The sequence below is a fragment of the Bos indicus x Bos taurus genome, chromosome 6, assembly GCF_003369695.1.
Source record: "Bos indicus x Bos taurus breed Angus x Brahman F1 hybrid chromosome 6, Bos_hybrid_MaternalHap_v2.0, whole genome shotgun sequence".
NCBI lineage: Eukaryota > Metazoa > Chordata > Mammalia > Artiodactyla > Bovidae > Bos > Bos indicus x Bos taurus.
Genome location: NC_040081.1, coordinates 52,997,243 through 53,069,331, shown reverse-complemented (window position 1 = coordinate 53,069,331; position 72,089 = coordinate 52,997,243).

Here is a 72,089-nt window from a genome sequence, read left to right as displayed (position 1 = left end):
TTGGCTGCAAAGAATATAATCAATTTGATTTCAATATTGACCATCTGGGGATGTCCATGTGCAGAGTCTTCTCTTATGTTTTGGAAAAGGGTGTTTGCTATGACCAGTGCATTCTCTTGGCAAAATTCAATTAGCCTTCTCCCTGGTTCATTCACTCTAAGGCCAAATTTGACTGTTTTCCAGGTACTTCTTAACTTCCTACTTTTGCATTCCAGTCCCCTGTAATGAAAAGGATATCATTTATGGGTATTCTAGAAGTTCTAGAAGGTCTTATAGATCTTCATAGACCTGTTCAACTTCAGCTTATTCAGCATTATTGGTTGGGGCATAGATTTGGATTACTATGGTATTGAATGGTTTCCCTTGGAAACAAACAGAAATCATTTTGTCATTTTTGAGATTGCATCCAAGTACTGCATTTCAGACTCTTTTGTTGACTATGATGGCCACTCCATTTCGTCTAAGGGATTACTGCTCACAGTAGTAGATATAATGGTCATCTGAGTTAAATTCACCCATTCCAGTCCATTTTGGTTCACTGATTCCTAAAATGTCGACGTTCACTCTTGCCATCTCCTCTTCAACAACTTCCAATTTGCCTTGATTCATGGACCTGACATTCCAGGTTCCTATGCAATATTGCTCATTACAGCATCAGACTTTACTTCCATCACCAGTCACATCCACAACTGGATGTTGTTTTTGCTTTGGCTCTGTCCGTTCATTCTTCCTGCAGTTATTTCTCTATTCTTCTCTAGTAGCATATTGGGCACCTAACGACCTAGGGAGTTCATCTTTCATGTCCTATCTTTTTGCCTTTTCATACTTTTAATGGGTTTCTCGAGGCAAGAACACTGAAGTGGTTTGCCATTCCCTTCTCCAGTGGACCACATTTTTCAGAACTCTCAGCCATGACTCATCAATCTTGGGTGGCCCTACATGGCATGGCTCATAGTATCATTGAGCTAGACAAGGCTGTGGTCCATGTGATCAGATTGGTTAGTTTTCTGTGATTGTGGTCAGGGACAACGTGTAGGAGTGCAGATAGAACAGAATGTGATCTTGGCAGAATTGAGGCCATTCACTTACTCCAACATTCTCACTTCTCTGAATTCTCCAGAAAGAAGTAAGAAGACTGCTTATCTTCATAGATACTCTAGGTTTCTTGCCTTGAGGTCAATCCTGGGAATCCATGCAAAGGGTCGGACATGACTGATCAGATCATATCAGTCGCTCAGTCATGTCCAACTCTTTGCGAACCCATGAATCGAAGCACACCAGGCCTCCCTGTCCATCACCAACTCCCGGAGTTCACTCAGACTCACGTCCATTGAGTCAGTGATGCCATCCAGCCATCTCATCCTCTGTCGTCCCCTTCTCCTCTTGGCCCCAATCCCTCCCAGCATCAGAGTCTTTTCCAATGAGTCAACTCTTTGCATGAGGTGGTCAAAGTACTGGAGTTTCAGCTTTAGCATCATTCCTTCCAAAGAAATCCCAGGGCTGATCTCCTTCAGAATGGACTGGTTGGATCTCCTTGCAGTCCAAGGGACTCTCAAGAGTCTTCTCTAACACCACAGTTCAAAAGCATCAATTCATTGGGGCTCAGCTTTCTTCACAGTCCAACTCTCACATCCAACATGACCACAGGAAAAACCATAGCCTTGACTAGACGAACCTTTGTTGGCAAAGTAATGTCTCTGCTTTTGAATGTGCTACCTAGGTTGGTCACAACTTTCGTTCCAAAGAGTAAGCGTCTTTTAATTTCATGGCTGCAGTCACCATCTGCAGTGATTTTGGAGCCCAGAAAAATAAAGTCTGACAGTGTTTCCACTGTTTCCCCATCTATTTCCCATGAAGTGATGGGATCGGATGCCATGATCTTCGTTTTCTGAATGTTGAGCTTTAAGCCAACTTTTTCACTCTCCTCTTTCACTTTCATCAAGAGGCTTTTGAGTTCCTCTTCATTTTCTGCCATAAGGGTGGTGTCATCTGCATATCTGAGGTTATTGATATTTTTCCTAGCAATCTTGATTCCAGCTTGTGCTTGTTCCAGCCCAGCGTTTTTCATGATGTACTCTGCATAGAAGTTAAATAAGCAGGGTGACAATATACAGCCTTGACATACTCCTTTTCCTATTTGGAACAAGTCTGTTGTTTCCACATCTAGTTCTAACTGTTGCTTCCTGACCTGCGTGCAAATTTCTCAAGAGTCAGGTCAGGTGGTCTGGTATTCCCATCTCTTTCAGAATTTTCCACAGTTGATTGTGATCCACACAGTCAAAGGCTTTGGCATAGTCAATAAAGCAGAAATAGATGTTTTTCTGGAACTCTCTTGCTTTTTTGATGATCCAGCAGATGTTGGCAATTTGGTCTCTGGTTCCTCTGCCTTTTCTAAAACCCACTTGAACATCTGGAAGTTCATAGTTCATGTATTGCTGAAGCCTGGCTTGGAGAATTTTGAGCATTACTTTACTAGCCTGTGAGATGAGTGCAACTGTCTGGTAGTTTGAGCATTCTTTGGCATTGCCTTTCTTTAGGATTGGAATGAAAACTGACCTTTTCCAGTCCTGTGCCACTGATGAGTTTTACAAATTTGCTGGCATATTGAGTGCAGCACTTTCACAGCATCATCTTTCAGGATTTGAAATAGCTCCACTGGTATTCCATCACCTCGACTAGCTTTGTTCGTAGTGATGCTTTCTAAGGCCCACTTCACTTCAATTCCAGGATGTCTGGCTCTAGGTGAGTGATCACAGCATCGTGATTATCTGGGTCTTGAAGATCTTTTTTGTACAGTTCTTCTGTGTATTCTTGCCACATCTTCTTAATATCTTCTGCTTCTGTTAGGTCCATACAATTTCTGTCCTTTATTGAGCCCATCTTTGCATGAAATGTCCCCTTGGTATCTCTGATTTTCTTGAAGAGATCTCTAGTTTTTCCCATTCTGTTGTTTTCCTCTATTTCTTTGCATTGATCACTGAGGAAGGCTTTCTTATCTCTTCTTGCTATTCTTTGGAACTCTGCATTCAGATGCTTATATCTTTCCTTTCCTCCTTTGCTTTTCGCTTCTCTTCTTTTCACAGCTATTTGTAAGGCCTCCCCAGTCAGCCATTTTGCTTCTTTGTATTTCTTTTCCATGGGGACGGTCTTGATCCTTGTCTCCTGTACAATGTCACGAACCTCATTCCATAGTTCATCAGGCACTCTATCAGATCTAGACCCTTAAATCTATTTCTCACTTCCACTGTATAATCATAAGGGATTTGATTTAGGTCATACATGTGTGGTCTAGTGGTTTTCCCTACTTTCTTCAATTTCAGTCTGAATCTGGCAATAAGGAGTTCATTATCTGAGCCACAATCAGCTCCTGGTTTTGTTTTTGTTGACTGTATAAAGCTTCTCCATCTTTGGCTGCAAAGAATATAATCAATCTGATTTCGGTGTTGACCATCTGGTGATGTCCATGTGTAGAGTCTTCTCTTGTGTTGTTGGAAGAGGGTGTTTGCTATGACCAGTGCGTTTTCTTGGCAAAACTCTATTAGTCTTTGCCCTGCTTCATTCCGTATTCCAAGGCCAAATTTGCCTGTTACTGCTGGTGTTTCTTGACTTCCTAATTTTGCATTCCAGTCCCCTATAATATAAAGGACATCTTTTTGGGGTGTTAGTTCTAAAAGGTCTTGTAGGTCTTCATAGAACTGTTCAACTTCAGCTTCTTCAGTGTTACTAGTTGGGGCATAGACTTGGATTACTGTGATATTGAATGGTTTGCCTTGGAAACAAACAGAGATCATTCTGTCATTTTTAAGATTGCATCCAAGTACTACATTTCGAACTCTTTTGTTGACCATGATGGCCACTCCATTTCTTCTGAGGGATTCTTGCCCACAGTAGTAGATATAATGGTCATCTGAGTTAAATTCACCCATCCAGTCCATTTCAGTTTGCTAATTCCTAGAATGTTGACATTCACTCTTACCATCTCTTGTTTGACCACTTCCAATTTGCCTTGATTCATGGACCTGACTTTCCAGGTTCCTATGCCATATTGCTCTTTCCAGCATCGGACCTTGCTTCTATCACCAGTCACATCTACAACTGAGTATTGTTTTTGCTTTGGCTCCATCCCTTCATTCTTTCTGGAGTTATTTCTCCACTGATCTCCAGTAGCATATGGGGCACCTATTGACCTGGGGAGTTCCTCTTTTTCTGAGGAGGTCTGAGGTCAGGGGCAGAACCCAGGAGGCCCCCATGCCTGAGGGGAGGCAGCCAAGAGGAGTTACCCCATGTCCAAGGTCAGGGGCAGCGGCCGAGAGTGCCAGGCTGTGATGGCGCAGGAACGGCTGAGAGGAGCTACCGCACGTTCGAGGTCATGGGCGGCAGCTGAGAGGAGCTACCCCACGCTTGAGGCCAGGGGCAGCGGACGGGTAGACCTACCCCTGGCCCGAGGCTGGGGGCGTGGCCAGGAGGAGCAACCCACCTCCAAGGAGCAGTGGCTGCACGGGGCAGGAGGGCCTAGAGGAGCTATTCCACATTGAAGGTCCAAGGCGGGGCATGGGGAGATATCCCTCGTCCAAGTTAAGGAGCAGCGGCTGCACTTTGCTGGAGCAGCCGTGAAGAGATACCCCACGCCCAAGGTAAGAGAAACCCAAGTAAGACGGTAGGTGTTGCAAGAGGACATCAGAGGGCAGACACACTGAAACCATACTCACAGAAAACTAGTCAATCTAATCACACTAGGACCATAGCCTTGTCTAATTCAATGAAACTAAGCCATCCCCTTGGGGCCACCCAAGACAGGCGGGTCATGGTAGAGAGGTCTGACAGAATGTGGTCCACAGGAGAAGGGAATGGCAAACCACTTCAGTATTCTTGCCTTGAGAACCCCATGAACAGTATGAAAAGAAGACATACTGATGGCTAATAAACACATGAAAAGTTGCTCAACATCACTCATTATTAGGGAAGTGCAAGTCAAAACCAGAATAAGATACCACCTCACACCAGTAGAATGGCCATCATCAAAAAGTCTACAAACAGTAGATGCTGGAGAGTGTGTGGAGAAAAGGGAACACTCTTGAAAATAGAAAAAAAAAATTAAATCAAAATTTGGTCACATGAAATTTAGATATAAATGCAGAACTTCAGAGTTCCTTTCCCTTCATTTTGTAACACAAAACTCAGTTGATTATTTTATATATTACAGTTTAAGAGATGAAATGAGCCTTACATTGTGTTGTATTATATCCTATCCTTAATGCAGTTTATTTTCTAATTAAAGATATTAAAGTATTTAGTCACAATTTATTCTACTATAATCCTTTCTTCTGTAACTTCATCAAGGGCATTAAAGGAAAGTATTTATTTCCTCCATGAAATATCATAGAACTACAATAAAGATTCAATTCTGTGTATGCTTCTAGTGCAGTAACTGAAATATGATCTTCCAGAGGATTTTAAGCTCAATAATATATTGTGAGTGGTAATTTAATTTTGTAGAATATTATCAGAATGCTTTCATCTCAAAAATTTTAAACATGATTGACCATGAGATTCTGACTCTTCTTCTTTAATCTTGATTAAGTGTGTTCAGAGAATACAAACTAACTACATATGAGCTCATATTAGGCAGTTAAGAATACAGTGCTAAAGAAAATATACCACATAGTCTACATTAATTGGTGAAATATAAAATTAACCATTCTTTTGTAGGATTGCGTGCTGCGATTCATGGGGTCGCAAAGAGTCGGACACGACTGAGCGACTGATCTGATCTGATCTGATACAACCATGATCAACTCTGACAGTTCAAAAGATAATGGATAGTTGACAATTATAGTTAACATTTGATAAAATTAAAATAATTTTAGTTTTATTTTATGTGAAAACATTGTAGTCTAAAATACTAAAGACAGTGTGTTTTTTTAGTACTATCTAAACATACTAAAGATAGTAAGTTTCAGTACTTGATTATTCCATAGACTAACTGTTGCTTTCAGCATAATAACTACTATTTTCAGATTTTGTCAAATTTTATATAGATTTAAATTCATTTCATACTAAACATACTAAAGATATCATATTATAAGACACCTTCTTTATAAGATACAAAGAAAGGTGTTGTATTTGACTATAATTTATAATCCAATATCTGTATGGTATATTTCGAACTCCCCACTAAACTGGGATCATAGCTACTGGTTATTTTCCCCAATTTTTTTCTTTCTCTCCCCCTTTTCCTCTTTCTGTTTTTCCTAAGAAGAAGGGGACAACAGAGGATGAGGTGGTTGGATGACATCACCAACTCAATGGACATGAGTTTGAGCAAACTCTGGGAGATGATGAAGGACAGGGAAGCCTGGTTTGCTGAATCCATGGGGTCACAAAGATTCAGAAATGATTGAATGACTAAGCATGCACAGCACAAACACAGTTATTTAACTCACGCTAAAAAATTGAGGACAGCATAGCCTTGCCTCTCAAAACTAGTAGTGACTATGAAGTCTTTGTTCAAGTTTATAAGACATAATAATTTATAGTCAGCCTTAGAACAGGAAAATCTAGTTTAGAAGAATTATGTGGAATTAAAGACATAAGGTGCCAAATATTCCACACATTATGAATTTATTAATCATAAGTCATTGAACTATATAAACACAGAGGTACTTAACTTGATTATTCTATAGGCTAACTGTTGCTTTCAGCAGAATAACTACTATTTTCAGATTTTGTCAAATTTTATATAGATTTATTTCATGAAATGCAAACTAAATGTATATATATTTTTGAATAATATAATTTGGGCTAGATTTCCAAAGCTACTTTCTTTCCCTATAAATCCACCTGGCATTCTCATACCAAATGTATTTGTCTAGATGGACCTAATTGGATAACGAGATTTTTACTGGTCAGAAACTTAGAAGGAATGGGCCCAGTTTCCATTGCTATTCAAGACTCTAAATTGTTTACTCATCTAATTAATTGGGTGTTATCATCCACTAAATTGCTTTGCTCCTATCATGCTGGTCTTTTCAGCCCTCCAATTCAGAATCTATATCTTTGCTATATATTCCCACATAGTTCCATGGGACGTTGAGTTCTATCTTTTAAAATTTGACATTTTGTTGCATTTTTTCACTGTAAAAGGGAGCACAATCTAAGGCTGTTTGCTTTCATCTGTGTTATTACTTGACTAATTGATATAGTAATTTTCCCCTCTGAAATAGATTATAATTCCTTGATAAAGATTTATTATGTTTTACACTACTGTGAATTTCTTTTTTGTTTAATTTAAAGTACAACACTATATATGCATACGATAGATAACAGATTTTACAGATAAATATACAGATAGTAAGTTACAATATATAATTACTTTTAGCATGACCTACTAATATTTGATTATACACCTATGGGAAATATGTTTTATATCTTATTTTGTAGATGACATGCATGAAGACAAGGGATGTTAAAGAATGCAATCAAATTTACATAACTAACAAATTACAAAGCTAATATTAAAATCCCGGGATTATAATTTTATATTTGTTCTCAAAAACTATTGTAGCTAATTATGTTATTTATAAAAGCTACGGTACATAAAGGCAAAACAAAAAAAATCCAAGGAACTATATTGTGAGTATATCTTTCCTGGTGGTAAAGAATCTGCCTGCAATATGAGAGAACCAAGTTCAATCCCTGCATCGGGAAGATCCCCTGAAGAAGGACATAGTAACCTACTCCAGTACTCTTGCCTGGAGAATTCCATGGACAGAGGAGCCTGGCAAGGCTACAGTTCATGGGGTCACAGAGTCAGACGTGACTGAGCAACTAACACTTTCACTTTCATAGTATGAATGTTTGTCTGTGGTGTGAATAAAAAATGTTGCCTGTAGTATCAGGAAACAAAGAAATTGCAGCCCATAAGTCACTAAAGCTGCCTCCCCTCACCATTGTGAACCCCAAGAGAACTCAGGATGGAGATAAATGGGCTGCCTACCACCAAGCCCTCAGGCACTGCTGCTGCTGCTGCTAAGTCGCTTCAGTCGTGTCCGACTCTGTGCGACCTCATAGACGGCAGCCCACCAGACTCCGCCGTCCCTGGGATTCCCCAGGCAAGAACACTGGAGTGGGTTGCCATTTCCTTCTCCAATGCATGAAAGTGAAAAGTGAAAATGAAGTCGCTTCAGTCATGTCCGACTCTTCGCGACCCCATGAACTGCAGCCTACCAGGCTCCTCCGTCCATGGGATTTTCCAGGCGAAAGTACTGGAGTGGGTTGCCATTGCCTTCTCAGGCACTGCAGCTACCCTCAATGGCGTGCCCTGAGGGAACTCAGGAAGGCAAAAGAACAGGATATTGGCCCCAGATAGTTAAGAAGCTATCAGAAGAAGGAATTCAATGAGCCCAGACTCTTGTATCTTCTCATACAAACATAGAAAAGTGATAAACTGAAAAACTTGAAACATCTGGTTTTCTTTATTTAATGTAATTTTCTGATGTTCCAACTACCTGGTCTTTGTTGCAAATATCCCTATATATCCTGGATTCTCCCTTTCTTCTTTGGAGTAGTCCCTCAGAGCTATTCTGAAAGGCTGTCTCCCAGGCTTGAAGCCCTTAGAAAGTCTGTCAAATAAAACATGATTCTCAACATTTAGGTTGTCCATATTTTTCAGTCAACCATGGTGTTGGAGAGGATACATTTGAAAACACAGACTTGGTTATGTTCATAAATTTAGCAGTGCTAACATAATTTTGGTAAATGATCTATGCATTTCAAAACGTAAACAATGTATCTTTAAAGTAGGTAATACACTTGTTTGACAAAATTTAAGTTACTCTGTTCTACTATTACCAAGAATGTAGTATAATTTTATGCATTTCAATGGGTTTTAGTTTATCAAACTAATATTAAAATTATCTTCAAATATGAAATTTCATTTTTGCATTATTGTCTAATTTTTATTACAGATAGAGGTACAGTCAACTCTTTCCCCATTATATATTTTGCAATATATATACTTAACATACAAATATTAATTATAAAATGAGACTCACCTAGCAAATTGTTTACAATATTTTCATCATTAATTAATTTCAAAAGTCATTTTTCGAGAACTGCAATGATTATGTACAAAAAAGTGTTTAAAATCCTCCCATAATTTTATGAAAGTGTATACTGCTGCACTGAAATTAAGAATCTATTAGTTGACATTACGTTTTCTAAGTTACCTGACAAAAACAAATTTAATTCTGATTTCTTCACACTTTATAAGTCTTGTAACAGACTGCAGAAAAATGGGTTTCAAGACAAACCAACCTGAGAAAACAAATCTTACAAAAGCCCTGGGTTTTGCCAAGAAAGTACCTAAGGTTTTTTGAGAAAGCTGCAAGCTTTTCCAAGATTGTTATAAGCTTGTGCTTATCCGATTGAACTCGGTCTCAACTCATGCATTATATAGTTCTGATGAAAACATGCCTGTCCTCTACTAAATTTGACTACAGAAATATAGCAACAAAGCACAAGGATCAATCTGTTAATTATCTAGGATCCTGCTACTTACAATCCTGTTCATGTTTCCTCGAAAAGAAAGGAGAAAACCTAGAACCGTATATATATATATATATATATATATATATATATATATATATAAAACTATATGTAAGGAAATCCACTCCAAAATGCTCTTCTGGAAAATATGCCACTATAGGAAAACTCAAGGGACTGCTAATCTGCTTCTAATTAACAAGAAGCATTGGCCTTTTAACAGTCTGCTTGTCTGATTCAAAAGTTAGTTTGGTATCTTTTGCAGAAAGACAAGATATATGCATCTTCAAGTGATAGGGTGTTAACTCTTTTTATAAATACTCCACATTTCCCTATAGAATTGTGCTCTCAGATCAAGTAGCAAGAAGGTACAGGGAAGGACATTACATTGTATAAAAACAAGTTTTTCTTCCATAAATACACTAGGCTTTGACAGCTTTTTATTGAGTTCATTATGTTATTAAGGCTTCAAAAGAAATGTCTTAGTAAATGAAGGTATAAAAATTAGTGAAACAGTATGCATTTGTATTTTTCTTTCTAAAATACTCCCAGAGTAATTTGCATGTTCTCAAGTTGAGTCCCCAACACATGCTTCCTTGTTTTGCTGCTTTATCTTCCCCACTAGTGAGTACCTTGAGAACTGAGTTTGTGTCTCATTTCTGTTTCTTTTTCAGGCAACATCTGTAGCATTTTGTTTCTAATGAATACTGAACAAATATTTTCAGTATTAGCTAAAGAAGGGGGATGGGAGGAAGGTAAGTGTTGTAAGTTTTATAAACAATACTAAAAATAGATTAGATACCACTCTCAAACAAACATATTTACTTATATTTCCATGAGTTTTAATGGATTTACTTTGAGATTTAAAATTCCATGTGTGTGCTTAGTTGCTCAGTCGTGACCGACTCTTCACGACCCCATGGACTGTAGCCTGCTAGGCTCCTCTCTACCCATGTGGTTCTCCAGGCAAGAATACTGGAGTGGGTTGCCATTTCCTCCACCAGGGGATCTTCCTAACCCTAGGATCAAACCCAAGGATTGAACCCAGGTCTTCCACACTGCAGGCAGACTCTTTATTGTCTGAGCCACCAGGGTATGTGAAGTCAATATGAACTATGATTTCCTAATTCCAAAATAACACATTCAAAAGACATGTCAATTTGCTCATCTTTCTCACTAAGAGGACTTGGTTGACAAATGAATAAGTCAGTTGGTTTTGATACACTTATGGATCTGAAATTAATCTAGTTCAGTTTTCTCAGTCAAGATAATTAGATGTTATATATTACATGGGCATATTTATTAAACAATTAAATTATAATAAAAATGTGTAGTCATAACCTACTACATATCAATAATCCACACACCCAATCAGAAATAAGCAGTTTTAATATTGTTATTTTGTGTGCATGTATCTGAAATATGCCATTTACTTCGTTTTCCAATTCTGAACATTATAATTTTAATTTAGTAGTTCACAAATTTAATTTTCTAAGTAAAGTAATATGGTGTAGACACAGTGAAAAGCATTTTTTGACTCAGAACCTTATGAAAGTGACAAAATAATTTATGAACATGACCTCTGGTATATGGTATACATTTGTTACACATTTTTGTTGTTGTTTAGTCCCAAAGTTGCATTTGACTCTTGCAAACCCATGGACTGCAGCCTGTCAGGCTTCTCTGTCCATGGGATTTCCCAGACAATACTAGAGTGGGTTGCCATATCCTTCTCCAGGGGATCTTCCCAACCCAGGGATTAAACCCACCTCTGCTGCATTAGCAGGTGGATTCTTTACCACCTAGCCACCAAGGAAGCCCTTGTTACACATTACATACAGTAAAAGTGAAAGTGAAATCTCTCAGTCGTGTCCGACTCTTTGCGACCCCATGGAAGGTAACTGACCAGGCTCTGCGATCCATGGGATTTTACAGGCAAGAGTACTGGAGTGGGCTGCCATTTCCTTTTCCAGGGGATCTTTATATATTAGTTAGGCCATAGATGTGTAAAAGGTAATTAAGAGATTTCAAATCTTAACTCTTGACTTTTTAATCACTCTAAATGATTTGAAAATCCTTAATAAGTGAAGCTAAGCTATTACTTTTGTCCTATTTTATTTTTATCTCCTAGTAGTGGCATTAGCTATGAACCACAACCCCAAACAAAATCAGGACCCCTACAAAAACCTGCCTTAATGCATACTCTCTCCACTCCATTGTCTAACTTTCTTTTTTAATAGATTTAACACATCTATATTTTTGAGAACTATTATACATGTGTGTGTGTATATATATATATATATATATATAGTTTTCTACATTTTGAAAAATAAATAAGATTTAGTAAGTAGTTCATTAAAAACAGTGTTTTGGAAACTTCTTAATTTATTCTTTTACTGCTAGGATTCCTCTGTACTGGCACATGCTGCTGTAGTTCAGTTATTTTGTTTGTTGTATGCCATACTGTGTGTACACCATAGTGTATGTATATTATTCAGTTTTCTGTGGATTTACACTAAGAGTTTTCTAGGTTTTTTCTATTATGAATAGTGCTGCCCAGAAACATCTTTTGCATGTCTCCTCTCAAACACATAGAAAAGCTTTTGTTTTTATAAATTTCTAGGAGTTAAAGAACTGAATCATAAGGTATATGATTATCTTTAGCAGATAATGTCAATTTTCCAAAGAGATTGTCACAATTTATACTCCAACATACCTTATGAATACTCATCCTTTCCAAAATTATCAGATTTTATTTTTAATCTATATATGTATGTATCTACTGTCAATCAAATAAGTATAAAATTGCACCTTTCTCTCTTAAAGGGCAATTTTTCCTACTCACAAATAAGGTTGAATACCTAACTTTGCTTGTTTATTGGGCATATGTTTTTCCTCTTCTGTGAATATCCAACACAAATGAACACTTCTAAATTTCTGTTTTCTGTATAGGTTAATCATTAAACATGCACTGACTTTACTAGTCAATATTATTCAGTTCAGTTCAGTCGCTCAGCCGTGTCCAACTCTTTGCAACCCCATGAATCACAGCACGCCAGGCCTCCCTGTCCATCACCAACTCCCGGATTTCACTCAGACGCACATCCATCAAGTCAGTGATGCCATCCAGGCATCTCATCCTCTGTCGTAACCTTTTCCTCCTGCCCCAATCCCTCCCAGCATCAGAATCTTTTCCATTGAGTCAACTCTTCACATGAGGTGGCCAAAGTACTGGAGTTTCAGCTTTAGCATCATTCCTTCCAACAAAATCCCAGGGCTGATCTTCTTCAGAATGCACTGGTTGGATCTCCTTGCAGTCCAAGGGACTCTCAAGAGTCTTCTCCAACACCACAGTTCAAAAGCATCAATTCTTCGGGGCTCAGCTTTCTTCACAGTCCAACTCACATCCATACATGACCACAGGAAAAGCCATAGCCTTGACTAGACAAACATTTGTTGGCAAAGTAATGTCTCTGCTTTTGAACATGCTATCTAGGTTGGTCATTACTTTTCTTCCAAGGAGTAAGCGTCTTTTAATTTCATGGCTGCAATCACCATCTGCAGTGTTGTGGAGCCCAATAAAATAAAGTCTGCCACTGTTCCCACTGTTTCCCCATCTATTTCCCATGAAGTGATGGGACCAGATGTCATGATCTTCGTTTTCTGAATGTTGAGCTTTAAGCCAACTTTTTCACTCTCTTCTTTCACTTTCATCAAGAGGCTTTTTAGTTTCTCTTCACTTTCTGCCATAAGGGTGGTGTCATCTGCATATCTAAGGTTATTGTTATTTCTCCCAGCAATCTGGATTCCAGCTTGTGCTTCTTCCAGCCCAGTGTTTCTCATGATGTACCTTGCATATAAGCTATACCCTGCATAATTTAAATAAGCAAGGTGACAATATACAGCCTTGACATACTCCTTTTCCTATTTGGAACCAGTCTGTTGTTCCATGTCCAGTTCTAACTGTTGCTTCCTGACCTTCATACAGATTTCTCAAGAGGCAGGTCAGGTGGTCTGGTATTCCCGTCTTTTTCAGAGTTTTCCACAGTTTATTGTGATCCACACAGTCAAAGGCATTGGCATAGTCAATAAAGCAGAAATAGATGTTTTTCTGGAACTCTCTTGCTTTTTTGATGATCCAGCAGATGTTGGCAATTTGATCTCTCGTTCCTCTGCCTTTTCTCAAACCAGCTTGAACATCTGGAAATTCACGGTTCATGTATTGCTGAAGCCTGGCTTGGAGAATTTTGAGTATTACTTTACTAGCCTGTGAGATGAGTGCAATTGTGCAGGAGTCTGAGCAATCTTTGGCATTGCCTTTCTTTGGGATTGGGATGAAAACTGACCTTTTCCAGTCCTGTGGCCACTGCTGAGTTTTCCACATTTGCTGGCATATTGAGTGCAGCACTTTCACAGCGTCATTTTTCAGGATTTGAAATAGCTCAGCTGGATTCCATCACCTCCACTAGCTTTGTTCATAGTGATGCTTTCTAAGGCCCACTTGGCTTCACATTCCAGGATGTCTGGCTCTAGGTCAGTGATCACACCATCGTGATTATCTGGATCGTGAAGATCTTTTTTGCACAGTTCTTCTGTATATTCTTGCCACATCTTCTTAATATCTTAATGGCTTCTGTTAGGTCCATACCATTTCTGTCCTTTATCGAGCTCATCTTTGCATGAAATGTTCCCTTGATATCTCTAATTTTCTTGAAGAGATCTCTAGTCTCTCCCATTCTGTTTTTTCCTCTATTTCTTTGCATTGATCACTGAGGAAGACTTTCTTATCTCTTCTTGCTATTCTTTGGAACTCTGCATTCAGATGCTTATATCTATCTTTCCTTTTCTCCTTTGCTTTTTGCTTCTCCTTTTCACAGCTATTTGTAAGGCATCCTCAGACAGCCATTTTGCTTTTTTGTATTTCTTTTCCATGGGGACGGTCTTGATCCCCGTCTCCTGTACAATGTCACAAACCTCATTCCATAGTTCATCAGGCACTCTATCTATCAGATCTAGGCCCTTAAATCTATTTCTCACTTCCACTGTATAATCATAGGGATTTGATTTAAGGTCACACCTGAATGGTCTAGTGGTTTTCCCTACTTTCTTCAATTTCAGTCTGAATTTGGCAATAAGGAGTTCATGATCTGAGCCACAGTCAGCTCCTGGTCTTGACGGTATAAAGCTTCTCCATCTTTGGCTGCAAAGAATATAATCAATTTTCTTTCGGTGTTGACCATCTGGTGATGTCAATGTGTAGAGTGTTCTCTTCTGTGTTGGAAGAGGGTGTTTGCTATGACCAGTGAATTTTCTTGGCAAAACTGTATTAGCCTTTGTCCTGCTTCATTCCGTATTCCAAGGCCAAATTTGCCTGTTACACCAGGTGTTTTTTGACTTCCTACTTTTGCACTCCAGTCCCCTATAATGAAAAGGACATCTTCTGTGGGTGTTAGTTCTAATAGGTCTTGTAGGTCTTCATAGAACCATTCAACTTCAGCTTCTTCAGCATTGCTGGTTGACGCATAGGCTTGGATTACTGTGACATTAAAAGGTTTGCCTTGGAAACAAACAGAAATCATTCTGTAATTTTTCAGATTGCATCTAAGTACTGTATTTCGGACTCTTTTGTTGACCATGATGGCTACTCCATTTTTTCTAAGGGATTCCCTCCCAAGGTAGTAGATATAATGGTCGTCTGAGTTAAATTTACCCATTCCAGTGATTATTAATCATCCCGTGATTATTATTTAATAATAATGATCAATATTATTATTAAATTGTTTAATAAGCATCACTATGTCATATAGAGTTATATAACATAACATATATACACTTTCAATGTTTGTATCATCAAAGCATTTTAGAAGAACAGAATATTTACTTTAGTGAATGATATAACATTCATGCTTCCATAGATGATTCTTAATGGGTTCAGTTCAGTTCAGTTCAGTCGCTCAGTCGTGTCCAATTCTTTGCGATCCCATGAACTGCAGCACTCCAGGCCTCCCTGTCCATCACCAACTCCCAAAGTCCACCCAAATCCATTTTGATTAGTTGGTGATGCCATTCAACCACCTCATCCTCTGTCGTCCCCTTCTCCTCCTGCCCTCAATCTTTCCCAGCATCAGGGTCTTTTCAAATGAGTCAGCTCTTTGCATCAGGTGGCCAAAGTATTAGAGCTTCAGCTTCAACATAAGTCCCTCCAATGAACACCCAGGACTGATCTCCTTTAGAATGGACTGGTTGGATCTCTTTGCAGTCCAAGGGACTCTCAAGAGTTTTCTCCAACACCACAGTTCAAAAGCATCAATTCTTCGGTGCTCAGCTTTCTTTATAGTCCAATTCTCACATCCATACATGACTACTGGAAAAACCATGGCCTTGACTAGACAGACCTTTGTTGGCAAAGTGATGTCTCTGCTTTTTAATATGTTGTCTAGGTTGGTCATAACTTTCCTTCCAAGGAGCAAACATCTTTTAATTTCATGGCTGCAGTCACCATCTGCAGTGATTTTGGAGTCCAAGAAAATAAAGTCAGTCACTGTTTCCACTGTTTCCCCATCCATTTGCCATGAAGTGATGGGACCGGATGCCATGATCTTTGTTTGCTGAATGCTGAGTTTTAAGCCAGCTTTTTAACTCTCCTCTTTCACTTTCATTAAGAGGCTCTTTAGTTCTCCTTCACTTTCTGCCACAAGGGTGGTATCATCTGCATATCTGAGGTTATTGATATTTCTCCCGGCAATCTTGATTCCAGCTTGTGCTTCAACCAGCCCAGCGTTTCTCATGATGTACTCTGCATATAAGTTAAATAAGCAGGGTGAAAATATACAGCCTTGGCATATTCCTTTTCCTATTTGGAACCAGTCTGTTGGTGAATAATACAAATAGAACTGTTTGTACCTCTTTATATTCACATATACATTAGTATATCATCTTGCTGTATGTTTTGTATTGTGATTAAGCAGTTTGAGTTCCTGATACTATCATGAATTCTGAAAGCTTCACTCTATAACACAGTGAGTGGAGTTATGCCAAGAATTGAACACAGCATTTGGGCACAATCTATAATACACTGATAATTATATATATATATATATATATATATATATATATATATATATATATAATTTTACATTATACTTAATGCATTTATTTGCTTACTAATTAAGGATACATATATTACCTGATGACTATGCATGTATGTGTTAAATTCTGGAGATATTTGAGGAGACAAGTATTTCACAGTATTTATACTGTTAGAGTTTATAGTTTAGTTAGTAACATTGTTAAAACATATTTTTTAAGAGGTACAATGATGACTGCTGGTGGCTCACACATAAAGCATCTGCTTACAATGCAGGAGACCTGGGTTCAATCCCTAGGTCGGGAAGATCCCCTAGAGAAGGAAATGGCAGCCCACTCCAGTATTCTTGCCTGGAGAATCCCATAGACAGAAGAACTTGGTAGGCTACAGTCCATGGGGTCGCAAAGAGTTGGACACTACTGAACGACTTCACTTCACTTCAGTTGCAGCAATAATGGGAACACAAGTTATAAAGTTTTATTCAACTGATTCATGAAGAGTCTTAGAAAGAGTTTAAACCATTTCAAAAGGCACTTTACAAGCTAGAGTATTGTAAGTAAGTTACTGTCAAACACTATTTACTATCCAACAGAGAAAGACAACATTAATCTCTGGAGTTGTCTGTTTCACTGAACTAAAATTGTTTGTATCCATACTAGCCAAAAATCTACAAGTTATATACCCCACAAAGTTGTAAAATAGCATAGACCAGAGAAAGTCAAGTCTAGGACTGTACTGACAAAATACCTAGTGACATATTTTGCCTTTTTCTAAGTCACAGATAAACTTTCTCACACTATTTATAAGTGGAAAGATAATCATAGGCAAGAACATTACAATTAATGTAGCTTTGATAACAGTATAAATTCATTAGGATTTTTGAAAGGATAAAGGTCAAAATTATTTCTAAGACTAAGTTACTGATTGGTTCTTAAAGGGCAAATTGACATAAAGTGATGTTAGGGAAAATAAGAATGAATTGGTAGAAGGAAAAGTTGATTGCCCTGGAAGAAAACAAAGGTAGCTTATAACCAATGACTTTTATGAGAGAAATTATAACATTAAAAAAAAAAAAATGGATCTACTTCATCAGATACAAAATTTAAGTTATATCATATTGTTTACCTGGGCCTCAAGGGTCATTCTAGGATTCAATGGCCCTATACTTATTTTTCCTTGTTCTGAAAATAGCATGTCTTTACCTGTCAAACATAATGGAATCCAGCGGAACCCTGAAGGGCCCAGTACAGAACCAAGTGGTTAATGATTAAGATAACTGAGTCACAGATTCAGAGTCTGATGCACATTTCTTAGTTGTTTTACAGATACTGCAACTGCAACCAGAGGTGAAAAAAGCTATACGATGACCAGACTATAGCTATTATATAAGCTGCTCCAGCTTGAGCAGTACTGAATCTATGGCTAGCAAAATTCCAAGAACTGGCATCAAGAGTATCGAATTAATGTTATTACTCACAGTAATCTATATCTTTGTGGACATCAGAATAATTGTAGCTTAACTATATGTTTAAGCGGGCAACTAAAATTTTTAGCAAAGAGACCCATGTTGACAATTTCCACATAGAGTGCCCTATGTCAGCATGAAGAAGTTACAAAAGAGGAAATGTATCCTAATCCTATAGAAATGCAATGATATTCTGTCAAGTGGGGATTTATAAGCAGTTTTTGATAGGAAAGCACTCTCTGCACGAGGAACCCTTTTGTCTTAAACTTAAACCAGGTACCCCATTCTTTACTCACATCCAGCCCAAGCACACTTTTCAAATCATTTAATCACATGATATTTTGCCTAACTTGTTGATTCTTTCTATAGATCAAAGAAGTAGAAATGAAGAATCAGTAACTAACAGATAATCATATCTCTTCCCTAGCTTCCCCTTCAGTAATTTCACAAACTTTGTGACCAAACTGTGAATAAGTTAACATCTAGAGGAAGATCACAAGAAGTCAATGAGCCTGCACACAGTGGTAGGATGGTGATGATTCTGACCCCCATCTCAATGATTAACTGAGATTACTTTCCTTCTTCCCTTTAAAAGTTTCATTGATGTAGCAGAATTTTAGAGGCAGTTTTTGAGGGATGTTGAATGCATCATCTTCCCAGATTGCTAGCAATTTGATTAAAGGTATCTTTCCTTTGCTTCCAACATTTGTCAGTATAGATAAGTGTTGAGCAGTGGGACCCAATTCATTTGATAACAGTAATAGGCACTTTGAAGATACATCTGATTCTGTTTGATATAATGTTTCATCTCTTCCCTTGAATTAAGGTATGGAGACCATCTATAAACCATCAATTGCTAAAGACTGAATGAAGAAGCACATGTCAATTTATTTTGAAATTTCATATTCTTCTCCATGCTAGTGATATTATGAATGCCATTCAGAAACATCCTGCAAAGTCTATGAAGATTTGTAGGATGGAAATGAGATGGAAGACCTGAGGTCATGTCATAAATATAAATAACTGCAAGATTACTATTGATTATCACTACCCAACATTATTGATTATCAGCATCTAGGCTACTCATCACCAATGTCTATTGTTTTTTTTTTTTTTCTCCTACATATTTCTTGAATATTTTCCCTTCATTTCTTAGTTTTATTTTATGTCATCTTTGGACTGCACTACTACCACAGCTTATGTCCTAATACTCCAACTGTTAGTCTAGTTGCCCTCATATGCACTCATCTTCCCTTGTCAGTGTTCAGGAGACTTTGGCAGAGGTGTAGGTCTACAGTGGCCTGCTGCAGGGTCAAGGAATTGACTGCAGCCATCCTGGTAGGCACAGCATCCTGTTCCTGAGAACCCCATGAACTGTATGAAAAGGCAAAAAGGTATGACACTGAAAGATGAACTCCCAGGTCGGCAAGTGCCCAATATGCTACTGGAGAAGAGCAGAGAAATAGCACCAGAAGGAATGAAAAGGCTGAGTCAAAGCAGAAACAATGCCCAGTTGTGGATGTGTCTGATGGTGAAAGTAAAGTCTGATGCTGTAAAGAACAATATTGCACAAGAACCTGGAATGTTAAGTTCATGAATCAAGGAAAATTGGAAGTTGCCAACAGGAGAGGGCAAGACTGAACATCGACATTTTAGGAATCAGTGAACTAAAATGGACAGGAGTGGGAGACTTTAATTTAGATGGCCATTTTTTGTACTACTGCGGGCAAGAACCCCTTAAAAGAATGTAGTAGCCTTTATAGTCAATAAAAGAGTTTGAAATGCAGTACTTGGGTGCAATCTCAAAAACGACACAATGATCTCTATTCATTTCCAGTGCAAACCTTTCAATATCACAGTAATCCAAGTCTATCCTCCAATTACTAATGCCAAAGAAGCTGAATTTAATGGTTCTATGAAGATCTACAATATCTTCTAGAACTAACACACACACACACACACACACACACACACAAAGTGTCCTTTTCATCATAGGGGACTGAAATACAAAATAGGAAGTGAAGAGATACCTCGAGTAACAGGCAAATTTGACCTTGGATTACAAAATGAAGCAGGACAAAAGCTAACATAATTTTGCCTAGAAAAGTCACTGGTCAAAGCAAACATCCTCTTCAAACAGCACAAGAGATGACTCTTCACATGGACATCACCAAATGGTCAATATTGAAATCAGATTGAATATACTCTTTGCAGCCTAAGATGGAGAAGCTCTATTCAATTAGCAAAAACAAGATGAGGAGGTGACTGTGGTTCAGATCATTAACTCCTTATTGAAAACTTCAGATTTAAATTTAAGAAAGTAGGGAAAACCACTAGGCCATTCAAGTATGACCTAAATGAAATCCCTTATGATTATATGGGTCTTCATAGAACCATTCAACTTCAGCTTCCAAATTGGGAAAGGAATATGTCAAGGCTGTATATTGTCATCTTGCTTATTCAATTTATATACAGAGTACATTATGTGAAATGTCAGGCTGGATGAAGAACAAGCTGGGATCAAGATTGCTGGAGAAACAGCAACAACCTCAGATTTGTGGATAACACCACCCTTATAGCAGAAAACGAAGAACAACAAAAGAGTTTTTGACGAAGGAGAAAGAAAAGAGCGAATACGGTGACTTAAAGGTAAACATTCAAAAAAACGAAGATCATGGCATGTGGTCCCGTCACTCATGGCAAATAGAGGGGGGGGGAAATGGAAACAGTGACAGATTATTTTCTTGGGCTCCAAAATAACTGCAAATGATGACTGCAGCCATGAAACTGAAAGACGCTTGCTCCTTGGAAGAAAAGCCATGACAAAACTACACAGTGTATTAAAAAGCAGAGACATTATTTTGCCAATAAAAGTCCATATAGAAAAAGCCATGGTTTTTCCGGTAGTTATGTGTGGATGTGAGAGTTGGACCATAAAGAAGAGCCAAAAAATTGATGCTTTGGAACTGTGGTGTTGGAGAAGACTCTTGAATCCCTTGTACTGAAAGGAGATCAAACCAGTCAATCCTAAAGAAAATCAACCCTGAATATTCATTGGAAGGACTGATGCTGAAGCTGAAGCTCCAATAATTTGGCAAACTTACGTGAAGAGCCAACTCATAGGAAAAGATCCTAATGCTGAGAAAGATTGAAAGCAGGAGGAGAAGGGGATGGCAAAGGATGAGTTGGCAGAAGGCATCACCGACTCAGTGGACATGAATCTGAGCACACTCTGGAAGATGGTGAAGGACAGGGAAGCATGGAATGCTGTAGTCCATGGGGTTGCAAAGAGTTGGACACAACTGAATGACTGAACAACAAGAACAACAGTTGTGTTGTCTTGCACAGGTAATTTAACTGAAGTGAATTTCTGTTGAGAAAGAAGTACAAATAGACAAGAGAAGAGACACAAAATAATGAGCCAGTGAGATTGAGGCAGTCTTTCCAGGTGGCACTTGTGGTAAATAAACAGTGTCTTCTGTCTCCTGTCAGCTCAGGAGATGAAAGACGCATGGGTTCAGTTCCTGGTTTGGGAAGATCCCTGGAGGAGGAATGACAATCCACTCCAGTACTCTTGCCTGGAGAATCCCATGGTCAAAGAAGCCTGGAGAACTATGGTCCATAGTGTTGCAAAGAGTTGGACTTGACTGAAGTGACTTAGCACACCCACAACCATACATTTGTAGTTAAAGTGTTAGTCACTCAGTCATGTCCAACTCTTTGTGATCCCATGGACCATCGGCCACCAGGCTCCTTTTTCTATGGAATTCTCCAGGCAAGAATACTGGAGTGGGTAGCCATTCCCTTCTCCAGGGGATCTTTCCAACCAGGGATCCAACCCAAGACTTCTGCATTGCAGGCATATTCTTTATCATCAGAGCCACTGGGAAGCCCACTTTTAGGGGATCCACTCTTTAAAAAATAAGTAGCTATTTCACAGAAGATGGTGCTATGACAAAACACATTTACTGCTCTAAAAGGGAGAGCACAGACTGATATAAATGTGCATGGTATCAATATGAATCCTAAGACACAATTAATGTATTAAATAACATTTTGAGCTAGATATTTAATGCTTATTTCAAATATTAATTTCTATTGTATATCATAATGTGCATAGGTGTTTTGAATATGTATTTATAGTAAACATGGCAGGAAAAATAAAAGTATGTATTTTAAAAAATAAATACTTTGTCAAGTACACAATGTTGCATGAATATTTTCTCTAAAACTACTTAAAGTGAAATATTGGCTAAATATCTTAAGTTTCTTATGTTTGCAACAGACACCTGAATATTGGAAATATCTGGCTTGTTAATCCCATCTGAAGAAATATATTAGATGGGTAAAAATGTTGTGTTACCTCAGAGTTATGAAAATATCTTAAATCAAGAGGGCAAGCACCAGTGCTTCCTAATAAGCCCACCCACCTCAATTCACAGCTTTTCCTCAATGATTCTGTTATCTCAGTCTGGCATATGCCCAGCTTATTACAGCTGTGCGTTTGTAAAATCACCTCTGGGTTTGCAGATTGGCTTCTTTCCAAGACCTTGCAATCAATGACCCTGTCTTCCTATTTAATGTTAAGTGTGGCTTGTAGGTGTCACTGATGGAATTGTTCAAAAAGTCAGATGTGACTCTGGTAACAGATTAAACTTTATCTTTAATTAATGGATTTGTGAAAAGAAAAGACAATCCAAAACTACAAGCTCTTCATAACCTAGACAAAGGCAACTTGACATTTGCATTGAAATCCTTTCATTTTGTCTTTTACAGAATAATGCCTTCCCTTTATCTTTAAAATTAAACAATATATCATATTCATTGAAGAAAAAAATCATATCACTGTGAATCATGATAAAAGGTGCACTGCAGAATTTTAAGTGTAGGCAAAGAAATTTGTTAAAGTAAACCAAACCAGGTCACAAAATTTGTATTTTTGGGGTATTTGTGCAACGTCATTAGAAACTTGCTCTACATTATTTTTTTTTTTCATTTTTAAATAAATTATAATTACCACTGTGAATTTCTCTTTAATATATTCTCTTAAAAATGTGTTTTAAAATTTTTGTGACCTTACATTGAGTTTGGTGTTTTGATTGGTTACAGAATTTCAGCTGATTTATACTTCTGCAATAAGTATTTCTTTACTTCATGAAAATTAATGCATGGACTACCATATTAGTTAGTGCCTTGGACGTTGGTGCAGGGTTGGGGGCACTGCATACAGCAGTGCCTGGATGGGACCTTTTGAAGGAGATCACCATTATCTTCATTACTTCCACTGTAGATTGGACTCAGGTCAAGCAACAGGGAGGAAACATAGCCTGGCCCATCAACAGAAAATTGGATTAAAGGCCTACTGAGCATGGCCCCACCCATTAGAACAAGACCCAGTTTTCCCCTCAATCTCTCACATCAGGAAGCTTCCCTAAGTCTCTTATCCTTATCTGTCAGAAGGCAGAGAGAATGAAAGCCACAGTCACAGTAAATTAACCAAACTGATTACTTGGACCATAGCCTTGGCTAGCTCAATGAAACTAGGAGCCATGCCATGTAGTGCCACCCAAGACAGAAGGATCATGGTGGAGAGTTCTGACAAAACGTGGTCCACTGGAGAAGGGAATGGAAAACCACTTCAGTATTCTTGCCTTGAGAACCCCATGAACAGTATGAAAAGGCAAAAAGATAGGACAGTGAAGATGAACTCCTCAGGTCAGTAGGTGCCCAATATGCTACTGGAGCTCAGTGGAGAAATAACTTCAGAAAGAATGAAGAGATGGAGCCAAAGCAAAAACAACACCCAGTTGTGGATATGACCGGTGATGGAAGCAAGGTCCGATGATGTAAAGAGCAATATTGCATAGGAAGCTGGAAAGTTTGGTCCACTGAGTCAAGGCAAATTCAGTTCAGTTCAGTTCAGTCACTCAGTCGTGTCTGACTATTCATGACCCCATGAACCGCAGGACACCAGGCCTCCCTGTCCATCACCAACTCCCAGAGTCCACCCAAACCCATTTTCATTGAGTGGGTGATACCATCCAAACATTTCATCCTCTGTCATCCCCTCTACTCCTGCATTCAATCTTTCCAGCATCAGGGTCTTTTGCAATCAGTTAGCTCTTTGCATCAGGTAGCCAAAATATTGGAGGTTCAGCTTCAACATCAGTCCTTCCAATGAACACCCAGGACTGATCTCCTTGAGAATGGACTGGTTGGATCTCCTTGCAGTCCAAGGGACTCGCAAGGGTCTTCTCCTTCAACACAGTTCAAAAGCATCAATCCCTCTGCGTTCAGCTTTCTTTATAGTCCAACTCTCACATCCATACATGACCACTGGAAAAACCATAGCCTTGACTAGATGCACTTTTGTTGGCAAAGTAATGTCTCTGCTTTTTAATATGCTGTCTGTATTGGTCATAACTTTGCTTCCAAGGAGTAAGTGTCTTTTAATTTCATGGCTGCAATCACCATCTGCAGTGATTTTGGAGCCCAGGAAAATAAAATCAGCCACTTTTTCCACTGTTTCCCCATCTATTTTCCATGAAGTGATGGGACCAGAGGCCATGATCTTCATTTTCTGAATGTTGAGCTTTACGCCAACTTTTTCACTCTCCTCTTTCACTCTCATCAAGAGGCTCTTTAGTTCTTCATTTTCTGCCATAAGGGTGGTGTCATCTGCACATCTGAGGTTGTTGATATTTCTCCCAGCAATCTTGATTCCAGCTTGTGCTTCCTCCAGCCCAGCATTTCTCATGATGTATTCTGCATATAAGTTAAATAAACAGGATAACAGTGTATAGACTTGACATACTCCTTTCCCGATTTGGAAAAGTCTGTAGTTCCATGTCCAGTTCTAATTGTTGCTTCATAACTTGCATACAGATTTCTTAAGAGGCACGTCAGGTGGTCTGGTATTCCCATCTCTTTCAGAATTTTCCACAGTTTATTGTGATCCACACAGTCAAAGGCTTTGGCATAGTCAATAAAGCAGAAATAGATGTTTTTCTGGAACTCTCTTGCTTTTTCGATGATCCAGTAGATGTTGGCAATTTGATCTCTGGTTCCTCTGCCTTTTCTAAAACCATCTTGATAGATAATGTCTCTCTGGGGCTGCGATTGCCCCCTGCTGGTTCTGGCTGCCTGTCACCAGAGGGGAAAGGTCTGCAGTCGGCTATCTCTGTTCAGTCCTTTGCTCCGTGCACGGGCCTGGCGGTGTCTTAGGTTAGGGCTAGCTTTTCACGTGGTAGATATCCCACAGTCTGGTTTGCTAGCCCAAATTATTTCGCTCAGATAGCACTCAGGGTATTCAGGCCAGATTCTTACTCTAAGCGATGCAGCCCGCGCTGTGCCTCCCTGCCCAGCCCCCGCTTGCCAATGGTGTGTGCAGGCATCTGCGCTGCTTCTCTGCTGGGGGAGTTACCGTAGGGCTCGCAATCTGCGAGTTTTAATTGTTTATTTATTTTTTCTCCCTGTTAAGTTGCCATCTGTGCTTCCAAAGCTCGGCACAGATTTGGCAGTGAGGTTTCCTGGTGTTTGGAAACTTCTCTCTTTTTAAGACTCCCTTCCTGGGACATTATCCTCAATGGTGAAAAATTGAAAGCATTTCCTCTAAAGTCAGGAATAAGACAAAGGTGCCCACTTTCACCATTACTATTCAACATAGTTTTGGAAGTTTTGGCCACAGCAATCAGAGCAGAAAAAGAAATAAAAGGAATCCAAATTGGAAAAGAAAAAGTAAAACTCTCACTATTTGCAGATGACATGATCCTCTACATAGAAAACCCTAAAGACTCCACCAGAAAATTACTAGAACTAATCAATGATTATAGTAAAGTTGCAGGATATAAAATCAACACACAGAAATCCCTTGCATTCCTATACACTAATAATGAGAAAACAGAAAGAGAAATTAAGGAAACAATTCCATTCACCATTGCAACGGAAAGAATAAAATACTTAGGAATATATCTACCTAAAGAAACTAAAGATCTATATATAGAAAACTATAAAACACTGGTGAAAGAAATCAAAGAGGACACTAATAGATGGAGAAATATACCATGTTCATGGATTGGAAGAATCAATATAGTGAAAATGAGTATACTACCCAAAGCAATTTATAGATTCAATGCAATCCCTATCAAGCTACCAATAGTATTCTTCACAGAGCTAGAACAAATAATTTCACAATTTGTATGTAAATACAAAAAACCTTGAATAGCCAAAGCGATCTTGAGAAAGAAGAATGGAACTGGAGGAATCAACCTACCTGACTTTAGGCTCTACTACAAAGCCACTGTTATCAAGACAGTATGGTACTGGCACAAAGACAGAAATATAGATCAATGGAACAAAATAGAAAGCCCAGAGATAAATCCACGCACATATGGACACCTTATCTTTGACAAAGGAGGCAAGAATATACAATGGATTAAAGACAATCTCTTTGACAAGTGGTGCTGGGAAATCTGGTCAACCATTTGTAAAAGAATGAAACTAGAACACTTTCTAACACCATACACAAAAATAAACTCAAAATGGATTAAAGATCTAAACGTAAGACCAGAAACTATAAAACTCCTAGAGGAGAACATAGGCAAAACACTCTCCGACATACATCACAGCAGGATCCTCTATGACCCACCTCCCAGAATATTGGAAATAAAAGCAAAAATAAACAAATGGGACCTAATTAAAATTAAAGGCTTTTGCACAATGAAGGAAATTATAAGCAAGGTGAAAAGACAGCCTTCAGAATGGGAGAAAATAATAGCAAATGAAGCAACTGACAAACAACTAATCTCAAAAATATACAAGCAACTCCTACAGCTCAACTCCAGAAAAATAAATGACCCAATCAAAAAATGGGCCAAAGAACTAAATAGACATTTCTCCAAAGAAGACATACAGATGGCTAACAAACACATGAAAAGATGCTCAACATCACTCATTATCAGAGAAATGCAAATCAAAACCACTATGAGGTACCATTTCACACCAGTCAGAATGGCTGTGATCCAAAAGTCTACAAATAATAAATGCTGGAGAGGGTGTGGAGAAAAGGGAACCCTCTTACACTGTTGGTGGGAATGCAAACTAATACAGCCACTATGGAGAACAGTGTGGAGATTCCTTAAAAAACTGGAAATAGAACTGCCTTATGATCCAGAAATCCCACTGCTGGGCATACACACTGAGGAAACCAGAAGGGAAAGAGACACGTGTACCCCAATGTTCATTGCAGCACTGTTTATAATAGCCAGGACATGGAAGCAACCTAGATGTCCATCAGCAGATGAATGGATAAGAAAACAGTGGTACATATACACAAGGGAGTATTACTCAACCATTAAAAAGAAAAGATTTGAATCAGTTCTAATGAGGTGGATGAAACTGGAGCCTATTATACAGAGTGAAGTAAGCCAGAAGGAAAAACACCAATACAGTATACTAACGCATATATATGGAATTTAGAAAGATGGTAACAATAACCCTGTGTATGAGACAGCAAAAGAGACACTGATGTATAGAACAGTCTTATGGACTCTATGGGAAAGGGAGAGGGTGGCAAGATTTGGGAGAATGACATTGAAACATTTAAAATATCATGTAAGAAACGAGATGCCAGTCCAGGTTCGATGCACGATACTGGATGCTTGGGGCTAGTGCACTGGGACGACCCAGAGGGAGGGTATGGGGAGGGAGGAGGGAGGAGGGTTCAGGATGGGGAACACATGTATACCTGTGGCGGATTCATTTTGATATTTGGCAAAACTAATACAATTATGTAATGTTTAAAAATAAAAGAAAAAAAAGAAAAAGAAAACCATCTTGAACATTTGGAAGTTAATGGTTCACGTATTGCTGAAAGCGTGGCTTGTAGAATTTTGAGCATTACTTTACTAGCGTGTGAGATGAGTGCAATTGTGCAGTAGTTTGAACTTTCTTTGGCATTTCCTTTCTTTGGGAATGGAATGAAAACTGACCTTTCCAATCCTGTGGCAAGGCAAATGGAAGTGATCAAAGAGGACATGGCAAGAGTGAACATCGACATTTTAGGAATCAGCATACTAAAATGGAGTGGAATGGGTGAATTTAACTCAGATGACCATTATATCTTCTACTGTGGTCCAGAATCCCTTAGAAGAAATGGAGTATCTCTCATGGTAAACAAGAGAGTCTGAAATGCAGTACTTGGATGCAATCTCATAAATGACAGAATGATCTCTGTTTCTTTCCGAGGCAAGCCATTCAATATCACAGTTATTTAAGTCTATGCCCCAAAAGCAATGCTGAAGAGGCTGAAGTTGAACAGTTCCAGGAAGGCCTACAAGATCTTCTAGAAGTAACACCCAGAAAAGATGTCCTCTTAATTATAGGGGACTGGAAGGCAAAAGTAGGACATCAAGAGCTACCTGAAATAATAGACACATTTGGCCTTGGAGTAAACAATGAAGCAGGGAAAAAGCTAATATACTTTTTCCAAGAGAATGCACTGGTCATAGAAAAAACCTTTTTCGAAAAACACAAGAGAAGACTCTACATTGGACATCATGAGATGGTCAATACCAAAATCAGATTGATTATATTCTTTGCAGCCAAGACGGAGAAGCTATACACAGTCAGCAAAAACAAGACCAGGAGATGACTGTGGTTCAGATTATGAATTCCTTATTGCTAAATTCAGACTTAAATTGAAGAAACTAGAGAAAAACCACTAAACCATTCAGGTATGACCTAAATCAAATCCCTTATGATTATACAGAGGAAGTGACAAATAGATTCAAGGGGTTAGATCTGATAGACGGAGTGCCTGAAGACATATGGACGAAGGCACATGACATGGTACAGGGAGGCAGTAATCAAGAGCATCCCCAAGAGAAAGAAAGGCAAAAAGGCAAAATGGTTGTCTGAAGAGGCATTACAAATAGCTGAAAAAGAAAACAAGTGAAGGCAAAGGAAGAATGGAAAGATATACCCATTTGAATGCAGAGTACCAAAGAATAGCAAGAAGAGATAAGAGGGCCTTCCTCAGTGATCAACGCAAAGAAATAGAGGAAAACTATACAGTGGGAAGCCCACTCCAGTGTTCTTGCCTGGAGAATCCCAGGGCCGGGGGAGCCAGGTTGGCTGCCTTCTATGGGGTCGCACAGATTTGGACACGACTGAAGTGACTTAGCAGCAGCAGCAGCAGCATAGAATGGGAAAGACTAGAGATCTCTTCAAGAAAATTAGAGATACCAAGGGAACATTTCATGAAAAGATGGACCTGATAAAAGACAAAAATGATATGGACCTAACAGAAGCAGAAGATATTAAGAAGAGGTGGCAAGTATACACAGAATAACTGTACAAAAATATCCTCACGAACCAGATAATCACGATGGTGTGATCACTCACCGAGAGCCAGGCATCCTGAAATGTGAAGTCAGGTGGGCCTTAGAAAGCATCACAACAAACAAAGCTAGTGGAGGTGATGGAATTCCAATGGAGCTATTTCAAATCCTGAAAGATGATGCTGTGAAAGTGTTGTACTCAATAAGCCAGCAAATATGGAAAACTCAGCAGTGGCCACAGGACTGGAAAAGGTCAGTTTCATTCCAATCCCAAAGAAAGGCAATGCCAAAGAATGCTCAGACTCCGCACAATTGTACTCATCTCACACGCTAGTAAAGTAATGCTCAAAATTCTCCAAGCCAGGCTTCAGCAATACGTGAACTGTGAACTTCCAGATGTTCAAGCTGGTTTTAGAAAAGGCAGAGGAACCAGAGATCAAATTGCCAACATCTGCTGGATCATTGAAAAAGCAAGAGAGTTCCAGAAAAACATCTATTTCTGCTTTATTGACTATGCCAAAGCCTTTGACTGTGTGGATCACAATAAACTGTGGAAAATTCTGAAAGAGATGGGAATACCAGAACACCTGACCTGCCTCTAGAGAAACCTATATTCAGGTCAGGAAGCAACAGTTAGAACTGGACATAGAACAACAAACTGGTTCCAAATAGGAAAAGGAGTATGTCAAGGCTGTATATTGTCACCCTGCTTATTTAACTTATATGAAGAGTACATCATGAGAAACGCTGGGCTGGAAGAAGCACAGGCTGGAATCAAGATTGCTGGGAGAAATATCAATAACCTCAGATATGCAGATGACACCACCCTTATGGCAGAAAGTGAAGAGAAACTAAAAAGCCTCTTGATGAAACTGAAAGAGGAGAGTGAAAAAGTTGGTTTAAAGCTCAACATTCAGAAAACGAAGATCATGGCATCTGGTCCCATCACTTCATGGGAAATCGATGGGGAAACAGTGGAAACAGTGTCAGACTTTATTTTGGGGGGCTCCAAAATCACTGCAGATGGTGACTGCAGCCATGAAATTAAAAGACGCTTACCCCTTGGAAGGAAAGTTATGACCAACCTAGATAGCATATTCAAAAGCAGAGACTACTCTGCCAACAAAGATGCATCTAGTCAAGGCTATGGTTTTTCCAGTGATCATGTATGGATATGAGAGTTGGACTGTGAGGAAAGCTGAGTGCCAAAGAATTAATGCTTTTGAACTGCGTTACTGGAGAAGAGTTTCGAGAGTCCCTTGGACTGCCAGGAGATCCAACCAGTCCATTCTAAAGGAGATCAGTCCTGGGTGTTCTTTGGAAGGAATTATGCTAAAGCTGAAACTCCAGTACTTTGGCCACCTCACGCGAAGAGTTGATTCATTAGACAAGACTCTGATGCTGGGAGGGATTGGGGGCAGGAGGAAAAGGTGATGACAGAGGATGAGATGGCTGGATGGCACCACCGACTAGATGGACGTGAATTTGAGTGAACTCCGGGAGATGGTGATGGGCGTGGAGGCCTGGCATGCTGCAATTCATGGTGTTGCAAAGAGTTGGACATGACTGAGTAGCTGAACTGAATAGAGTGGGAAATACTAGAGATCTCTTCAAGAGAATTAGAGATATCAAGGGAACTGTTCATGCAAAGATGGGCACAGTAAAGGACAGAAATGGTATGGAACTAACGGAAGCAAAATACATTAAGTAGAGGTGGCAAAAATACACAGAAAAAAAAATACACAGAAAAACTAGACAAAAAAGTCATCATGACCAGGATAACCATGGTGGTGTGATCACTCACCTAGAGCCAGACATCCTGGAATGTGAAGTCAAGTGTGCCTTCAGAAGCATCACTACAAACAAAGCTAGTGGAGGTGATGCAATTCCAGTTAAGCTATTCCAAATCATAAAAGATGATGCTCTGAAAGTGCTGCACTCAATATGTCAGCATATCTAGAAAACTCAGCAGTGGCCACAGGACTGGAAAAGATCAGTTTTCATTCCAATCCCAAAGAAATGCAATGCCAAAGAAAGTTCAAAGTACTGCACCATTGCACTCATTTCACACACTAGCAAAATATTGCTCAAATTTCTCCAAGCCAGGCTTCAGCAATACATGAACCCTGAACTTCCAGATGTTCAAGCTGACTTTAGAAAGGAAGAGGAACCAGAGATCAAATTGCCATCATCCGTTGGATCATCAAAAAAGCAAGATAATTCCAGAAAAAACATCTGCTTTATTGACTATGCCAAAGCTTTTGACTGTATGGATCACAACAGACCGTTGAAAATTCTTAAAGAGGTGGTAGTATCAGACCAGACATGCTGGAATATGAACTCAAGTGGGCTTTAGGAAGCATCGGTGTAAACCAAGCTAGTGGAGGTGATGGAATTCCTGTTGAGCTATTTAAAATCCTAAAAGATGGGCACTCAGTATGCCAGAAAATTTGGAAAACTCAGCAGTGGCCACAGGACTGGAAAAGGTCAGTTTTCATTCCAATCCCAAAGAAAGGCAATGCCAAAGAATGCTCAAACTACTGCATAATTGTGCTCCTCTCACAATCTAGTAAAGTAATGCTCAAAATTCTCCAAGCCAGGCTTCAGCAGTATGCGAACCATGAACTTCTAGATGTTCAAGCTGGTTTTAGAAAAGGCAGAGGAACCAGAGATCAAATTGCCGACATTCGATGGATCATCGAAAAAGCAAGAGAGTTCCAGAAAAACATCTACTTCTGCTTTATTGACTATTCCAAAGCCTTTGATTGTGTAGATCACAATAAACTGTGGAAAATTCTGCAAGAGATGGGAATACCAGACCACCTGACCTGCCTCCTGAGAAATCTGTATGCAGGTGAGGAAGCAACAGTTAGAACCGGACATGGAACAACAGACTATTTCCAAATTGAGAATGGAGTACATCAAGGCTTTATATTGTCACCCTGCCTATTTAACATATATGCAGAGTACATCATGAGAAACGCTGGGCTGGAGGAAGCACAAGCTGGAATCAAGATTGCCGGGAGAAATATCAATAACCTCAGATATGCAGATGACACCACCCTTATGGCAGAAAGTAAAGAACTAAAGAGCCTCTTGATGAGAGTGAAAGAGAAGAGTGAAAAAGTTGGCTTAAAGCTCAACATTCAGAAAACAAAGATCATGGCATCCAGTCCCATCACTTCATAGCAAATATTGGGGAAGCAATGGAAACAGTGAGAAACTTTATTTTTGGAGGCTCCAAAATCACTGCAGATGTTGATTGCAGCCTTGAAATTAAAAGACATTTGCTTCTTGGAAGAAAAGCTATGACCAACCTAGACAGAATATTAAAAAGCAGAGACTCTACTTTGTCAACAAACTCAGTCTAGTCAAAGCTATGGTTTTTCCAATAGTCATCTTTGGATGTGAGAGTTGGACTATAAAGAAATCTGAGCACCAAAGAATTAATGCTTTTGATCTGTGGCATTGGAGAAGACTCTTTAGAGTCCTTTAGACTGCAAGGAAATCCATCCAGTCCATCCTAAAGGAAATCAGTCCTGAATGTTCATTGGAAGGATTAATGTTGAAGCTGAAACTTCAATACTTTTGCCACCTGATGGAAAGAACTGACTCACTAGAAAAGACCCTGATGCTGGAAAGATTAAAGTCAGGAGGAGAAGGAAACAACAGAGGATGAGATGGTTGGAGGCATCACTGATGCAATGGACATGAGTTTGAGTAGGGCCCGGGGTTTGGTGATATACAGGGAAGCCTGAAGTGTTGTAGCCCCATGGGTTCGCTAAGAGTCAGAAATGACTGATTCACTGAACTGAACTGAACATGTTTTAAAATGTATATTTGTATATATTATTATGAAATATGTTCACATTATATACCTCACTGTTAAGCTGGGGCATCTCATTTCATCCTCTTTAGCCCTTGGTCTGAGATTTACAACATTGTATCTCCTGCTTCTTTGGCCTTCAGACTTAAACTATAAACATATTACTGATTATATCCCCATCGAATCTACATGCTAACAGCTCTCTCTCTATGGTTTGTTGTTGTTGTTGTTTATGTGCCTGTATATTTAGTTATTACATATGAAAGTTATTATATTTTCTTAAAAATAATTATCCAAGAGCATGCCTTCTGCCACATTTCAGTAATTCAAAGGGTCACTCTACCACATAATACAGTAAGTTTTTGGATCAGTAAGTAATTGGATCAGTAATTTAATATATATTAAAATGTTTTAACATATAATCTTACTTTTGTGGAGTTAAAGATTTAAACAGAGAAGGCAACGGCACTCCACTCCAGTACTCTTGCCCAGAAAGTCCCATGGACGGAGGAGCTTGGTAGGCTGCAGTCCATGGGGTTGCTAAGAGTCGGACACGACTGAGCAACTTCACTTTCACTTTTCACTTTCATGCATTGGAGAAGGAAATGGCAACCCACTCCAGTGTTCTTGCCTGGAGAATCCCAGGGACTGGGGAGCCTGGTGGGCTGCCACCTATGGGGTCGCACAGAGTCAGACACAACTGAAGCGACACAATAGCAAAGACTTAAAATTGACAATATGCATCTTGAATTTGTACTTACGCTCTTTAACTGGAAAGCATAATTTGGTAAACTGTTCTTAGCTGAACAGTTTAGAATTAATTTGTAACTACTAAACTACTTTGCTTATTTAACTTGTTGATGTGTCAGGGCTTAGGTAGCAAGAGCAGAAATAAATAGAATTGCCAGATTTAAGGCATATGAAAACATATAATTAATAAAATAGATTATATCAGTTAAAAACAGGGGAAAACAAATAGTGACCGTCAAGTTCAAGTTTGAGAACATAAGGGTAATAACTATTGACACAAGTGACAAGGAAGATAAGCAGATTACTGTGTTCAATGATGAGCTTGATGTTAAAGACACTGATATTAACTGTTAGCTATCTAGTGAGAAATGTACAGTAAGAAGTTCACTCTATAAATTAGAATTTGGAGTTAATGGCTTAGTTGGAGATTTATATGGGGGAATAATCTGTGTATAGACTATAAAGTCAAGAGAGTAGATGAGAGCATTCAAGGAGAGTATATAGAGTAAGAAGAGAAAAAACTAAATTAGAACCCAGAGGACTGACAACATGTAAGAACATTACCAGGAAACTAATTCATCATTCCTGTTGGCTATAACATTACTGAAATATGGCAGAAGGCATGCTCTTGGATAATCATACTATCTCTTGTCAAAGTGAAATTGAATGAGCAAGATAAATTGACATATTGTGAGATCAAATGACAGTGATTAAGTACTGACCATTCACTGAAACACTTGATCCAATTACTTACTGTATATGAGGGGTAATGTGACCTTTCAAATGAGACTATCTGTGGTAGATGGCCTTCATTTGAAATCTTTCTTTTCTTTAAACATTACAGAGATGAAGGAAAATTTTCAATGCTTTAAAAACTAGAACTCGCTGTCAAGTAGCTGCTGATCAGAGGAGCTGAGATTCTGTATTTTTAAGAGACGCTAAATTAATGAAATGCTCTTATTCTGATCCATAGAATTCAGTCACTTAAATGTATCGATTACTTCGCTGGTATTTTCTGAGAAAGGAGATTATATCTTACTTTCACCATTTCTTTGTTGTTTTATTAAACAAATATTTATTATTGCAGGCATTATGCTAGGTCGTGGGGATGAACAGATGGATAATAAAGTTTCCTAATATTTGTGATTACTGTCTAGCCAAAGAGATATGAATGTGTATAGCTAAATTAAAATGAAGGATGGCAATTTCTATAGTAAAGGTGTGTAAGATTGTTCTGTTGCAAGCATAAACTCCTTAAGAGTGGGGATAACTCTATTCATCACTGCACTCTCAGCAATAAGCACAGTGCCTGTGTAGGTACTTAATATTTAGTGATATCTTTATAGCCTGTCTTGCTCAAATGGGAACTTAATTCAACTTAGAAGAATAGTCACAACAAAATAGCATAAAATAAAAGTGTTACAATAGAGAAATGAAGAAAAAGGGATATAAAATGAATATAGAAATGAGACCAGCTATGATCACTTTAATGACCTTTAATTTCACACTTTATTCTCTGTATAAACAAATTTATTACTGAAAGGGATTTTGTTATCACTTGGGAGGTAACATTTGAGAAAGCATTTGAATAAAAAATAGATATTTTTCAGGTGAAGAAGTGATAAGAGTAGAGGCAGAAAGTATTTCACTTTGAACAGAGGTAGGTAAATAGAGTAGAGTTGATAGTCAAATGCTAAGAATAAAGACATAATTTAGAACCAGATTAGAAAGATATTATATACATGGGAAAATAATTTGTCATTATGGGCTGAACTGTTTCTCCCCAAAATTCATATACTGAAGTCCTATATCTTAACCCTCAATATTTAAGAATGTGACTATATTTGAAAAGAAAGCCTTTAAAGAGACAATTACAATGAAACAAGGTCACAAAGGCAGACTCGAATTCAAAAACACTTGTGTCTTTGTAATAAGAGGAGATTAGGACATAGATACCACATAAGACACTACTAGAAGGCAGGCATCCTTGCCAAGGAGAAGCCTTAGGAAAAAACCAAACCTGTGACAACTTGATCTTGGACTTCTAGCCTCTGGAACAATACATTTCAGAACATAAATTTCTGTTTTTGTTTTTGTTTTCAGCTATACTGTGTGGTATTTTGTTATGGCAGCCCTAGTAAACTAATATAATTCCCAAGGTAATGGGGCTCAGATCAGATCAGATCAGATCAGATCAGTCGCTCTGTCCGACTCTTTGTGACTCCACGAATCGCAGCACGCCAGGCCGCCCTGTCCATCACCAACTCCCGGAGTTCACTGAGACTCACGTCCATCGAGTCAGTGATGCCATCCAGCCATCTCATCCTCTGCCGTCCCCTTCTCCTCCTGCTCCCAATCCCTCCCAGCATCAGAGTCTTTTCCAATGAGTCAACTCTTCACATGAGGTGGACAAAGTACTGGAGTTTCAGCTTTAGCATCATTCCTTCCAAAGAAATCCCAGGGCTGATCTCCTTCAGAATGGACTGGTTGGATCTCCTTGCAGTCCAAGGGACTCTCAAGAGTCTTCTCCAACATGACAGTTCAAAAACATCAATTCTTCAGCGCTCAGCTTTCTTCACAGTCCAACTCTCACATCCATACATAACCACATCCATACATGACCACTTGACTAGATTGACCTTTGTCGGCAAAGTAATGTCTCTGCTTTTGAATATGCTATCTAGGTTGGTCATAACTTTCATTCCAAGGAGTAAGCGTCTTTTAATTTCATGGCTGCAGTCACCATCTGCAGTGATTTTGGAGTCCCAAAAAATAAAGTCTGACACTGTTTCCACTGTTTCCCCATCTATTTCCCATGAAGTGATGGGACCAGATGCCATGATCTTCATTTTCTGAATGTTGAATTTTAAGCCAACTTTTTCACTCTCCTCTTTCACCTTCATCAAGAGGATTTTTAGTTCCTCATCACTTTCTGCCATAAGAAGACATTACTTAATAGATTTTAAATTGCAATACTGAGTTGAAGGTATTAACCAATGCCAGAAATAACTGAGTTTAAATAATGCATTTTTCTTCAGTTTGAAAGTTGGTGTAGTTTTCTCTATGTATGTCTGTTTGTATAATAGGGAATGTAGAAATGAGATGAGTTTTTGATATACTGAATTTAATGAGTCTTTCAGACATTTTCTTAAATTTCTTCAACTAAATGTAAAACAAGGGCCTTAGGCTTGGGAAAAAATTGTCGTATTTAGCATTATGATCAAGAAAATGATGACTTGAAAGGAAAGAGGAGCACTATATAAATTTGGGGCTGGCTCTATGTTTATTAGAAGAAATCTGCAAACTCTTCCCTCCTCAAAAATACCTGGATCTAGTATCTTCTTCAACTTGACTTTTCTCACAGTCTGTCATGCTCATGACATGCTCATGTCATGTACATGAATAACATGTACTGTATGTTCCAGAAACAATAAAGATGGCACTATTATCACCTCAAAAGTAACTGTTAAAACGCACAAATGATAATCTTAATGAATAGTGCATAATGCAATTGAATAATCACCTCTGTTAATTATTTCTTTAAAACAGGAGAGAATCATATAGAGCAGTGGGATTTTGGTGATTGTATCTAGAAAACCAAATAAAACAAAAGAATCTTCCAAAGGAAATTTTGGCTTGCCTCAACAGTACAGGGCAGTGCTTTGCTTGACATAAAGGAAGCACTCAATAAAGGTTGATTAAATTAATGCAGTATACTCTTGACTTTTGACTCAAAGCACTTAGGCAAATGGATGATTCCCTAAATAGAAAATTTTATGTCTCTAAGAAAGAAAGAAGTTAGTTATGCAAACCTAATTATTTTCCACCCATGACAGAAATACCATGGGATAAAGAATGCATTCCTCTGGAAATCCACTCTTAGATATTAGAGGCCATAATGCAAAGGCTACACAAAAGTTCCAAAGAGGGTGTTTTGTGAAATAAAATAGTTTCTAAGTCTTTCCTAAAATTAGTGTTGACACTACTGTTGGGAACTCTGAGATGTCCCTCAAAGTAATGTTTTACTTTTTCTTGGGCACTTAGAAAGAAAAATTCACCTTTCATAATTGAAAACACAAATACTTCTAGGTTGAATAATAAAGCTTAGAAATGAAAAAAAAAATACTATAAACCTCACTGGTGAATATTCAGAATCAAAAGAAAATAATGTAGTTTTATAAATCTGGCAGAAACAAATGCAATTCAAGATATGTTCCAAGAAGCTGAGAACAGGGAAAAGATAATTAAATCTGTAGATTCAAGGAAAGGTGGTAGAACCTAGGACATAATTAAAATTTTTTAAATATCTTTTTTTGATGTGGAGTTTTATGTATCTCTAAGTTCTCATGTAAAATTATTTTTAAAATGTAGAATTTATATGATAAGCATGGACATATGAAAAGGTAAAATTCCATCTTTGTCATTATTTTGTTTCTTTATTAAAGAATTTGAAGAAATCACAGTTCAGGGTATGGAGGCTAGCTAAAGAAATTAGCATCTACTGCCTCACTCATCTGTAACAATCGTAGATGATGAGTCAGGCCAGCAAAGGCAGAAATGGGAAAGACTAATCCATGAGTCTAGCTCCGAAAAGGAAATCAAGGGGGAACTAATGAGAGCAAAGCATCAGCTCTAATGAGAAATGTAATATCTTTCCTGTGCATTCCTTTCTGTTCTGGTTTTGTTTTAATGGGAAACTGGGGCAAGTCTAAATCTATTTATGGGAGGCAGATGCTTTGTTTGAGGAGTCTAATGAAATCAAGTACAGAGAGAAGATGGGAAGAGATTTGAAAGGGATGACATTAGGAAATCCATTTGGAGGCACAGACTTGGGAAAATACAGTAGTTCAGGGAAATGATTTGCAAGATTGAATCAAAGCATTTAATTATGTTGTATTATGATCTTGAAATTTTTTCCTGAGAAAATGGATAATTATATGATTTTCAACATTCTAATTTGTCCATAGGAACTGGATAAAGGCTCCCTTCAAATGAATTCCCTCAACCACCAACAATGACTTTAGCAGAGCAATACCAAAAGTATGGTTAAATAATATACATGTGAGCAATATTTCTAAATATGTGCTGCTGCTACTGCTGCTAAGTCGCTTCAGTCGTGTCCGACTCTGTGCGACCCCAGAGACGGCAGCCCACCAGGCTCCCCCGTCCCTGGGATTCTCCAGGCAAGAACACTGGAGTGGGTTGCCATTTCCTTCTCCAATGCATGAAAGTGAAAAGTGAAAGTGAAGTCGTTCAGTTGTGTCCGACTCCTAGCGACCCCATGGACTGCAACCCACCAGGCCCCTCCGTCCATGGGATTTTCCAGGCAAGAGTACTGGAGTGGGTTGCCATTGTCTTCTTCGCTAAATATGTGATGGGGCTTTAAAAACTGCTTAAAAATATGAATATTTTGTGATAAATTTAAATTGGTATCAAAGATATTATCTGTATGAACTTAACAGTTATAAAAAACTGTATGTTGTAACCTATTATATTTAACAGAGTATTGTTTCTAACTTGATAATGATCAATTCAAGGATAGAATTTTCTCATTTAGCAGGAAAGGGTTACAAGCTACAATTTACAATATCCCTTTTCACTACATAATATAAAATGCTTAAAAACACTATAAAAATGTTTAAGGGAGTACACAATAATTACATTGCTATGACTTTAAAATCAAGTTATTTTTAAAATGTAAGGTTATACTTGTGGTTAGGTTATTCTAGACACTAACTTCAATTCTTATCTTGTATTATACAAGTCAAAGATACTGAATGTATTGTCGGAACTCTGGGAGCATTTCTAGACCAGGGTATAAACATAATTTTTCAGTTGATTCTAAATTGGGACAATTTAACAAAATAATAATAATAATAATGTAACATAGCTGCACCAAAAGGGGGCTGAGATGTATAAAAGTTTGTATGAACTAAGAATCAGCTTGTAAAGATGCAAAATATATAAAGCATCTGGGAAAAGAAACCTAGCATGTTTAAGGGGCAGATAAAACTTTTATTCAGTACCAAAAGGGACCCAGGGTGATAATAGAAGGCAAATTATATACAGGCTTGCAATGTGACAATGTGTTGCAATGTAGCAACAGAAATGACCTAGTTATTTTGTAATCTCTAGAAGTGGAAATCATGTTCAAGAACATGGATTGGATAACTCTTCCACTATTATAACCAGTAAAAAATTATTCTGAAACATTAACTGAGCTTTCAATTAAGAGTTGTGTTAAAATATCTGTGGTATATTTCAACAGGTCAACAGAAGTTATTAGATACATTAATAAAACATGTACTAGAGAATGTAGGGAATCTGATCATATTAAGTTAGAACAGGTTGCGCTCATTTTATTTGATTTCTGGAATACAATTTGGGGGAAATTAAATATCATACAATCAAGAATAACTTTGCATGGAGCTAACTTGAGAAGCCTAAAACTACAAAAGAAAATGAAACAGGTGATTAAAATTTCCCAAATTACCTGTTTCCAAAGGATGTAGAATAAAGTTTTGTTTTAATTTTAGAAATGGTATTTCTACTTTTGCACATTATAAAGGTCCATTTTTTCCTAGGTCATTACATAATGTGATTTCATAAACTTCTCATTTTTGAGAGTCCCACAAATGAGACTAGACTTTCTAATTAGGCTATAATCATCCAAAAGGCGATTTTGACAATTATATTTTCCCTGTTTCTTTAGGAGGTCAGATATGAAATTTATTCTTGCTTGTGTTTTATCACATCTTTTAATCTTTTACAAAATGATATTTTCTATACTCCTGGAAACTTCTATGAATTAAGGTCAACTGTAGAAATAGGAGTTTTCTATGTAGAATGACAAAGTATACTTCACAAGATCAGGCACTCCATGATAAGTTATTAATTCTTTGAGAATCAAAAGCCCTAACAAAATTCATTATTCTAGAAGTTATAATACCTAAAATTTTATTCACTGACACTTCATTTTCAGTTGTGCCCAACTCTTTGTGACCCCATGACTGTCCATGAGATTCTCCAGGCAAGGATAATGGACTGGGTTTATATTTCCTTTTCTGGGGGATGTTCCCAACCCGGGGTTCGAACCCGGGTCTCCTACACTGCAGGCAGATTCTTTACTGACTGAGCTACTAGGGAAGCCCATTTAAAAATATAGATAGATAAAAAAGCATTGATATGGGTTTCCCCTGGATCACAAAGAGAATATGAAAAGAGAAGTAGAATCACTTAAACAAATGCATATTCTACAAACTACCATTCAAGGACAATTCAGCATGAGGATAAGATATAACTCTAGAGTTATATTTTAGTCCAAAAACTAGATAATAGCCCCACGGTGGGATTCCAAAAGAACCACCCAAAATCTAGGGGGAAAAGCCTGAGAGTGACACTGACACCTAAGAACTCTGAAGAAGACTTTGGTTTGGATGTCTGTTGTGACAATTTTGGGGTGTAAATATCAGGTTTAACGTTTTTCTGAAGTTTATCCTCTGAAATATCCTCAAGGCCTTCACTCCTTCTGATCGTAGGCACATTGAAAGGAACATAAGACAGAGAGTAAAGAGTTTTTGTTTCAATCATTCATCATTCCTTCATCATCATCCATATAATGGATATGCCCCTCCATTTTTAAAAGGAAATAAACAATTTTCTAAAAATTCACAAAAGTATTTTACAGGCCTTTTTATCACCTTAAACTAATTCCAAAAAGAAACTCAACTAGTGTAAAGCACCATGATTTTTGAACCATGAACTTCTGTGAATAATATTTAACCTGATTTGATGATACGAAGCTCAAGGAAACAAAACCTCTGCTTGAAGTTATTAATTTTTTTTCAGTTAATGAAAGAAACTGTTTCAAGCAGATATTTTTATTTTTAATAGCATCATTAGAAAAGCTTTTAGGTTTTGTTCTTGTTGCTTATTTGATTCTTTTTGAAACATATTTTCTCATAAGAAAAGTATTCATATTTGCTTTTTAAAACTACTATTGTGGATCATGGGGAATTAAAATGAACACATATATTATAGTATCAAGAATTCAAAAATCAGGAGAACTGTATAAACAGATCTCTAATTTAGCTTCTTGTACCTCTGAAACTGGCTTTGGCACTCTGAGTTACCAATTTATCATAGGGAAACATTAGGGCAGAGATCATTCTTACTCTTCTCAAGAACTCATTTTGGTAAAAATTATGTTGTCATCAGCCAACTGTGAGCTCTTTAAGGTCAGAGATTAACTTTTATTCACTTTTTTTAATCTTTAACATCAAAAGCTAAACTTAATTCCAGATACATGGTCAGGACTGGGAAATAAATTTTAATCAGTTAGTGAAAGAGAGTTTGGGAAACTGAATTCATTGAAATTGATTAAATGTTTTATTGTAGCTTTAACTGCACCTTTTTTTCAAAGTGAGCCACATATCACTGCCCACTTAAACCAAGTCAAACTGATTAAAAAACTGCTTTGTTCCTTAATATGGCTTTAGAATATATATACTTGCCAAATATGGATTTGTCAAAAACTTAATAGTGAAACTGGCAATGCCAATGTTCAAAAATCAATTTAGACATTTTTAGGGCTTCCTTGATGGCTCAGATGGTAAATAATGTGCCTGCAATGCAAGAGTTTAACCTGGGTTTAACCCCTAGCCCCAGAAGATCCCCTGGAGAAGGGAATGGCTATCCACTTTCTTGCCTGTAGAATTCCATGGACAGAGGAGCCTGGTGAGCTACAGTCCATGTGGTCACAAAGTCAAACATGACTAAGCAACTAACACTACTACTACTGTGTTTCTTACTTTATTAATTGAGTATTATTTTTGCTGGTTTTCATCAAGAATATTTATTGAACAGTGCATCCCATTGGATGCTGGAATTAGTTACTAAGTATGGCTGGGTGCTGAAGAACTGATGCTTTCAAATTCTTGTGGTGCTAGAGAAGACTCTTGAGGGTCCCTTAAATTGCAAGGAGATCAAACCAGTCAATTCTAAAGGAAATCAACTCTGAATATTCATCGGAAGGACTGTTGCTAAAGCTGAAGCTCCAATACTTAGGCCACCTGATGTGAAGAGCCAACTCACTAGAAAAGACCCTGGTGCTGAGAAAGACTGAAGGCCAAAGAAGGGAGCAGGAGAGGATTAGATGGTTAGACAGCATCACCGGCTCAATGCACATGAATTTGAGCAAACTCTGGAAGATAGTGGAGGACAGAGAAGCCTGATGTGCTACAGTCCATGAGGTCTCAAAGAGTCAGACACAACTAAGCAACTGAAAACAACATTTAGAAAAAATTATGCTAGATGGACTAAGGATGGCATGATTCGATGCCTGTTTTGTTCTGATTTCATGTTTTACTGCAAGTTTGGTCATTTGCTTTTATGGGGTTCTTAAGGCAAGAATACTGAAGTGATTCACGATTTCCTTCTCCAGTGGGCCACATTTTGTCAAACCCTGACTAGCAAGGGCATGCCCTTCAGTCACTCCACATAACTGGACAACATGCCCAGTATCTTGGTTGTCCCATTGCTGGTCCTCATTGAGCATGTAAACCTTCACCAGCTGCTGGGTGCTTATTTGTATCAATAAAAGCTTTTTTAATCAACAGCAATAAATTACTACGTAATCAAAAATCTTGTTTCACCTTTCTACTACAGCTCAAACATATTTATTTAGTTCCTTTCTTCATAGTATTTCAATCTAAATTAAAAGAGAAAGTATACCTAAATATAACTGTTAACAAATGAATAAAATGATAGGGTAAGGACAAAAAGGTGAGATTGTGGAGGTGTAATAATCTGGTAATTTTCTGCTGTTTTGCACGTTGTCTGCCGAGGGTTAGTGGGGACACCTACTAATCTCTGCTTTACTCATTCTGCTTATATGGAGATCTTTATTCCAGGAGAGATTTATTACTGGAACTCATACAGAGGTATGGACAGACTGACATTGGCCCTGAGACTCACCGCATTTTCTTAAAGAGAAAATCCAAACCTTAGTGAGCTATGTCTACTTTTCCTCTTTTCTCCTTTCTTCTCCACATACTACTTTTTTCAAAGGAAGGTTTTATCCTAATTTTAATTCAGATAATATAGTAATATATTTTTTCCTCCATCCTACCATAAATCTTTACAAGGGGAGAAAACACTCAATGTGTTCTGCAAAAATGTATCTCAGTGATTGTGTGGAAGGTTTGTTTTCAGGTAACAGGGTAGCTAAGCATAAAGCAATTGTTTCTTTAATTGGTTTAAAACTTGTGATTCTTGAATGTGTCTCTGTTGACAATCACATGGCTGACTAAATCAGTAAATGAATAATGCTAATTATTCAATAGTCTCTGTAAAACTCTGAAACCCATAAATAAATCCTACTTCCATTTTCCTTCTTACACTAAGTATTCCTAGAAGAGTAAATCTTCAAGAACACTTAACGAATTCATCACCTTGTTACTCTTCTCAGATTCCCTCTTATTTTCCATAAAAGGGAATGCCCAGTATTGGACTTGTATTTAGGATTGTAGGTGAAAATAGGTTTGAAATCACACTAATATTTTGTTCATTTTCTCTCCATTTCTTTTTAGTGAACCAGTTTACTGATCATGTTTTCTCATAATCTTTATGTGAAAAGTCAAAACAATATAGCACTGCATTGCTCTTCATTCAATCTATTCATAGCAACTTAAAAAGGCTCCCTTTTAAAAAACCTATGCTTCCAGTTAGGATGCACAGTGAGATGTAAAAGCATCTCAATATAGGTAACCGAGCGCAATGAATAACACATTATTCTGAATAACGACTTAGCATGATGTAACCAGTTACTACTACTACTACTACTACTAAGTCGCTTCAGTCGTGTCCGACTCTGTGCGACCCCACAGACAGCAGCCCACCAGGCTTCCCCATCCCTGGGATTCTCCAGGCAAGAACACTGGAGTGGGTTGCCATTTCCTTCTCCAACACATGAAAGTGAAAAGTGAAAGTGAAATTGTTACTGTAGCTACCCCATTGACTGCACCCTACCAGGCTCCTCCGTCCATGGGATTTTCTAGGCAAAAGTACTGGAGCGGGGTGCCATTGCCCAGTTACTATGGCAAATAAGTGTGCATATGGTATAGTAAGTTAACCAAAATATAAAACTGCAACAAAGTAGCTAAGAAGAGAGTAAAATAAAATAAAAAAGTAAGAAAGTGTTAGTTGCTCATTCATGTTCAACCCTTTGCAACCCCATGCACTGTAGCCCACCAAGCCTTTCTGTCCATGGGATTTCCCAGGCAAGAACAGTGGAGTGGGTTGCCAGTTCCTTTTCCAGGGGAAAGAGTAAAATAGTTATTTAATAATTAATGCACCACATATGAATTAATTGGCATAAATTGCTATACACTTCAAAATGACTCTTTTTATTCATATATTTTGAAAGTGATTATTTTGTGATACACATGCTAAAAATATGACAACAGTTGTTATATAGAAGCCATCCTTATGGTGTTCGTATACATAATTCAACACTGTCTCTTTACTTTAAACACACTTTTTTCTTAAAACACCAACATAGTTTCCTTGAGGCTTACATGTCTGACACAATTGGTTCTGCATAGAAATGTGCATATGACTAAAAATGCACAGAATCAAATACAGTCTAAATAATGTGGTCAGATACATGCTACATAGTGTCTGTTTATAAAGGTCAAACATCACCTAAGAACAAGGCTTTGTATTTTATTACCTCTTTTGACTAATTTGAAATGATTGAACTCATACCTAAGTATCAGTGTGCCATTAGTCAGGCTGTTATTACAACTGCTTTCATTGACAGTTAAGGTAACCAAGAGGTTTGTGACTTCAAGGATTGATATTGATGATTACACGTTATTCAGGCAGTAGTAGAAGATAGAGTAATGACTTGCTGAATCAGGGAAACCTGGCATGAAATTCTTGCTTTATGTTTGATAAGCTCTGTCACCCATTGAGAGAGTAAATTAACTATGATGAGTCTTAGTTTCTTTAGAAAATGACTTGTTCTAAGAATAAAATGTGATAACTCAGGAACATCCTAAGAGGATTTCAGGCAACCATGCAGCTGGAGCTTTCCATCTGGTAACATTCTTTATAGTTTAGTTAGGCACTGGACTTCAAAAGGTGTAAATCAAGAGCAACGCTTCTTTTTTATTTTTTAATCACCATTGTCCTTTTAAACCAGAACAGTTAAAACAGCCTTTCCTGCTTTGGCTAATGCTTGGGCTGATCCATAACTTTTCTGGTTACTTTCAAATATTAGCATTCAATTTCATTTTTTAGATATTACATTGTGCATTACAGACTAAATATGGTTCTAATTTCTGTTTTAATTCAAAGATAATGTGTGCTCAGGCCCTATTTGGAGAAGGCAATGGCATCCCACTCCAGTACTCTTGCCTGGAAAATCCCATGGACGGAGGAGCCTGGTAGGCTGCAGTCCATGGCGTCGCTGAAAGTCGGACACAACTGAGCAACTTCCCTTTCACTTTTCACTTTTATGCATTAGAGAAGGAAATGGCAACCCACCTCAGTGTTCTTGCCTGGAGAATCCCAGGGACGGGGGATCCTGGTGGGCTGCCGTCTATGGGGTCGCACATGACTGAAGTGACTTAGCAGTAGCAGCAGGCCCTATTGCAATGACCAGTCATGGTAATCCATAATCCTTGCTGTAATTTTGCTCTCTGAGACTAAGACAAAAGTCACTAAGACAAAAAAGTCATTTCTGTTTTTTCTTCAATTCATCTAAGCTCAGTCCAAGGAAAATGGAGGTCACATGTCTCTCTTGGATTACTCTCTAACCATTATTCTTGGAAATCATAAGGAAAAGGGTCAGAATTTTTAGTCCCTTTACAGAATTTATTCCCACCCTTGGGTAGCAAAACTCATTATGTAAAGTTATAAACAGGTTAAACTTTACAGTCTACATGGAACTCCACAGATAAAGTTCAGCCCCTAAATTTCATAGCTTAGTTATTATAGATGTAAATATAAGTACTTTATTTCTTATACTAAAATACTTGATTTCTTATTTATTAATAGTCATCAGCATCCCCAATTTTCCATATGCATGATGTAATTGGTATTTCATAGAAATGTATATGATTCAAAGAAATGACACTTTGAGGGCATTCTGCTAAAAGTGCCCAAGTAATCAAACTGATTCTTAATATGACAATGAAACCAGAAAAATTTTCTCCTTTCAAAAACACTAATTTACAAGTTTGTCTTCTTCTTCTTTTTTTTTTTTTTTTTTGGTCAAATAGTATGTTAGTGGTAGTGTTAGTCACTTAGTCATGTCTGACTCTTTGTGACCCTATGGACTGCAGCCAGCCAGGCTCCTTTGTCCATGGAATTTTCCAGGCAAGAAGACTGGAGTGGGTGGCTATTTCCTTCTCCAGTATAGCTTGTTAACTCTCTGAAATTCCTAATTATCTCTTTCACATTTCATTCTTGCTTACAATGAGAACACATCATCTGTCCCCCACCAGAAAACTTGACACCTTTATGGGAAATAATTCTGTGGGGTTTTTTTCGTTTGTTTGTTTTGTTTTTTTATCTGCCTCAGACACTAACTTTCCATTTCCATTGACTAACTTTATCATTGTCTGAAGGGTGATAGTGTGTAACTGTTACAAACAAGAATTCTGGTTTCAAACCACCAAGATGAAGCTCCTGCCTTTGTTTATAAATCAGCAGGGTAAATCTGGGCAAGTTCTACTACTTTTCTGTGCCTCAATTTCACAGGTTATATCAGCAATTTAAATAAGAATGTGTTAGAAATCATCATCTTCCTTTATACTGTCATTAATTTCTTTAATTCCTATCCTGTTCTAGATATTAGACACCATGGAATTCTTCAAAAAAGCTGATTGTTCCAGGTCAATACTTTATGAATGCCTTGTTGAAGGGTGTAGGCTCTGGGCCCTCTTGGAGTTATGGTTATCAAAAGGCTGGTTAGGCTGCTCAAAGTAAATTAATTCTAACGTTTTTATTTATTGAGCCTTGAAACTCCTTTCTCTAGAGTATGTAAGAGAAGTTCCAAAAGTCTGGTTTTATTGACTAAAGGTCACTGCTGAGTCCTATCTTTAATTAGGTAATCTAATAGACTTTTAACTGCACTCTAGATCAAACCAACACCTGAAATCACCAAACCTGGATAAGTACATCCATGCCAATGAATATGTCCAAACTGAATATTATATTTTACACTTTTATCTAAATCCCATTTCCTCACATGCTCTTCAAGATCATACTAATACAAATTGAAATGTTCTTTTAGGTTTATTTTTATAAGTGTCAAAACTTGTTGTCATTGTCTCCCTGTACTTCTCTTTCAGGATTACCTAAGCTTTGTTGTTATATGACATGTGGTAGAGGTGCTTATAAGAAAACTGCTTCCCTATCCTAAATTTCTTATATAGAAAAAGGATGGTTTTCTGAAAAGTGGGAGTGACATTGCCTTCACAGGTCATGATAGATCACACATTTTGAAAGTTAGCTTTTCTCAGAAAATACTTGCTCAAAGATTCCATCCTGTATCTCAGGGTCATTCCTGTGGTACAGGAGTTCACAAAGATTTTCTTTAAAGGGCAAGATAACAAATATTTTACATATTGTGGATCACACAGTCTCTGTAGAAACAATGCAACTCTGTCAATTCTGAAACTGTCATCATGCCAAACAGTGTTGTGACTGTTCTAATAAAAATTTACATGAAAGAGGTGGTAGCCTGAGAGCCATAGATAGCCCATCACCAACTTAGCATAAGAGATTTGATAGAATTCAGTCTTTAATAGAAGCAGCAACTTTTCTACCCTTATGATTAGATACTGACTTGGTCTTTGGGCTTCCCAGGCTGTGCAGTGGTAAAGAATCTGCCTGCCAATGCAGGAAACATGAGACATAGGTGTGACCCCTGGGTCGGGAAGATCCCCTGGAGAGGAAATGGCAACCCACTCCAGTATTCTTGCCTGGAAAATTCCAGAGATACAGGAGGCTACTGGGTTATAGTCCATGGGGTCACAAGAGTCAGGCATGGCTGAGCAGTTTGTCCTTAGCTAAACACCCTGATGATTACAGGTGAATAGAAACTCCTGCAAAGCTGTGGAGGCCTTCTGGCTCTTGACACAGATTGCAATTTGTACCTTCATAACTTTTCAGTTTTCTTTTCTCCTATACTTGCTCTCTGGGAATGTCAAAAGAAGCCAAATGCCTATCCAACTTTGTATTTATCCTTGTTACCATGGCACTTAATTGTCACAGTCATTTGAATTCTTACCACCTTGCCCTCCTCTTGCATTTCATTCTATATAACATCAGAAATGATTTGAATAATTATGATGGAACTGCATGCCAGGGACTACATGTGTCACATTTCCTCAACAATGAGGTTATCCCAAGACAGCCTGAATGTGTAAGAAAACTGAGTCATATTTCCATTTTCATAATTTGTTGCATGGGGCCATTTCTGGTACTATTTAGTGAATCAGTGGGGTCCCAGCAGATAATAAATGATATAGCCAAATGAAGATAATTTAAAGATATTTCAATAAAGGAGCTATTCATAGAGGTGTAGAAGTGTAGAAGAAAACAGTATGCTCTTTGGCAAATGTCTTATCTCAGATGCATCAATTTGTTTTTATTTGAATTTCAGAAATCATCTTGGTTTGTCCTGGTATTTTTGAAATCTTAGAGCTGTATTATGAAGCCTTCTTATATAGTAGCTGCTGCTGCTGCTGCTGCTGCTAAGTCACTTCAGTCGTGTCCTACTTTGTGCGGCCCCATAGATGGCAGCCCACCAGGCTCCCCCATCCCTGGGATTCTCCAGGCAAGAACACTGGAGTGGGTTGCCATTTCCTTCTCCAATGCATGAAAGTGAAAAGTGAAAGTGAAGTCGCTCAGTCATGCCCGACTCTTAGTGACCCCATGGGCTGCAGCCTACCAGGCTCCTCCATCCATGGGATTTTCCAGGCAAGAGTACTGGAGTGGGGTGCCATTGCTTCTTTAATATGCTGGTAGAGATAGTTGCCAGATTGAAAACATTGAATTTACCCCCAAAATCTTTAAAAAGTTGGAATAAATGCAGATAAAGTTTGCAAATATTCAGTTTCCTAAATACTAGATTATAATCAATGCTTTTTGGTGTGGGCAGTGAGAGAGAATATATAGCTGAGACAAATCACTATTTTAGAAATTAAACTAAGGGAAATCTAAATTATAGCAAAACTTAGAAAATATATAATCGGTTAAAATATAGTATTCTGTTGTATATGGTAACTTTAACTAGTTAGAGCTATTCTGGTTGAAATATTTAGAGTTGAAAAATTTGCTTAAAGTCGCACACATATTAAGCAGTAGAACTTAAATGAGCAGAGGCAGTCCAATTAACAGCTCTCAATCCACAAGATCCTCATCTCACAATACACCCTGGGATCTTAAGGCAAATTTAATCATTAATAGTTTGAATGATTATTGACTTTCCCAGGTGGCACTAGTGGTAAAGAACTTGTCTGCAATGAAGGAGACATAAGAGACGTGAGAATGATTTCTGGGTCAGGAAGATTTCCTGGAAGAGGGCATGGCAATGTATTCCAGAATTCTTGTCTAGAGAATCCCAATGGACAGTGGAGAAAGGCGGGCTAGAGTCCATGGGGTCAAAAAGAGTTGCACACGACTAAGAGACATTAGGCACACACGCAGAATGATTATTATTGACATGTTCTTCAAATATTGCTTATATAAAAGGACATACAAAATACTACAAAAATGGCTTAATCTCTAAAGTCATGAGACCGTTCCCCTTGAAATACTTTATTTTGGTATTTGTTTACACATTATTTTTCTACCCACTAAAATTCAGTTTTAAGTTAATCTTAAAATTGGCCTATTTTGTTTCAATTCACTTCAGTTCAGTCACTCAGTTGTGTCCAACTGTTTGCGACCCCATGAATCACAACACACCAGGCCTCCTTGTCCATCACAAACTCCTGGAGTCCATCTAAAACCATGTCCATTGAGTCAGTGATGCCATCCAACCATCAAATCCTCTGTCATCCCCTTCTTCTCCAGCCCTCAATTTTTCCCAATATAAGGGACTTTTCCAATAAGTCAGCTCTTCGCATCAGGTGGTCAAAGTAATGGAGTTTCAGCTTCAATATCAGTCCTTCCAATAAACACCCAGGACTGATTAGGATGGACTGGTTGGATCTCCTTACAGTCCAAAGACTCTCAAGAGCCTTCTCCAATACCACAGTTCAAAAGCATCAATTCTTCAGTGCTCAACTTTCTTTATAATCCAGGTCTCACATCCATACATGACCACTGGAAAAACCATATATATTTTTTTTCATAGTCTTGACTAGATGCACCTTTGTTGGCAAAGTAATGTCTCTGCTTTTTAATAGGCTGTCTGGGTTGGTCATAACTTTCCTTCCAAGGAGTAAGTGTCTTTTAATTTCCTGGCTGCAATTACCATCTACAGTGATTTTGGAGCCCCCCAAAATAAAGTTACTCACTCTTTCCAATGTTTGCCCATTTATTTGCCATGAAGTGATGGGACCAGATGCCATGATCTTAGTTTTCTGAATGTTGAGCTTCAAGCCAACTTTTTCACTCTCCTCTTTCACTTTCATCAAGAGGCTCTTTAGTTCTTCTTCACTTTCTGCCATAAGGGTGGTGTCATCTGCATATCTGAGGTTATTGATATTTCTTCTGGCAATCTTGATTCCAGCTTGTGCTTCTTCCAACCCAGCATTTCTCATAATGTACTCTGCATATAAGTTAAATAAGCAGGGTGACAATATACAGCCTTGACATACTCCTTTTCCTATTTGGAACCAGTCTGTTGTTCCATGTTCAGTTCTAACTGCTGCTTCCTGACCTGCATACAGATTTCTCAAGAGGCAGATCAGGTGTTCTGGCATTCCCTTCTCTTTCAGAATTTTCCACAGTTTCTTGTGATCTACACAGTCAAAGGCTTTGGCATAGTCAATAAAGCAGAAATAGATGTTTTTCTGAAACTCTCTTGCTTTTATGATGATCCAGCGACTGTTGACAATTTGATCTCTGGTTCCTCTGCCTTTTTTAAACCCAACTTGAACATCTGGAAGTTCATGGTTCACATATTCCTGAGGCCTGGCTCAGAGAATTTTAAGCATTATTTTACTAGTGTGTGAGATGAGTGCAATTGTGCAGTAGTTTGAGCATTCTTTGCCATTGCCTTTCTTTGGGATTGGAATGAAAACTGACCTTTTCCAGACAGACCACTGACAGAATATGGTCCACTGGAGAAGGGAATGGCAAACCACTTCAGTATTCTTGCCTTGAGAACCCCATGAAGAGTATGAAAAGGTAAAAAGATAGGACAGTGAAAGATGAACTCCCCAGGTCCATAGGTGCCCAATATGCTACTGGAGATCAGTGGAGAAGTAACTCCAGAAAGAATGAAGCGCTGGAGCCAAAGAAAAGACAATACACAGTCTTGGATGGGACTGGTGATAGAAGCAAGGTTTGATGCTATAAAGAGCAATATTGCATAGGAACCTGGAATGTTAGCTCCATGAATCAAGGCAAATTGGAAGTGGTCAAACAGGAAATGACAAGAGTGAACATTGACATTCTAGGAATCAGCGAACTAAGATGGACTGGAATGGGTGAATTTAACTCAGATGACCATTATATCTACTACTGTGGGCAGAAATCCCTTAGAATAAATGGATTAGCCATCATAGTCAACAAAAGAGTCTGAAATACAGTACTTGGAAGCAATCTCAAAAACAACAGAATGATCTCTGTTCGTTTCCAAGGCAAAATATTCAGTATCACGGTAATCCAAGTTTATGCCCTGACCAGTAACACTGAAGAAGCTGAAGTTGAATGGTTCTGTGAAGACTTACAAGACCTTCTAGAACTAACACCCAGAAAAGATGTCCTTTTCATTATAGGCGATTGGAATGCAAAAGTTGGAATTCAAGAAACACCTGGAGTAACAGTCAAATTTGGCCTCAGAGTACAGAATGAAGCAGGGCAAAGGCTACTAAAGTTCTGGCAAGAGAACACACTGGTCATAGTAAACACCCTCTTAACAACAATGCAAGAAGACTCTACACATGGACATCCCCAGATGGTTGACACTGAAATCAGATTGATTATATTCTTTGCAGCCAAAGATGGAGAAGCTCTATACAGTCAGGAAAAACAAGACTAGGAGCTGACTGTGGCTCAGATCATGAACTCCTTATTGCCAAATTCAGACTGAAATTGAAGAGAGTGGAGAAAACCACTAGACTCCTCAGGTATGACCTACATTAAATCCCTATGACTATACAGTGGAAGTGAGAAATAGATTGAAGGGACTAGATCTGATAGACAGAGTGCCTGATGAACTGAAGATGGAAGTTCATGATGTTGTACAGAAGACAGGAATAAAGACCATCCCTAAGAACAATAAATGCAAAAAAGCAAAATGGCTGTCTGAGTATGCCTTACAAATAGCTGTGAGAAGAAGGGAAAGTGAAAGTGAAAGTGAAGTCGCTCAGTTATGTCCAATTCTTTTCGACCCCATGTGTTGTAGCCCACCAAGCTCCTCCATCCATGGGATTCTCTAGGCAAGAATACTGGAGTGGGTTGCCATTTCCTTCTCCAGGGGATCTTTCCAACCCAGGGATCAAACCCAGGTCTCCCACATTGCAGGCAGACACTTTAACCTCTGAGCCACCAGGGAAGCCGAGAAGAAGGGAAGTGAAAAGCAAAGGAGAAAAGGAAAGATATAAGCATCTGAATGCAGAGTTCCAAAGAATAGCAAGAAGAGATAAGAAAGCCTTCCTCAGTGATCAATGCAAAGAAACAGAGGAAAACAATAGAATGGGAAAGACTAGAGATCTCTTCAAGAAAATTAGAGATATTAAGGGAACATTTCATGCAAAGATGGGCTCGATAAAGGACAGAAATGGTATGGACCTAACAGAAGCAGAAGATATTAAGAAGAAGTGTCAAGAATACACAGAAGAACTGTACAAAAAAGATCTTCAAGACCCAGATAATCACGATGGTGTGATCACTCACCTAGGGCCAGACATCCTGGAATGTAATCAAGTGGGCGTTAGGAAGCATCACTACGAACAAAAGCTAGTAGAGGTGATGGAATTCCAGTTGAGCTATTTCAAATCCTGAAAGATGATGCTGTGCAAGTGCTGCATGCAATATACCAGCAAATTTGGAAAACTCTTCAGTGATCAATGATTTAGGTTTGATCAATTTTTCATATGTTTAAATATTTGAACATTACTCGAGTATTATACATGAAAGAAGTAATTCTCAAATACAATTATTATCAATCTTCTTAAGACTGAGTGCCATGTAGTAATGTATTTTTATGATAATAGCATTTTTATTTTGTAAGAGAAATTTAATATTTTGTTTGTTCAAGTGATCTTTTCTCTTTTTCTTATTTGAGTATTTAGTTCAAACTTTTTTTTTGCAACCATTCAAATGTAACAGATTTGGGACAGGATCGCATTCCTGTTCTATACTACTAAAGTTGCTTCCATACAGCTCCCATTTTTCTTTTATAAAGACTCTGCTTTTCTCTTTACATTTGTTGCTTTGTATCTGACCCAATGAGTGAGTCTTTTTCTTAGGGTCAGCCCACATCCTCCATTTTGTGGGTGATTGTCAGTGGCAGCCTAAAAGATTTCTCTCTAGAAAGATATACTATGAATGCATACATATTCATTTATTTCTTTTCAGTTGGACTTGAGAATCTAAATAAAGTATATATGTAAATTGCTCAATATCTATAAATACTTACTCTTGCAGGTTTTTATGTTTTCCATACATTTTAACTTAGGAAAGGGAATTCAAAGATTTTAATCTTTTTATATCACAGTTTCTAAACCAAAAACCAAATTGAAACAGAGAAGAGTTCAGAGGTCATTTTATATTGAAAATATTAAACTTACAGTTAAAATGCTTTTATTTTCCCCTTAGATGCTATTTTATAAAATCTAGCAAGAATTAAAATATTGCATATATAAAATAACACATCCCAGAATTACTTTATTGTCTTTCCTCAGATTCAAGTTAAAGTGAAAAAAAATTCCCTCCTCATCAACTTTTTCTGATATCTCATATATCCTTCAGTTCAGTTCAGTTAATTTCAGTTCAGTTGCTCAGGCGTGTCCAACTCTTTTTGACCACATGAATCACAGCACACCAGGCCTCCCTGTCCATCATCAACTTCTGGAGTTCACCAAACTCATGTACATACAGTCAGTGTTGCCATCCAGCCATCTCGTCCTCTGTCGTCCCCTTCTTCTCCTGCCCCCAATCCCTCCCAGCATCAGGGTCTTTTTCAACGAGTCAATGCTTCACGTGAGGTGGCCAAAGTATTGGAGTTTCAGCCTCAGCATCAGTCCTTCCAATGAACACCCAGGACTGGTCTCTTTTAGGATGGACTGGTTGGATCCCGTTGCAGTCCAAGGGACCCTCAAGAGTCTTCTCCAGTACCACAGTTCAAAAGCATTAATTCTTCGATGCTCAGCTTTCTTCACAGTCCAACTCTAACATACATAAATGACCACTTGGAAAAACCATAGCCTTGACTAGACAGACCTTTGTTGACAAAGTAATGTTTCTGCTTTTTAGTAGGCTGTCTAGGTTGGTCATAACTTTCCTTCCAAAGAGTAAGCGTCTTTTAATTTCATGGGTGCAATCATCATCTGCAGTGATTTTGGAGACCCCCAAAATAAAGTCTGCCACTTTTTTCACTGTTTCCCCATATATTTTCCATGAAGTGATGGGGCCAGATGCCATGATCTTAGTTTTCTGAATATTGAGCTTTAAGTCATCTTTTTCACTCTCCACTTTCACTTTCATCAAGAGGCTTTTTAGTTCCTCTTCACTTTCTGCCATAAGGGTGGTGTCATCTGCATATCTGAGGTTATTGATATTTCTCCCGGCAATCTTGATTCCAGCTTGTGCTTCTTCCAGCCCAGCTAGAAGTTAAATAAGCAGGGTAACAATATATAGCCTTGACGTACTCCTTTTCCTATTTGGAACCAGTGTGTTGTTCCATGTCCAGTTCTGACTGTTGCTTCCTGACCTGCATATAGGTTTCTCAAGAGGCAGGCCAAGTAGTCTGGTATTCCCATCTTTTTCAGAATTCAGGTGGTCTGGTATTCCCATCTCTTTCAGAATTTTCCACATTTTATTGTGATCCACACAGTCAAAGTCTTTGGCATAGTCCATAAAGCAGAAATAGATGTTTTTCTGGAATTCTCTTACTTTTTTAATGATCCAGCAGATGTTGGCAGTTTGATCTCTGGTTCCTCTGCCTTTCCTAAAACCAGCTTGAACATCTAGAAGTTCACGGTTCATGTATTGCTGAAGCCTGGCTTGGAAAATTTGGAGCATTACTTTACTAGCATGTGAGATGAGTGCAATTATATTTATATAGTTATAATAAGGCCTTGATATTGGGCTTAAATGTATAAAAGTATAAAATTTGCTAAAAGAAATTATGATTTTTTAAAAAGTTCATATTTGTATGTCCCTTGTGTGGAAAATTCTGAAAGAGATGGGAATACCAGACCACCTGATCTGCCTCCTGAAAAATTTGTATGCAGGTCAGGAAGCAACAGTTAGAACTGGACATGGAACAACAGACTGGTTCCAAATAGGAAAAGGAGTACATCAAGGCTGTATATTTTCACCCTGCTTATTTAACTTATATGCAGAATACATCATGAGAAATGCTGGACTGGAAGAAGCACAAGCTGGAATCAAGATTGCCGGGAGAAATATCAATAACCTCAGATATGCAGATGACACCACACTTATGGCAGAAAGTGAAGAGGAACTAAAAAACCTCTTGATGAAAGTGAAAGTGGAAAGTGAAAAAGTTGGCTTAAAGCTCAACATTCAGAAAATGAAGATCATGGCATCTGGTCCCATCACTTGATGGGAAATAGATGGGGAAACAGTGGAAACAGTGTCAGACTTTTTTTGGGGGGGCTCCAAAATCACTGCAGATTGTGACTGCAGCCATGAAATTAAAAGAGGCTTACTCCTTGGAATGAAAGTTATGACCAACCTAAATAGCATATTCAAAAGCAGAGACATTACTTTGCCAACAAAGGTTCGTCTAGTCAAGGCTATGGTTTTTCCTGTGGTCATGTATGGATGTGAGAGTTGGACTGTGAAGAAGGCTGAGCGCCGAAGAATTGATGCTTTTGAACTGTGGTGTTGGAGAAGACTCTTGAGAGTCCCTTGGACTGCAAGGAGATCCAACGAGTCCATCTGAAGGTGATCAGCCCTGGGATTTCTTTGGAAGGAATGATGCTAAAACTGAAACTCCAGTACTTTGACCACCTCATGCGAAGAGTTGACGCACTGGAAAAGACTCTGATGCTGGGTGGGATTGAGGGCAGGAGGAGAAGGGGACGACAGAGGATGAGATGGCTGGATAGCATCACTGATTGATGTGAGTCTCAGTGAACTCCGGGAGTTGGTGAGGGACAGGGAGGCCTGGCGTGCTGCGATTCATGGGGTTGCAAAGAGTGAGACACGACTGAGTGACTGAACTGAACTGAACTGAACTGGTGTGCTCAGTCACTCAGTTAAGTCTGATTCTTCATAGTTCCATAGACTGTAGCCTTCCAGGCTCCTCTGCCCATGGGATTCTCCAGATAAGAACACTGGTGTGGGTTGGCATTTCCTACTCCAGGGGACCTTCCCAACCTAGGGAGCAAATCCATTTCTTTTGAGTCTCCTACATTGACAGGTGGGTTCTTTACCACTAGCACCACCTGGGAAGCCCCATATTTGTATACTAAAAATTAAATAAATCTAAAAAAATTTTAGAGTAAGAAGTAATAATAATATATGTATGAGTAGAGTGTGTGCATGCATGTGTGCTACGTTCCTTCAGTTGTGTCCAACTGTTTGGGACCCTGGACTATAGCCTGCCAGACTCCACTGTTCATGGGATTCTCCAGGAAAGAATACTAGAGTGGGTTTCCATGCTCTCCTCCAGGGGATCTTTCGGACGCAGGGATGTAACCGACATCTCTTGTCTCTTATGCTTCCTGCATTGGCAGGCAGGTTCTTCATCATTAGTGCCACCTGGGAAGCACATAAGTAGAGTACTATATTGTTAATAGTAAATAAAACTGTGAGTGTCACAGAAAATTTATTGGAGAGACCCCAGATGACTCTGAAGAATGAATAGAATTTAGTTGCATGAAGAAGGAATAATATCTTCTAGACAGAGTACAATGAGTCTCCATGAAACATCAGATGTTCAGAAAGTAAATCATTATATCCATCTTGGTTAGACATGCTGTAGAAAAGTTCTAGTGCCTATCAAATATTACTTATCTTTATTCCTCTATAAATATTCTGACTCTTAATCATGAGAATATCTAGTTCTTCTTTAAATACAAGTAAGTTTACAAAACTAAGTTTTTGCCAAAGATATGCAAGTGAAGATCAGTTTTATGTCCTCTGTAAGAATTGTTAAGGAAAGGGGTACAATCTGTTTCAACCTTTCTGTATTCTGCTGCCTGGGACACAGGTAGTTGGGTTTGTTTTTTCTTGTGAGAGGTAAAATGATATTTGCTTTAGAAATCTATTTTTGAGTTTGTATTACTAGCAGCTAAACATAATTTAAACTAACCCAAGTGTACATGAAGAGTAGAAGAGATAAATTTTAGGCAAAAATCATGTAATGAAAGCCCTTCGTATATGTTAAGATAAAGATTTTGTACTGTAACTTCTGAATATCAGGGCACCATTAAGTACTTTTAAACAATGAATGAATTTGAATTTTAGAAATATTTTACAAAGTAGAATGAACGTGACTAGACAGGAAACAGGAAAATCAGTGTAAAAGCTAGTGAAGTAATATAAATGTATGTAGAAAGATCCCAGATCTTTAATTAAGTGACTAGAATCATCCACCAAGGGCTTCTCATGTGGCTCAGCCATAGAGAATCCGCCTGCCAATGCAGGAGACGCAGGTTCAATCCCTAGGTTGGAAAAGTCCTTTGGAGTAGGAAGGAAATGGCAACTGGTTCCAGTATTCTTGCCTGTAAAATTCCATGTATAGAAGGGCCTGGAGTTGAAAAGAGTAGGACATGACTAAGCGACTTTCGCACATCGTTCACCAATATGAGAAATAAAGGTGAATGGCACATTTTGAGGGAAAGAGTTCAACTTTAAGTATTCTGAAAGTAAATACCTATGGGACATTAAAGAAGAGCTATGCAGCTTTTTCTGATTCAAGAAGAAAATTCTGGTAAACAGTAGTCAACATTCTTTGAATGCAGAGATGTCAACAGAGTGACTAGAAATCTAGACTGTTTCCTATCCAGTAAAGCTAAATTTTCTCTACAAATAAAAGAAACATAAACATAGTTTAAATAAATAATCTAATTAAAAACATAAAATGAACACCCTCCTATCTAAAAGCAAGAACACTTAGAACTTATGTTCTAATTTCACAGAGGAGTTACACAGAAAAAAATTACTGTAATGTAGATGTGTGAAATACTTAAATATCTTTCCTACTTTGCTTGTAGTTCAGGCTTGTGTAAAAAAAAAAAAAAAGAAAAGAAATGTCCTCTTATGATGTCATTCTTAAGCCCTTTATAACCTTCAGAAATTGTGGAAGAGTCTGAAAAGAATATTAAATATAGAAAGAATCCCGTGATAGCATAGACTAATCCAATAATAAACTTTTAAGCTAATGACACTTAAAGTACAATTTAATAATTTAGTAAATGACTCAATTCCCATTCCTACAGACCTTTTGAGATATAAATTTCAATTCAGTATTTCTCTAGCATACTAAAAGTAAAATACATATGCAATTCAATGTTAATTTCTTATTCTAAAAAACTTTGTAATACACCAATTCAGTTATCTTCCTCTTCTCTGCCATTTATTTCAATTGAATAAATGCAATACATTTCTCCTTGTTTTCTTGAATACGAGAGACAGAACATGCCTTTGTAATTCCTGTACTCATTAGTAGTGTGAATGTTCTTACAACAGACAAAATAAATGCATTTATATCTAAGTAAACAGGTATATATTCAAGTGTTTTCCTTAAATAAGGATAGGGGCTGACTAGCCATATAAGAATTACTCCTAAATATAAGTAGTCTAGCTAATTATTTAAATTTGTGTATGGAATTGAAAGTGAAAGTGAAGTCACTCAGTCGTGTCCAACTCTTTGCGATCTCATGGACTGTAGTCTACTGGGCTTCTCTGTCCATAGGATTTTCCAGGCAAGAGTACTGGAGTGGGTTGCTATTTCCTTCTCCAGGGGATCTTCCTGACCCAGGGATCGAACCCAGGTCTTCTGCATTGCAGGCAGGCGCTCTGCCCTCTGAGCCACCAGGGAGGCAACCTGTATGGAATTAGTTTGAAAATAAAAAATTTGATAACTTCCAACCCATTTTGTGATTATAAAAATAAATAGAAATTACTGAATATATTCTCCTATATGTACAGAATGAAATATCATGAAATTACTAATTATGATATTATAGTATAATGCCAGAAAAAAGTGTTCACAATTATTAAAAGCACACAGGTATAACAAACTATCAGTAGAATCAGATTTTCTATAAAAATGCATAATATTTAATGCATCGGTTCAGTTCAGTTAGGTTCAGTGGCTCAGATGTGTCCAACTCTTTGTGACCCCATGGACTGCAGCAGGCCATGCCTCGCTGTCCATCACCAATTTCCAGAGTTTACTCAAACTCGTCCATTGAGTTGGTGATGCTATTCAGCCATCTCATCCTCTGTCGTCCCCTTCTCCTCCTGCCTTCAATCTTTCCCAGCATCAGGGTCTTTTCCAATGAGTCAGCTCTTCACATCAGGTGGCCAAAGTATTGGAGTTTCAGCTTCAGAATCAGTTCTTCCAGGGAATATTCAGGACTGATTTCCTTTAGGATGGACAGGTTGGATCTCCTTGCAGTCCAAGGGACTCTCAAGAGTCATCTCCAACACCACAGTTCAACACCACAGTTCTTTGGCACTCGGCTTTCTTTATAGTTCAACTCTCACATCCATACATGACTACTGGAAAAACAATAGCCTTGACTAGATGTACCTTTGTTGGCAAAGTAATGTCTCTGCTTTTTAATATGCTGTCTAGGTTTGTCATAGCTTTTCTTCCAAGGAGTAAGCATCCTTTAATTTCATGGCTGAAGTCACCATCTGCAGTGATTTTGGAGCCCCCCAAAATAAAGTCTGCCACTGTTTCCTCATCTATATGCCATGAAGTGATGGGATCAGATGCCATGATCTTTGTTTTCTGAATGTTGAGCTTCAAGCCAACTTTTCACTCTCCTCTCTCACTTTCATCCAGAGGCTTTTTAGTTCTTCTTCACTTTCTGCCATAAGGGTGGTGTCATCTGCATATCTGAGGTTATTGATATTTCTCCCAGCAATCTTGATTCCAGCTGTACTTCCTCCAGCTCATTGTGTCTCATGATGTACTCTGCATAGAAGTTAAATAAGCAGGGTGACAATATACAGCCTTCAAGTACTCCTTTTCCTATTTGGAACCAGTCTGGTGTTCCATGTCCAGTTCTAACTGTTGCTTCCTGACCTGCATATAGGTTTCTCAAGAGGCAGGTCAGGTGGTCTGGTATCTCTTTCAGAATTTTCCACAGTTTACTGTGGTCCAAACAGTCAAAGGCTTTGGCATAGTCAATAAAGCAGAAATAGATGTTTTTCTGGAACTCTCTTGCTTTTTCGATGATCCAGTAGATGTTGGCGATTTGATCTCTTGGTTCTCTGCTTTTTCTAAATCCAGCTTGAACATCTGAAATTTCATGTTTCACATATTGTTGAAGCCTGACTTGGGGAATTTTGAGCATTACTCTACTAGCATGTGAGATGCACGTAAATGTTTGGTAGTTTGAGCATTCTTTGGCATTGCCTTCCTTTGGAATTGGAATGAATACTGACCTTTACTTTAATGCATGCATTCTCAAAATTTATGCTTTTCCACACAAATCTTTAGTTTTTGTTATCTAATTTTGGATATCTATTCTTTCTTCTATGAAGATATGTTATTTTTTGGTGATATAAACTAAAAGAACAAAATAAAATGAACACAATAAATTTTTAAAACATATCTGGAAATAAAACTACTAAAACTCTACTTCTTAAATCTAAAAAAGGAAATTTGCTCAGAAAATATCTATTTGACAATCAATATCACAACAAAAACATATAAGTTTTATTATTTTAGGACTGCAATGGGAACAGTAGAGATAGTGTAACAATTGAAAGTAACCTTTGCAACTTCAAAATATTTGAGTTGATTTCTTATACATCTAGATGTGTTTTCACATAAGCCAACACATTTTGACTAAAGTTAAGTTTAATAAAATGACAATTTATATCTACACTAAAGTAATTGGTGGTTTAATCCTGGAATGTCTCTTTCATGAAAGTTCAGTTGTGTCTTTCAGTTTTCTGAGGGTTTTTAAAATACGTGTTTTCTTTGAAATGAGGTGTGTAATTTGGTGGCTTGAGAGAAGTGACAGTTTGTAGTGAGGAGACATCTTAAGATCTGTTTTGATGATCTATCACCACCTAACAAAACACTTGAAACTTAGTGGCTTTAAACCGCAGTGCGTTTTTACCATTCATGACTGGTGAATTGCTAAACTTATTTAAGTTGGTTTTGTTCACTTGTTAGGTAAAGTTTATGCTATCTGAGGCCTTGACAGAGCTAGAAGCCCAAGCAGGTTCGCTCACTTGTCTGGTAGTTGATGCTATCTGGCTGCTCAGAGGGATTGTCAATTGCAGATGCCCACATAATTTCTGCATGTGTCCTGAAGCTCCTAATACACAGTGATTGGATATCAAAACACTAGGTTCTAACTCTGGAGATTCCAATAGTCCAGGCAGAAGCCACAGAGATCTAGGATGTAGCTTCAGAGATGCCACATGATCATCTACCCTGCATACTCTTGGTTACATATGCCAGCCCAGATTTAAATGAAAGGGAACTATAGAAGGGTAAGTAAACTAGGAGTGGGTCATTGGGAAAGAGGTATGAAAGAAAGTGGCATTATTAGAAAATAGCTACCTCAGTCAGAAAACTCATAGGACATTTGAAATTCTTGTTATTTGACTGCTTAAAAATAAATTTTGTTCTCACTGAAAATAATGCTCAAAATGAAATGGATCTGCAAAATTTGATTTCCACTTCAGATATTTTTAGTCCCATTTACATTACCTAGGGGAAATGCTTTGTGACCATTTCTACTTTCTTTTCTATTTCTTGTTTTCTTCCTTTTTAATTGGTTGATATTTTAATAATCATATGTCATCAGGAAAAGTCACACATTTAACACCATCCCCAAGACATAGAATTGATTTCATTCTGAAGTAAAGCACATACCGCTATAGTCACTGTCAGTTATAAAATAACCATGTACTGAGCATATATGGGTGAACATTCAATAAGAAGTAGACTTTTAAGAAATATATAGCATATTGGATTTAAACATTCAAATAGTTCTAAGACTCCCTCTTTTCATCAAGCATATCACTGGTCTCCATTATTTGCTGAGCTTGCTCATCCCTCCTTCTTGATACTGTTCTTTGCCTTTTGCGATCTCTTGCCTTCTTGATTTGCCTTCCAACTATGATCATTATTTCTCATTCCATATTTCTTTCTATTTTTCTTTTATTAAATCCTTAAATATAAATAGTGGTGGCTCTTCTTGAGTGAGAAATAGTAGCTGGGGGAAATATCTATGAAGGCAAAAGGCATCAAGATAAGCAATTATAATTAGAAGTTAATAAATTAGTATTCACATGAGGTACCATATAGTTCATTTAGCTTGGATGGGAGTGAGAACACCACCTTGGTGAAGAGAAAAATCAGCAAAGAAAGTATGGAGAAACAAGAAATGGATTTCATTTTTTATTCAGGAAAAAAAAAAAAGGACAGCCAAGAACTCAGTAGGGATTGTAACAAGTAGAGTTAACATCTCAGTTACCTTGGCAACAGAATCACCACCTTATTCTAGTAATATCATGGTGACAAAGGCACAGCTAAATGAAGTAAATAGCAAATAAGACCCTATTAGCCTGGTCAGTTCTTCCTTAGAAAGTGTTCACAAAGAAATTTGAGAGGATTTTCTGTTAAAGGTCATGTAGGAAAAACATAACTAGTATATTTTAAAGAAAAAGAGAAATATTCCACCTTAATATCTCTGTCCCCACTTCTCTACCACCCTGCCAGGTACACAGCTCATCTTTTGTTCTAGGTCAGTGCTAAGTAGTAAATCATATAGTTGTGAATGCATGTGTTGCTTACACTAATGTAGTAGACATCAATGCATAGAAAGAAAGTCTAGAATTTAAGGACCCCAAACAGGAAAAACATGCATCCACTTCAGCCACTATTCCATACTGTGGTTCAGAACAAACGAGGCAACTGTCATTTACCATTTTCTCTCTCATTATGCTCATGTTGGAGGACTATGCTTTCTGAAGAATGGGATTATATATATAGGAAGTCAAGGATTTGAACCAAGGAGCAGCAGGAAGTACGAGCAAGTTTCTGTGGGGGCTCTGATAAAAAGTAGATTTAGTTAGAATGAAAAATAGTGTTAATAACAGCTGGGAAGGAATTCCTGTAAAAGTTCATCAATTTATAACATGTTAGAATGATACATGTTTGATTCTTTAATAATGCCACATTAAAAAAAAAAAATGGAAGAGGTGTGCTTTTAATGTACCAAATGGTCCCTGGTGGTAATCAATCCAAATGATGAAATACAAAGAATTATTCTAGAGAATAAAAAGTTAATCTTAGAAACACTTCTGGTTCTGGAGACAAAACTTTTTTTAAAATGTTTGGCTCTAACAGTGCCTAGGAGGAAGATGTAGAAATTAAAGATCCAGAGCCAAGACTTGAACATAACTTAAATGTCCATAAACAGATGAATAAGTAAAGAAGATTTGGTACATATGTACAATGGAATACTGCTCAACCATACAAAAGAATAAAATAATGCCATTTGCAGCAACATGGATGAACCTAGATATTATCTTACTTAGTGAAGTCAGAAAGAGAAAGACTGATACCACATGAAATCACTTCTATGTGGAATCTAAAATTCATATGACACAGTGAACTTACCTACAAAACAGACTCACAGACATAGACAATAGATTTGCAGTTGCCAATAGGTAGGGAGGGTGGGAAAGGTATCGGCTGGGAATTTGGGATTATCAGATGCAAACTATTATATATAAAGTGAATAAATAACAAGGTCCTACAATATAACACAGGGAACTGTATTCAATACCCTGTGATAAACCATAAAAGAAAAGAATACAAAAAAGGATATGTGTGTGTGTGTATGTATTAATGAATCATTTTGACTTACAGCAGAAATTAACACAACACATCAACTAGACTTGAATAAAATAAAACTTGCTTAAAGAGATCCCTCTGCAGGATTCAGCCAGTGTGAAGACTGAGGAAGTTAGAACTTGAAAACAGGTATGCCAGGAAGGTAGAGTTCATTTTCACTAGGAAGGTAACATATTACAAACCTAAGTGTCAGAATCTCTGGTAGGTTGTTGGAATCCCACTTCTCAGGACAACTATCCTTGATGGAGAAGGATGCCAAAAGGCAGCTGGGAAATAGACTATCACTTTTATAAGAAATTGCTTTCATAAAAAGTAGGGAGATGTCTCTAAAAGTTGTCAGCAATATAGGGACTCCACAGGAGAAAAATAGATAAACCCAAAGATGAAGAGGTGGAAAAGATGACAGCAGTGTTAAGAAAAAATTTAGTTTTTATTAATCTTCCCTGAGAAAGCTAAAAAAAGAAAGTGATTCCAAGATATTCTGTGTGAGAAATACTTTATTTTATGTCTAAGAGAGTTGGTCTCAGTTACTAATTTTTATTATAGTAACATAAATCATTTTTTGTTAAATTAGCTTTATTTGAGAGTTTAAGTTACAATATAGTTATTTCTAGTGGTTAATGGCAATTTCCTTTAGGTATTTTGTTCTGAAGCAGACATGTTAAATATACTTTACCTAATGGAATTGTTGGCTAGTTGTATGAATGTGTGAGAAGATAGACAGCTAAGTTTTTCTTCACTTCTAGGACCATCCTTAATTCCCAGGTCTTAGAAATTAAGTAGATACTTAGAATGCTAAATAACTAAATAGTTCTTTTCTTCTAGAAAAAGATTATCTTCCTTCCTGTGACATAAATGAAAGAATTGATAGTCTACCACTTAGCTTTATAAGTCTAGCAGAGAAACAAACTCTACATATGTTTACATACACAGACATGTGTGATGGGTACATATTTGGATAATTTTGATATTTTGGTGGTATCCATAGTTTCTGTGATACACAGTATGGTACAATGTTGGAGCAGTACCTACAACATTCCCTTTAGCAAACTGGGGAAAAATGCTTAAGGCAGAAATGCATATGATGAAGTAAGTGTGTTAAAAGAAAAAGAGTTAGCAGAAAGAAATGTCATTATATTAGAAGGAGAGATATCAAAATAAATTTAGAAATTTTGGCACCAAGACATTGGGAAAGGAACTACTGTAGTAAAGATCATAGGAGTACCCAGGCTTACAGTTCAGGCTTTGCATCCTTGTTCTTAACAGAACACAATCAAGACCAGTTTGAGATGACAAAAGCAACTTAACTGATGAGAAAATTAGTTAGGCACAACTGAGTAAAAGTAAGCTGTGCATCCCTTGCTTCTCATGTATGGATGTAAGAGTTGGACCATAAAGAAGGCTGAGCACTGAAAAAATATGATGATTTCAAACTGTGGTGCTGGAGACAACTCTTGAGAGTCCTTTGGACAGCAAGGAGATCAAACCAGTCAATCCTAAAGGAAATCAACCCTGAATACTCATTGCAAGAACTAATGCTGAAGCTGAAGCACCAATACTTTGGCCATCTGATGCGAAGAGCCAGCTCATTAGACAGGACCCTGGTGCTGGGAAAGTTGGAGGGCAGAAGGAGAAGCAGGTAACAGAGGATGAAATGGCTGGATGGTATCACTGATTCAATGGTCATGAACTTGGGCAAACTCCTGGAGATGGTGAGGGACAGGGAAGCCTGTCGTGCTGCAGTCCATGGGGTTGCAAAAAGTTGGACACAAGTTGGCAACTGAACAACAACAACAGCAACCCTTGCTTCTAAGCAGAAACATGTGCCACAAAGAGAACAGGGTGGAAGCAGGTTTAGATGAGAATTTTCTCAGAATGCAAATTCTCCCAAAAGAATAGCAAGCTGTGCTCTTCCACAAACAGTTGGTGAACAAGGTATCTGCCTTCTGGAAATCAGAAGAATGGACAAAATAATGATCTAAGAATTAAATGGAGGCTTTTGGTAGGGGATTTTCTTTGCCTGAAGATAGCCAGTAAAACAGGATTCAGTTTAACCCCAAGGTGGTTAATTTGAAGCATTTGGATTTCTGAGGATCACTTGGTTTAAGAAAGTCATGTGAAACAAATCTCAAGCAATCAAGAATTCTATAATAAACCAAGTCAGAGGGAAAAGCCCATTTGATGGAACATAGTAATATAGTGGTGGAGAAGGCAATGGCACCCCACTCCAGTACTCTTGCCTGGAAAATCCCATGGACGCAGGAGCCTGATAGGCCGCAGTCCATGGGGTCGCTAAGAGTCGGACACGACTGAGCGACTTCACTTTCACTTTTCACTTTCATGCATTGGAGAAGGAAATGGCAACCCACTCCAATATTCTTGCCTGGAGAATCCCAGGGATGGGGGAGCCTGGTGGACTGCCGTCTATGGGGTCACCCAGAGTTGGCCATGACTGAAGCGACTTAGCAGCAGCAGCAGCAGCAGTAATATAGTAGAAATGATGCACTAAGAAGAATATTTGAGCAGATTCTAAGTATTAACATTATATAAATATAAAATATTCCTTTTAGTCTGGTTCCCAGAGTATGAAATGCATTCATGTTTCAAAAACCTACTTTATCCCCTTGTCTCTATTTTTTTCTCATTAAGGAAGTTCAATTAAGTAGATATGTTGACTATGCTTTCAAAAATTATAAATTTGCATTCTACAATGACCTAAAACTGTAATATCACTAATTGGTAACACTATTGGGATTCTGGGGTTGAATATCAGAAATTTCCAGAATGATAAAACCAATTGTAAAAATCAATATTTCATGATATTTGATTGAAGGTCCATATAAATGACCTACTATTTTGACATCAGTACAGTGAATGTTCAACAATCTAGTTAAAATAAACACTCATAATTATAAGAAATAAGATTATGCTTTAGACAAGTTAGATGGAGACTAAGAAAACTGCCAATGACAAAGAATAACAAACAACTGAAAACAAAAAATAAAGTTTCCCAACTGAGGCTGTTGAGAATTGTGTGAGAAGAAAATTGTATAAAAGATAATTACTAAACAAGCAGCAAAACTGAGAAAACAAAGATAGCAAAAACATTTAAAAGCACAAAATGTTACTTTACCTTCATGCTTAGGAAGCTTTTTGTTTTATGGCCTTCAGTTTGAAAATAAACAATATTAATTTGCAGCTTGAATAATATGAAACTTCAAATGTAAGGGGCAATAAATCTATTTAGATACATTTGTAAACCTTTATTTTATTGTAATTGTTACTTGAAATACTTTCACAGAATATTTCAAATGAAATGATCCATGTTACATGTCCTAAATAGATCTATCAGATCAGATCAGATCAGGTCAGATCAGTCCCTCAGTCGTGTCCGACTCTTTGCGACCCCATGAATCGCAGCACGCCAGGCCTCCCTGTCCATCACCAACTCCCGGAGTTCACTGAGACTCACGTGCATTGAGTCAGTGATGCCATCCAGCCATCTCATCCTCTGTCGTCCCCTTCTCCTCCTGCCCCCAATCCCTCCCAGCATCAGAGTCTTTTCCAATGAGTCAACTCTTCACATGAGGTGGCCAAAGTACTGGAGTTTCAGCTTTAGCATCATTCCTTCCAAAGAAATCCCAGGGCTGATCTCCTTCAAAATGGACTGGTTGGATCTCCTTGCAGTCCAAGGGACTCTCAAGAGTCTTCTCCAACACCACAGTTCAAAAGCATCAATTCTTCGGCGCTCAGCCTTCTTCACAGTCCAACTCTCACATCCATACATGACCACTGGAAAAACCATAGCCTGGACTAGACGAACAACCTGCTAACAAAAACACAAACACGTGTGCATGCACATGCATACACACACATGGGTCATACATCTTTTTGTTGGATTGAAAAGACCATTACCTGCTGTTTCCTTTAGTTGAATCAGGAATAGGGTAATTAATAGTTTGTACTGATTCTTCCTTTAAAAATTTTTGTAAAGTTGAGAAATATAAAAAGCATAAAATAAAAATATCAGAACCCAAAGTGAGAACTTAATTGTAGCTGAGAATTGCAGTCATTTTGGGATGTACTGAACTTGTTAAATGCAGCCACTTTAAATGATACAGCAAGGCAAAAACCAATAAGACTTTTCGAAACATCATTTTATTCCTTTTTTATTTTGCAATCTTACCTCAGAGACTAGTACGTTTATATAGCTCACACAACGATGCCGGATTTATAAAAACAGTTTTCTTATGATCCGAATAATAAATATATTCACTGACACAATGGGAGATACCAGGTTGTTCCTGTTTAAACAATTGATTATTTTTTGACACACAAAAATGAATCACAGACCCAGAGCAACTTAGCTTTAATAATTCAAAATAACATCCTTTTTCTTGATTACAGAGATTTCTAGAAATAATATGAATTTATGGTGAATCAAAATTAAAGCTATATTTTTATTGGATTATTTTTGCTACATTTCTATTACACAGAATAACAACACATCAAAAAAGCCTGCCTATTTCTGATTTAATGGAAAATGCTATATGAATCAGAGATGAGGTACAAAGAGTACATTAACTTGCAACAAACATGTAGCTTACTATAACTTAAGAAACAAATTAAAAATTGAAGCTTCATTTTTGTAAATATAGTCTATCTTTCAGTATCATGATTCATCATGATTTATTTACCAGCTTTTTTTTTATTTGAATATAAACAGCCATTCTGGGTGTTTCATGCTTTCAGAATTATAAACTCTATTCATCTAGTTTCAATGTACCTTACTGAGAAAAGAAAAAAAAAAAAAGGCACCAACAACGTTTCTGCATAATGCATAAGGAGTAAACATTTTTATTCAAATTATGAATGAAATTGGCTACTTCTTGATTAAGCATTAAGTGAGAGAGTACGATTTTATGAGAGTGATGATTTAAAGACGTTATGTGAAAATTAGAAGTAAGGAATGAAGTGGGAGCAGTTTCAAAATGTCATTGTTTTCCAAATTGCCAAGAAAAAATATCTGCTGTAAAGAAGTTCTCTCCTACATCTGCTGATTTTTCTTGACTGTCATTAATAGTGATACCAATAATAGATAATTATAAAACATTTGCTAAATTAGACATTGTTCTAAGCACTTTACATTTAATAATTCATTTAATTCTGGTATCTACTTCCTGTCATGTTATGCTCAAATTACAGATAAGAAAACCAGACATGTAGAATTAGATAATGAATGAAATTGGAATGAGGAGCATGAATATAAAAACAAACAAATAAAAAAATTAACTTTAAATTTTCATAAATACAGGATGAATTTTGTCCTTTGGCAATTAGAAATAATTTTTCCTTCATGGTCTGCAGAAAAAGGTGAGGGAGTCGTTTTAAAAAATAGCATAACCAAGTAGCTGCAGTAGATTTCTACTGGTGGGGAGTTTATCTTCACATTTACCACACCATGCTGGGAACTGGTTTGTTGTAAAGCTTGGGGCAAAATAGTTCTATCAGGACCCATGTTGCTATTATTTTGATTCACATCACAAAATGTAAGCATCTGAGTTACCCATTCACTATATTTTAAGCTTCTTGCTGCTTCATACCTCTTTTCCTCTAGTCAATTCACTGTTTCTCAACTTTCCCAAGCATTCCACTGTGCAATTAGAGAAGCCTATTATGTGTGGAAAACAAAAATCTCTGTGCATCCTGCAATAATGAGGCAACACACTGTCAAAGCAAAATTTGCAATGCAAAAAAATATACAAAGGAGACTTTATTTAAGGCTATTATTAATACAACAGGGGACAAAAGCCAGAGCTCAGTCTGAACTCAACTGCATTGGAACTAAAGGTGGGAAAGAGTTTTTAAGGACTGGGATGAGCTAGTGGAAAAGTGCTAGATCCTATTAAAATGGACTTTGGTCGATGAGATGTGCTGAGCACTTTGACTTATTCTTGAGTTTATAAATATTTTTCTCTGTGATTAGATCAATAGTATTTGCTAATTTGTATTCAGGGAAGTTGGACTCTCACCCTCTCACAGAAACTGAACCTCTTCCTTAGTGATAAATTTTCAAAGGAGAGCTTTCAGATTCTTGAGAAAGATATAACTGTGCTGTACAACTAGAAAGACATTTTATGAAGATTTACATCTATAAAGGACAGAAGAATAATTTATAATTGCAAGTTTCCTAAAATAAATACTTTAAGAAAAAGGAGGTCAGGAGTGTATGCTCAGGAAGAAGCTTATCTAAGTTTGGTTAAGCTGAAGGTAATATTAAGGCCATCTTGATCAATAGTCTCTCTTCCTCACCCTCAGGTTCTTTCTGTCTTAAATGCAATGAAAGCTTTTTCTGAAGACAGTTTACTTTTTCAATGTTCACTTGGTCTCCTGCCTTGGAAAAAACTTAGTGACAGAAAGTGAGGCAGTGTCTTCCATGTGTATTCAGGCATTCATTCTCAATCATATACTCATGGTAGATTCTCTTCAAATCTCTTCAGTTCTCTCTGTGCAGGTCTCTCCTCCACAGTATTCTGCTCTGAAAACTTGAGCCACTTTGGTTGCCCTTGTACTCTCAGCTCCATCTCCTCAATTTGGGGATCTGCCAGCCTTTCAATGACTTCCTCTCCAGGTAC